General features: G+C 57.4%; 1 protein-coding gene across 1 annotated transcript; it reads left to right on the forward strand.

Moving 5' to 3' along the window:
• The first annotated feature begins 8,604 nt into the window (after positions 1-8,604).
• On the forward strand, positions 8,605-50,179 carry IGSF9B (immunoglobulin superfamily member 9B). The gene is made up of 20 exons (XM_065882730.1): positions 8,605-8,668; positions 17,590-17,787; positions 19,233-19,379; positions 24,329-24,480; positions 24,712-24,829; positions 25,942-26,083; positions 26,345-26,490; positions 28,556-28,698; positions 28,994-29,134; positions 29,219-29,335; positions 29,582-29,732; positions 30,519-30,630; positions 32,694-32,869; positions 34,239-34,465; positions 35,186-35,270; positions 37,045-37,206; positions 37,465-37,510; positions 38,073-39,722; positions 46,938-47,059; positions 49,971-50,179. Exons 1-20 carry the CDS (start codon positions 8,605-8,607, stop codon positions 50,177-50,179), a joined length of 4,308 nt encoding a protein of 1,435 aa, XP_065738802.1.
• Positions 50,180-69,015: the final 18,836 nt, after the last annotated feature.

A 69,015-nucleotide genomic window follows, 5' to 3' on the forward strand; every position in this document is an offset into this window, starting at 1 on the left:
ACATCCACGGGCACAGGCAGCCCAGCAGTTGTGCAGGGCACGCGCACACAGAACGTGAGCACGCGCGTCCACTCAGCTGCCACCCTGCGCCTCCGCGTCCTGACCTTCAGCCCCTCTCCTCCGGAGCCCCTGTTCCTCGTGCTCCCCTCCAGCCCCTCGGCAGTGGGGCTCCTTGGCCTGGTGCTTGTGGCAGATCCACTCACGGGGCCCGGCACCTGCACGGCCGCTTTTCCTCCAGACGGGCTTACAGGCGGCTCCTGCTGGCGCCACCTGCTGGTGGCCTCTCCCCAGTGTCTGCACAGGTCGGGGTGGGGAGCTGGGCCCCCGGAGACAAGAATTGGGGCGAAGCCCAGAGCCGCCTGGACGCGGGGCTCAGGGCGAGTCTGACGAAGGTGGACGTCACTGGGCAAGGCTCCTTGGGGCCTGACTTAGGCAAGAGGACCGGATGCCATGCTGGGCCTCCTGGCTGGGAAGGCAGGAGGTCCGTGCACGTGGGACGCTCGGAGGCGGAAGGCTGAGGCACCCACCTGCCATGTGAGAGCTCGGGAGGATGTGCACTCCGCAGGCGTGTACAGAGGTGGACATGACACGTGCGTGGCTGTCAGAAGAGATCCTGCTTATGGAGGTGGGCACAGGCGTGTCCCGCATCACGTGTGTGATTTTTCATGTGTGAGTCCCTGCAAAGGTGTGTGCACTGTGTGTGTTTGTGGAGAGAGGTGGGTTCCAGTGGTACAAACACGCCACGTGGTAAAGCCTTGGCGTTATCATGCCAAAGGCTTCAACCTAGGCAGGGACCTGGGACGGGTCCACATATTTTCCTGGGCTGTGAACCCCTGACCCCACCCTCTAAACGTGCTGCCCGATTTCCAGCTGCTCCTTCCCTTCTCTCCCTTTCTGCCCCCCTGTAAATACCGTCGTTCATGGGGGACAGTCAGACGCTGGAATTCTGCATAGAGAGAACAGCCTCTCAGGGGACTGAAAGCCGTGGAACCAGCCAGGGACCCCCTTCTTGTCCACCAGGGAGGACCGTTGCTGCTGAGACTGCAGACCATCCACCCGGCCCCGTGCCCCGCGCCTTTTTGCAAGGCTCATGCCTCAAAGAACCTCCACAAAGGACAGCAGCTCCGGGCAGAGAAAGACTCTTTCTCCCGCAGCAAATGCTCTTTTCAAACCAGGCCCCCTCCTGTTGGAATGGAGCAGGGTCGTCTTGGTGCCCCTCAATTAACCTTGGGAGGCTGCCAGGAGAGCAGCCGTTATGACAGCCTGCCCCCCTCCCCGCCCTGTCTCTGCACAGCCCTCCTTCTATGGGCTTATTGTCTGGGTCCCCCATGGGATCTTCTCAGCGCCTCAACTGGCCTCTCCCACAAACCCTCCTGCCCTGGGCTTCCCTGGCAGCCATGACTCCCCGCCCCGCAAGGCCATGGGCTTTTCCAAGTGGGTTTCCTAGAAAGGGAGGGGGGAGGGAGCTTAGCTTCGAAGCCCTCAGAAGTTGGGGCTCTGGAAGAATTCTCCTCCTTTCCAAAATGGCACTCATCACTGTTTATGTCTTTCTCCCACCCTACCCCAGGGAGCACACCCTTCTCAGAACACACGCCAGAATCTCCCTATAGCTGGTTCTTCCCGGGTTGGGTCGGCAATCCTCTCCTGTGCAGATAAATCTTCACTCTGTCACATTGTTTCCTAGTTTCTAACCACCTAGAAACAGACACTGGGCTGCAAGCAAGGTTAGAGGTTCAGCACCACCTTCTAATTTTAACCGGCGCCGAAGCAGCTGCGTCCCACAGGGGCTTCTGGTACACCTCCTCCTCCAGCTATGGACTGGCCACTGCGCTGGCCCTTAGCTCTCTGTATTCTTCTGAACATCCCTATCGGCTGTTAGCTGTAAGTTCTGTGACAACGAGGATGTGTCTGCCTTTTGCTCATCCTGCACCTCGCGGGGTGTTTGGCTCACAGTAGGTGCTCAGTACACATCTGTGAGTGCCAGCTGCTGATTACATGGTTGGACGTTTCTGGAATTCCCAGCGAGGCTTAGGGAAGTCGCACAGCTTTCTTAAGGATGCACTGTTGGTGAGACAAGGCAGGGAGGGGACTCGGGTCTCCTGACTCTGGGTCCAGCAACTGGTTCTTTACACCATATTTACCTTGTGTCCAAGCACCATGGCAACTTGTTGCTGTGGTACCCTCTGCAATGGATGCTTTTTCCAAGAATAAATCCGGTTCTGTCTCCAGGCTCCCCATACGACTCTGAAACCCAACGAGGGGAGGAACAGAGAGGAAGAGAAGGAGAGAAAATTGGGCAGTGAGGGCTCGCGATAGAGGGGGCAGTGAAAGAAGGAGGGGGCAGGGGCAAAGGGATGGGGGGTGAGGGTGGAGCCGCTGGGTGCAGAGGAGCCTGGGGACGGGAGGGCGGGGCTGCATCTGCACCCGACCTCTGGCTCCTGTCTGGTCCCCAGCCCCGCCTCCTGTTTCCTGCACCTGGTAGAGCGATGCTCATGCCAAGGCTCTGGGGGCGGGGGGGCATGGAATAAAGATGCCCTGGGCATGTCCTAGCACTCCCGCACAAGGCCCTTTTGTGTGGGGGCTGAGAACCAAGTGTGGAGGGGCCCGAGAAAGAGAGGGCTGGGGGTGGAATGTGTGCCAGAAATAGACACGCTCGAGCCCTCCAGCTGTGGCTGCACCCCACCCCCGCCCGTCCATCTGTGGGTCCAAAGAAGAAGCGCAGCCCCTCCCCTTTCACTGCCCGGGTCCCTCGTTCCCCCCCGCTCCCCCACCGCCCTTGGCCCCTTGGTTTTACTTGAGCCGATAGAGATGCTTCTCTGCAGCCTTTCCTGGCCACCGGTTCCTCAGTCCTCCAGTGCAGTCTCTGCTGTCCCCGTGTCACCGTACCACCCCGCCTGTGGGTCCATCCCCACGCACGCCCACTGAACACCGCCGCCCAGCAGGCACCAGGGTACGGAGAGCAGAGAGCGAGGCAGGCCAACTCTGCCCTCGGGGCTCCCAGACCAGCAGGTACCCTGGCAGCAGCCCCTGTTCCCCATCATGCCTCCTCTGCTCCCTGCCTGAAGGTTTAGCTCATTCCTCACACCCTCCACTCAGCTCTCACCCGTCTCCACCTTCTGGAGGTTCGAGCCTGGACCACAGTCTCTCCCCAGGCCCCTGCTGACAGAGTAATAAGTGTTGCTCAAGTGCCCAGCCTGATCCTTCCAAATGGATGCTGAGCTCCCGGGGGACAGGGCTGCTGGCTTGTCACTCTTCTGTCCTCCTCCTCGGTGCCTGGCACAGTGCTGACTGCAAGCTGGTTCCGAGGCTGCCTGTCAGTTGGAGAGTTCCTTCTTCTGATGCGCCTTGAGCCCTGCTCCTTGATCTCTCCATTTCCTGCGTGTTGGCATGACTTGTTCTTTGGCGGATTCCCCATAAATTCCTGATCCTCCGCTGACATCAATCTTTTGCCAATTTCAATGATGCCAGGAGCTCCAGTCCACGGCTCCATGTGCCTCTGCAGAAGCTTCCACACTATACTAGAATCCCTGGTTGGTCAACAGTCTTGGGATGAGGCCGGGCCCAGTTTTTCTGCGATGTAATGCAGCAGGGGCACAGAACCGGAGACAGAGAAATAGTACATACGTCCTTTCAGATTCCTCTCCTGCAGACCCTCATCCCCATCACCTTCTCCTGTCCCCTCTATGGATGGAGAGAGTATGGCTCAGACAAAAGAATGACCCAGACCCCCAGCTTGTTAGGGCCAGAGCTGGATGGCCCCTTTAGATACCTGGAAGCCAGAGCGTGTAAGTGAGGGCCACAGCTTTCCACCTGCTCCAGTGCCTCGCTGCTGGGCCTTTAGCTCTGGGCAGACAAGGGCAGACTCAGGTGGAGTCCTGTCAATCATTTTCTGTGACGCAGCCTTTGGCATGGTGAGGGGTTTCTGAAGAGGGATGGCCGCGTATTCCTGTGGGTACTTCACAGGGAGGGCTGTCATTAGGGCTCCTAAGCTCTGTAGGACAGATCTGATGCAAAGCAGAGAACCTCTTTCCTGCATTCTTACATTAAGCCACAAAAACATGAAACATGTCTTCTTTGAGACTGTTCAGAACTGGCCTGGAAGGCCACGAAGGAAGAGGAGCGTGGCTGGTAAGGCTGAGAGGGTTATCATCTGGTTTTCAGATAAAATGGTCCTAAATTATGGCTCTACTTTCTTCCTGGGGCAAAAACTTGATCTCTTTTCAGCCAGACAAGAAACGAATACAGTTTGGCTAAAATTCCAAGAACTGGCACCCACCTGCTACATCCCACCATACACACGGTTCTGCAGTATCACGCTCTGTAACAGGTGGGGTCCTGGTAGACCCCCTCCCATGTTTGGGGACCCATCTGGATGAGACATCATAAAATGATCCTATGTGGTGGGAACAGGTGTCTTAAGCCAGGAAGGCCTGGATCTGTCTCTGGGCCAGTCACCACCTCCATCTCACCAAGATGTGGCCTTCAGGGAAACTGTAACTGAGCAGGAGAATACTGGATATTCTGGGAAATTAGAATCATAATGAAGTTTGAGTTTTAAAAAGAAAAGTCTCCAGGAATTTATTTTTGGAGAGGACAAAGTGGACTGTTAGAATAGCTATTCAGGTCCAGAAAAACAACGTATGGCCAGAGGCTGCAGGTGCCTGCAAAGATCTGTGAGCATTTTGAGCTGAGATGGAAAATTCTTATGACAAGAAGGTTTAGAATCCTGCAAAGATTTTCCCCACTTCTCCTGCATCAGATCTTAAGATGAGATATTTATACTTCGGAAATCCAATTTCCTTTGTTTATTTTCTTCTCTCCTTCCAAGTTCTTTTAAACATGCTGACTGGTCTCTGGGCTAGGCTTCCGTAATTGGTCACACTCACATCCCTGTGTGCCTGGGACTGGTGGTGGCAGCTTGAATTCAAGCAAGAAAATTCTAAGATCTAGAGGCTGTCTGTCTACAAATGCTTTCTTTCTAGGGATTTCCTCTAGAGTTCATTTTTGGCTGAATTTTGGAGACTGTTTTCCTGGCACATTGTATCATTTCCCCAGTGGCTGCAGCACGACCTCCCATCCCATGAGCTTTGGGATATAGACACTGCTCCCATCAAGAGGTAGGGATCTACATTCTCTGCCTTGGAATCGGGGCAGGGTTTTGACTCTACTGGAAGTGGTGCTATGTGTCTTCCAGGGCTAGGACATAAAGGGAAGTCTATCTTCTGCCTGGTTCTACTGGGATGTTGGCTCTTGGAACCCGGCCACCATGCTGTAAGGAAGCCCAAGCATCCCGCGGAGAAGCCCACCTGGAGAATAACTGCAGTTCTTTGCCTGCAGCCTTGGCTGCCAGCCAGCATCACTTGCTGACAACGTGAGTGAGCCACCTGCAGCGCTCAGCTCCCCTCCCCCGGTTGGTCAGATGTTGTATGAAGCAGAGAAGAGCTGTCCCCACCATGCCCTGCCCAAATTGCAGATTTGTGAGCAAATAAGTGACTCTTGTTGCTTTAAGTCGCTACGTTTTGGGATGGTTTTTTTTTTTTTTTTTTTTTTAATACGGCAAGATAACCGATACAGTTCCTGACTATAGAAACACTAAACACCCTCTCTGGTGCTCATTGGGGTAAATTACTTGGACTCGGAGATGCCTCTCTTCCTCACAAGCAACTGTTCTGACAGCCGTCCTCACCTAGATTCTACAAAGAGGTCTGGGACCACTGAGGAAGGGGGGATGACAGTGAGTGAACAACTGGTTTTGAGTCCTACGTGCTCAGTGGATGTGAGGAGGGAGTGAGTACCCCCTCCTCTTCTAGATTTGAAGCTTCCGCAGACACCTGTCCTTCAGGGCTCCAGGGGGATGTGTGGGTAGGTAGCTAGATGGTTTTACATGGAGGAACTGATAAGACTAGCATTTTGTATTTCCAAAATGTAGGAGGGCTGACATCTACTCCCTTACCTGATGTACACACCTGCATTATTAGAGACACTGTTGACTAACCAGCTACACCAAGGAGCTGCTCCCAGGAGTGGCTTACATCCTTCCCTCATGTCCGTCTTGGATGCTGGGGTCCATGTTCACCTTGAGTCTATTACTGGACGTGTCCCATCCTTCTTGGGTCCCGAGATTAGCCACGTGCCAAGAGGGAAAGACTTAATTGTCTCGTTCCTCACTGGGACCTGACATTGTACATCTCTTTTGAGTTGATATGAAACCAAACTGAGACATGTCTGAGGATGACGCTAACTTTTCCCTTTGAATCTCAACTTTCCTCCCTTTTCTCTCTGCCTTCACTCCCCTGTTCTGCTGCATTTCTGGTAGATTTATCCAGAAGAAATTTAGTCCCCTTTTCAGATCTTTTGAAACCCTTCCCAGCCGAACTCACACTCTTAAGCTCTTTATGTTATTTTTTTCCTTTCGATCTGACAGACAGTTTTAGTTCCCTAGCAGAAACTACCATGCTGAGTAGGACAAAATCAATGACCAAGCAAATACAGTCAAGATGATGGTGAGAGTGGCTCCACCCCTTTCCTTACCCTTCAGGCCCCTAGAAGAATGTTTCCCACTCCTCTGCTGTGTTTATGCCTACAAAGCGCTAGGGACTGGGGCGCCCCTGGGGGACCCAGCATCTCTCTTTAGGCGAGCTAGCTGCTTAGGGGCTTTAGAAAGAGAATCCTGTTATCGTTAGTTCTGCAAAGGGATCCCTTAAGGCTCATAGTCCTAGGACCCTGGTCACGTGTATACGTTGAGGGCAGAGCTCTAGCTCCTGGACACGCTGGCTGGGAATCAGCCCTTCAGTGGGGGACCAGAGCTTCCAACTCATTTCACATCCCCAAGAAAGGCATCTTGGCAGAGAAAGAGACCCTACAGTGATGGCTCAGGGAGAACTGTCCCTGCATCACCAGAGTTATGTCTCATGACTGGAGCAGTTGGGCAGGGCAGGATTCTGGTTCTCCAGGTTATATCCAAACGCTAAACTTTACCAGTGTGTTTGCTGCTCTGCTGGGGAGGGGGTCCCAGCTTTCCATCTCCTGGCTGGCGGTGAGCTAAGAGGGTTCACCTTCCAGGGAAGGCTGTTTCTCCAGTATTCAGGCTACTTTTGATGTATGGTCTGTGTGTGTGTGTGTGTGTTTTCTTAGAAGCAAGTTTCCCTCTTGTTTTGTTTTTGTTTTGTTTTCTTTGAGCTCCATGTCCTAGAGCCAGTGAGCTCCCCTTTGCTGCCCCTCTGTCTCCCCTCTGTGGCAGCAGCCCGTCCTGGGGAGCTGTGCCCCTCTCACCACTGCTCTCACTCCTTGAAAGAACAGGCATCTTCACTTCAGCCTCAGAACGCCCGTGTGAGGGGATTGTTTGTAGTAGATGTTTCCATGACACTCGTTTATTTCTTCTGCAAATACAACTGCACTGGGGGAGGGGATGAGATTGGGAAACATGAACACCTTCCAGTTTCCTCCCTGTCCTCTACTGAAGGAATAAGAAATCCACTTTCCCTGGGTCCCTCCATCCCAGACCCCTACACTGCTCCCCAAATGCATTTGGCTTCATGCTGCTGAGACGGGGCCAGGCTCCCAGGAGGGTGGGGAGGGGGTTGGAGCCTTGTGCTTGAGGAGACAGCCTTTTTAGGAGAAGAACAAACACTTTCACTGCTCAAAGTCGAGATTTCGTGGTGATGAGCAACTATGACCCGCACTGGGGGTGGCAGTGTGCACACGTGTGTTCCCGACGGGGCCCGTGACTCTCCCGCAGCTGAGCCAATGAATCACCCCAAATCTTAGCGACTTTTAGAGGTCATTTTAGTCATCCCCCTGCCTTCGGGCTGGATGGAGCTTAATGTAATCTCACGTTTGGGTGGGAGGGGGTGCGTTGGGGAGAAAAGAGTGGCCGTGTGTGGAAGGGAGGGGGTTGGCGGCGGTAGCGCGTGACCCCTTTGAAAAGATATCCGGCGAAGGACGTTCCCAGCTTCCCCAGGCTGCCGTTCCCGGGTTTTCCCATCACTGAATCAGCACCGTCCTCCCGGGACGCCTTTTTGCTGGATGGAAACCGGATGCTGGGTTCACTAGCTGGGCGGGGGCGCCGACCCCTCAGACCTCAGACCTGCAGGGTACCCGAGACTCCAGGGTCCCGTTAGCCGGCCCGGCAGCCACATTCCCTCCCCCAGAAACTTGCCAGGCATAGGGAGCAGGGAGCAGAACCAAGCGGAGACGCGGTAGCGCCTTCTCCCCGGCAATGCGCATGATTCTGCGGCTCTGGGCTGGCCACACGTCAACGCACCTTGAATGGACTCGCCCCCCTCGCCACGACGGGCAGGCGTCCCAGCCAATCGGGCTCCGGGTTTGCGAGCCGCGCCCAATGGGCGGACGGCGGGGGCGGGCCTGGGGCGGTGCGGCCGGGCTTCTCCTCGGCGCTGGCTGCGCTCCGCTCGGGCTCTAGTGCAGGTGCCGCTGCGCCGGGCGGGAGGCTACGCGCCGAGCCGAGCGGAGCCGCGGAGGGATGGGGAGCGGGCCGCCCGGTCTGCAAGAGCCGCAGGAGCCGCGGGAGCACCGGCACGGGGCGTAGGCGGCGCGGGGCACTTTGCGATAGGATGAGGCTCCTGGCTGGCGCGCGGTAGTACTATGATTTGGTATGTGGCCACTTTGATAGCAAGTGTGATCAGCGCCCGAGGTCTTGCGGCTCAAGGTGAGTTGAAGTGCAGCGTCCCTCCCCTGCGCCTCCCGGCGCTCTTGGCCCCGGCCTCCTGCCGAGCCCGCGCCCTCCCGGCGGGCGCGCTCCGAGCACCGCGGGGAGGGCGGGGGCCGAGGCCGCGGCCGGCGGGAAGGGCCTGAGCCCGGGCTGCCGGCGCTCGGGAGAGGACGCCTCGGGCTTCGGTCCACTTCGCCACCCTTGGCCCCAGGGCTTCACAGCGGGTGCCGCGCCCGGTGCCCTTCGCGGGCGCAGCCGCCGCCCCGAGCGCTGGGGAGGCGGCGGCTTTCTGAACTCTGCCGCCGGGGAGTTTGCGGGTCCTCGGGCGGCTGCGGCACGCTGGACCCCGCGTAGCGCCACCGCTCCGCAGGAGAGCCGCTGTGGGGCTTGGCTCCGGCTCGCGTCTTTCCGGACCACACGTCTTGGCAGCTGGAGGTCGGGTCCCCTCGCAGGGCGGGGCGCACGGAGCCCCGCGAGAGGAGAAGAGTTGGTTCTGCGCGGGGTTCCTCGCCGGCTGCGAGGAGCGGCTGCCTTCGGCTGGCCCTGCCCGCGCCCCGCTCCGCCGCACCTGAGACTGGCCGGGCAAAAGTTCCCCGGGAGCGCGCCGCAGCCGGGCACAGCTGGCCGGGGGCGAGGGCGGCGGAAGGGGGTCCCCACTGCCGCGTCTCCGGGCGGAGGGAGGTTTTCCTCTTTCCGTTTTTCCGGTCTGAGCTGGGAAGAGGCCAGAGGGAAGCCCGCGCGTTGGGTGATGCGCACGTGAGCGCGCCGGCTTGTGCTCTGGAGACTGCAGAGCCACCTGCCCACCTCTGTGTGACACCCCGGCTCTCGGCCCTTGTATGGAAGTAGGAGCGGAGCCTGAAAGTGCCTGGTCTCTGAGCTCACGGTGCTCAGCGCGTAGACACGACCCGGCTGCGGAGAGGTTCCTAGGGCCGGGAGGGATGACTTCCGGGGAGAACCGCCGGGAGTGGGCGGCAGCAGGAGGACCCGCAGCGGGATACCCCGCGTCCGGCCGCGGTCGCGCAGGAGGGTCCTCTCCTCACCGTGTCTGGGGCTGTGTAGGGGGAGGGGAAGTGATTTGGGAAAGTTTCTGGAATGGAATAGGTCTCCGTGCTGTTTGGGAGTGTGTGAATACAGAGGAGGGCGAAGGGAAGGGTGATTTTGTTAAATGGTGTGTGACCTGGATGGTTTTAAAACTCTCCCTTTGTCAGGTGGGGAAACTGAGGCCAGAGTGACCGCAGAAGCTTGTGGAGTGGGGTGTGAGGTCGTTCGAACTGCGCTTGAGAACCTGTCTCCAGCCTCAGCCTCACCCCCTCATTCCCTTGTAGTCTTCCGATGCCCGCAGCTTCCTCCCCTCCAGTTTTTGGTATGTTCCTGCTATGGGACTGTGGCTGAAAACACAAAAGGATGTGCTGGGATCTTTGAATAAAAAAGAAACTCCAAAGGGAGGCTCTGAAATAGCCTCCAAGCCTGAGACTTCAGGGGATGAGACTTCAGGGGAGGCGGATGGACTTTTTACAAGTTTAAGCACAGAATAAAGGAAAATGGGCTTTATTACAGCAGCACACAAGGCGGCTAGACAGAAGGAAGGACTTCGCAGCATTGAAGGTTGTTGGTTATGAAGCTTTTGCCTTCTGTCTGCGGTGGCTGGACGTGAACCCCTGCCTGCCACCCCTGTGGGTCTTCGGGGTCTTTTTAGCCAAAGGGGCTCTGCGTGTGGTGGTGAAGGACCTAGGTCTAGTCACAGGACCTGGAGTCAAGTCCGGCTCGGCCACTTGCTGGCCTGTGACCTTGGACATGTTGCTTCGCTTCTCTGATTGTCACTTGCCTCCTTGGGGGTTAACAGCCTTAGCTTGTAGGGTTTTTGTGAACATTAGCGTTCTTTAGTAAGTAAGAAAGTAAGTAAATGATGATGATGATGGTTTCACTGTCTGGGGTTTCCAGGCCCCCCTCTCAATTTCTTTCCCTTGGGCCATTCAGGGCATTGGGAGCTGGGAATGCCTTGGGGTAAAGTTCAGGTGCTGCCTCTGTCGGGAACCAAGTTTGGTTTCCCAGGCGGACCTTGCCCCGGGAGATGTGGAGGGCTGCTCGGAAATCCTTTGAAAGATCTGTAAAACTGGAGTTTTGTCAGTGGCCAGAGCCTTGTGGGAAGGATGCAGGGAGCCCAGGAGGCAAGCAGCTCATCACGCACAGCCTCCGGGGGCAGGAGACAGGCCTGTGAGGCTGCTGCCTGCACACTGCCAGCATTCAGATACTGCTGTGTGAGCTCAGCTGTTCTCCGACTGGCAGAGGTGACTTCCGGGAGATTCCTGAGGGGAGGGACTCTGCGGTGCCAGCCTTAGGGTTTGGCTGAGCCCGGGCTGCTCCAGCAGAGGGGCGAAAGGGTTGGGACAGAGGGAGGGATGAGTCACGTGTGTCCGGGGGGCAGTGGAGAGGTTGGGGAGGGTGTGCAGAAGAGCCTGGAAGATGGCTATTGGAGTCTGCATCCCAGACGTTTGCTGAACACGCCTGGGGGGAGGACCCGGGCCTTTACCGCCAAGGCTGCCTCCTCCTGTTGACTACAAATCCTGCATGACTAGTGTCCCCAAAGAAAGTGGGTTCTGACTCAGATCCTGCTGGTAGCTGGACCAGTGCCCTGTACTCTTGGCCTGGCCCTGACCCTCCTCCCTCCCTTTGGCAGCCAAGGTGGGAGGGAGGAAGTTTAGGCCTGGAGGCTGCTAGCAAGACCCACGGGCAGCCTCTCAGCTGAGCAGGACTTGGCTCGGGACGTGGCCAAGTGGCATGTGTGTGCATCCCCAGCACACACGCTAGAGGCAGGGGTGTGTCTGGCAGGCTGCGCTCAGGAGAAGCTGAGCAGGGTGTGTGTGTGAAGAATCAGCTTTCAGCTGCTGGCCCCAAGATCGGCGTGTGCTGGACCTGGAGCTGCCGGGTCCCAGAGCTGGTGGTTTCAGGTTTGAGGCTCTGAGATAGAAAGCTGGGATCTGGTTACCTAAGGAGCAGATGCTGCCTGGCCGGGAGGTGCTGAACTCCAGCCTTGCTTTGGCTGCCCTCTGTCCTGGCTCCTGGCCCTGTGCTCTCCTCCCTCAGATCTCCCTTCCTCGGGCCTGGCTGCCACAGCCTTGCTGCGCTGAGGGAGTGAGGGCGGACCTGGGCGCGAGGGGGGTGAGGCCCGAGAGGGACGAACTCTCTCCTCTCTGAAAGGCTTCCTGTCCTCCTGCACGTCCCATGCCTCCTCAGGCTGGGCTCGGGTCTCGGGGAGCAGCTCTCTCCTGTCTGTGCCCGAGGATGGGTAAAGCAGCTTGTGTGAGAGTGGATCTGAACTGTGGAAAGAGCTGAATGCAGCAGACAGGTGACCCAGAGTCTCTAGGAATGAGGTGGGGCATCACTCCCGTCTGAGTGTTGGTGGCCGTGGGTGGCAGTAAGGCTAGACTTGGAGCAGACGCCTGACTTTCCCTGCCCCCTGCTCCACACCTGAGTCTGGGCAGCGCAGAAGCCCCCAAAGTTGGAGGCTCAGCCCGGGGGCTGGTCGAAGGATGCCTGAACTCCCCGAGAGAAAGCCTCAGTGGGGACACACACACGGGCAGAGCCCCAGGGATGCAGAAGACGGGTCTGTCTTGTAAGGTGGGCTCTGGTCTCGGCTGCCCAGCAGCCCAGACTCCTGAGTGGAGAAGGGGCTGGGTCCCTGGGGAGCCGGGCGCAGAGGCAGCTTGTAGCCTGGCCCTGCCCATGGGGGAGAGCCCAGCCTGCCCGAGGCAGCTGACCTATTTTTCTTAGGAATCTTCCTGCTTTTCTGTTCTCTTGCGTGAATAAGCAGAAGACTGGTGAGCAGCGTCGGGGGCTCCGTGAAGGTTGCGGAGAGCAGTTCCCCGTGGGCCAGGCTGTGAGCGAGGTCTCAGCCAGCCCGCCTGTCCTCCTGGAAGGGAGGGGACTGGCTGCTGCTCTCTGCCCGGCCCTCTCCCCCGCCCCGCCCCCGAGCTCCCTCCTGGTCCAGGCCCGGCCGCCGGCTGGGGCAGGTAACTTGCACTTGCACACACTATACGAGGGCAGCCGCTGTCCTGTTTTCTGGCTTCTGAGTGGCGAGTGCTGACGCTCCACTAGGAGCAGACACGGGCTTCGATCCCCCGCTTACTCGTGACCACCTGGCGCCTTGCCCGAGGGCTCCCCCGGCTCACGGGCACTTGGACCAGGCCTGTACCCGCCCGGCAGGCGGGCGGGTGGGTGTCGCTGGGTCTGTCCATGGAGGAGCTGCTGTAGGAGCAGAGCGGAGGTTGGATTGCTGACTGCTTCCTGCCAGTGGCTCCTGGGGAAAGGCTCTTGGAAATACAATCTAGCCCAGAGCAAATGAAGGCTGCTAATAGCATCGTTGCTGCCTCTCGGGCTGCCTGGGCCAGGAGGGTCAGGGTGGAGAGGCGCCCACAGAGGAGGGGGCCTGCAGATCCTGCCCCTCCCCCAGGGCCTCGAGAGGAAATGGAAAGGTTCCCAGCCAGGGCCAGGCTGGGCTCAACTGACCTTTGACTTGGGCCCTGAGAGTTTGATGGGGAGTGGGGGCCGAAGGGCCGTGAGGTCAGCACTGGGGAGACCGCAGAAGGAGGATCTGCCCAGGCGGGGGTGGAGGTCCTGGCCGGAGGCAGGCTGTCCCGGTGCCCTCCGGCCCACCTGCCTCCTGGGAAGGACAACCAGGGTGCGGCCTGACGTGGACACGGCCGTTCCTCCACATCACACTTGGCTTTGGGTGGTATGTCTGTCCTCAGCTTTCCTCGTGCAAGCCTCTGGCTCCACCCCCCGGGTAGGGGGTGGGTGCTGTTCCTGGGGAGCCCGATCACAAGCTCCCTGGAATCTCCTGGAACCCCCTGGCGTGTCAGGGAGGAGGGACTGGGGGACTGTTGGGGGCTGTGCCTTTTTTGGACTCAGCAGGGATTATTTTTAGGCTGGCAGATGGAGGTGGTGGCTGGCGCTGGTATTATTAGACAACAGGCCTGTGGTTTGGGAGCCTGGTGCCCGAGGGGGAGGGGGACGGGGTTGGGGGGGGTGGGGTGGGCGGGGGAGGGGAGGCTCCCTGAGGACTTGTACTCACAGAGGAGGAGGCTGGCGCCGCCGCCACACCCAGCCCGAGCTCCCGGGTCCCAGGTGGAGGGGGCTCAGCCCAGTGCCAGCAGCTGTCTTCTGACCCAGGCGCACCCCGCCGTCCTGCTTGGGTCCAGGGCTGCAGAGCTCTGGCTGTGAGAACCTGTCCAGAGTGTGCGGTGTGGAGGGGCTGGCCTGACTCAGCGGAGGGGAGGGGGCTGCTTCTTGGGTCGGCATGGGAGGGGCCTTCGTCCTTGGTCCCTGGGCCTGTGGCCTGGCCAAGGGGAGACACGGCAGCTGGAACCTGCTCCGACCTGCTGCCCGGCGGGCGGCTGAGCCAGCCAGGGGGCCCCCAGCCTGCTCACCTGTGAAATGGAGATGGTAGTACGCCTGTCAGCCAGCGCTGCGACCCAGCACGGGCCTGGTATGTAGGAGCGGCCTAGAGGAAGCCGGGTTTGCCTGGTGGCCGGCTCTCCCGCCGTCAGACCTTCCGGTCCTGGCACCTCTCCTCCCCCAGCCCCGCCTGTGGAAGAGCCCCAGCTTGGGGGGTGGGGGCGTCAGGCCCCGGATGCCCCGTGGTCCTGTGCTCACGGGGGCATCCAGTGGCAGCCCTGGACCCGGCTACCCGCCGGGCACCACCTGGCCCAGAGAGCAGGAGGTTTGTCCCCAGTGGGCTTTCGGAAAGGTCAGCCAGACCGCAGGGGCACTGCGTCCTCCTTTGCCCTCTCTGCCCACCAGGGTGTGTCCCCAAGATGCAAAATTGCTCTGCTCCTCCAGGTACAGCTGTGTCCTGCCTTCTCTGAAAGGGGTGTGTGGCATCCAGGACACCTCCCACCCCTGCGGTGCTCACCCTGCAGACGCCATCGTCCCTTTGAGGCTCGCGACCTTGTCCCTCCGCTGCTGCAGGCTTCTGTGCTGGGGAGGGGTCTGGGGCCTCCCCCCGCTGCAGCCCTCCCACTCAGGTCACCACCCATCCCTGTCTTCCCTGCCCCCTCCTTCCTGCTCCCTTCTGAGCCAGCCACCGTGAGCAGCCTGGACTAACGGCCTCCCTTCTGCCCCCTCCTGGCTCTGGGTCCTCTGAAGGCCTGTGTCTCTGTGTCCCAGGCTGAGTCCTGTGTGCCTCTGAGATCTCTCTGTCTGTTTGTCTCTCTCTGTCTCTGTCTGTTCGCACCCTACCATCTGTCTCCACTCTTGCCCCTGGACTCTCTTTCACTCTTCGACTTGGGTCGTGTCCTCCTAGGGTTGAGGTCATCTCTCTCCTCCGTCAAGCCCCTCTTCGGTCTCTGCTGCTAGCAATGTTTACTTTTTTTTTGCAGTGAGCTTTTCTGGAGAAAGTGTTTTATTAGACATGCTTGGCTCAGAAAGGCTCAGGCTGAGGGGGAGGTGCTCGTGGGTGATGGAGTGAGAGCACACGCTGTGTGTGTGTGTATGTGTGTGTGGGTGTGTGTGTGGGTGTGGGTGTGTGTTGAGGAGATGAGGGAAGCTGATAAATATTTTAGGACTCAGAAAGCCAGGAGGGCTGGTCTGAGCGTGGGAGCTGGGGCAGGGCCTCCCCCCACCACGCCCCGCCCCGGCCTTCTTCCTGGGAAGCGAGTCTCTTTTGGCTTTGCTCCCGTCTCTGCACTGCTGGCCTCACCGTGTCCTCTCCGAGCTGCCGGCCGCTGGTGGAAGGGTCCTCGGGAAGAACCGTGGAGGCGGGGCTGAGGCCCGAGTGGGCCTTGGTGGTGTGGGTGCGTAGCCCTGAGTCCAGGCTGGCGGGGGCCGTTGTGGAAGAGGCTGCCTCGCTGCTGTGCGGTGAGAATGAGGCAGGCCAGGTGCAGACCCTCACCCCGCCAGAGCCTCCAGAGCCTTCGCTGTGAGAGGGGGGCAAGCGACCCTGCCCCCCGCCCCAGGCGCTGGGGCCAGAGCCTGGGAAGGAGCCCCTTCTGTGGAGGCCTCTGCCCCCCAGGTGACGGCCCCCGGGAGGAGCCCCCTCCTCTTACCCTGGTTCCTGTATTGCCTCTCTTCTTCTCCTCCAAAGCCTACACACTCACACGTGCATGCACACACGTACACACACGCACACACGCGCGCACACGCGCTGCTTTCCCTGCTTGCTCAGGTGGCCTGCTCCTTGCCCATCCCTGCAGGGTCCAGGAGCAGCCTTTGTGCCCGGGTGCTGCGAGGCGGGCTCTGTCCCCACCTGGTGCCCCTGGGGTGTGGTGGGGATGCCTGCTGCGCTTTCCCTGAGGGGCTGGAATTCAAACTTAGCCTAAAGCAGGGCTGGGAGGGTTGGAAAACCGGCTGGGGCCTCAGGCAGGTGAGGGCAACAGTCTGCTCTGCTCCAAAAATACTCTGTGATCTTAGCTCTTTCTCTAGAAAACAGTGATGTCACCGGTAGCCAATCAGCTTCTGGAAGGGTTGCCTCCTCCTTCTTCCGCAATTTGCAGGAGGAGAGGGAGCTGGAGCGGGAGGGAGAAAAGGAGAGACAGACAGAGACACAGACCCAGAGAGGTGGAGGCAGAGCGCACCACGGAGACCGGGCAGTGGAAAAGCAAAACCCCTTCCCCCCGGCACAGGCGAACGGAACCCCACACGTTCCCCCAACACACACACGCGCTGATAGAGACATATAAACGGGGAGGTGGGGAGAGACAGGCAGGTAGACAGAATCACCCATGCAGCGGGGAGCTAGAGAGAAATGACAGAGACACAGCGAGACAGACGTTGGAGGAGGAGCCGGAGCCGAACAGAGAGTCAGAAAGACACAGAGACACGAAGGAGAGACGGACGAGAGGTGCGGGGCCGGAGCCCCCAGGGGTGGAAGGTGTGGTCAGAATCAGGCCCAGAGGCACGCGGAGGACGGGGGCTGCTCTCCTGGGCGTCCCGGGCTGGGAGCCTCCGCGGAGCAGCTGCTGTCCCTGGTGCTGCCTGGAGGGGCCCAGCCGGGACTGGAGGGGAGGGGCGGGGTGGAAGGGCTGGGGTTTAGGGGGGTAGTGTGGGTACTGGAGGGAAGGCAGCGGGAGGGGCCTCTTTCACTTTGGAAGGGAGCTGGACAAGGTGCCTTTGGGCTGGAGGTGGGGTTGCAGGCCTCGGGGCGGAGCCTGGGTTGACCGCTTCTCTCTGCGGCTGGGCTGGGGGTGGGGCTGCTGGGGAGCCTCTCCCGCCTCATCTCCCGTCCCTTCCAGTCCCTTTCGGGAGGGTGGCCGAGGCCTATCCAGCCGTGCGCCTCGTCCTCTGCCGGAGGTGGGGATGTTCCCCTTAGCTGGCTGAGGTTAGCAGCCCCAGGGTCCCCCTCCTGCGTCCCTAGTCTCCTGCGGTATTAATGGTGATGTCTGGGGCTTCGCAGCCTGATAGGCTTGGGGCGTGGAAACTGGCGGGCTGGAGGCCCCTCCCGCTCCCTCCTCTGCGGCACGCGCGGCGGACCGAGGGAGGAGGGGCAGAAAGGCCAGCTCCGGCCCCCGGGGTTTTCCGTCTGCTGATGCCACGAGCAGCCTCTGCGCAGCCTGTTAGGGATTCCCCGCTCCTGCGTGGAGCACTCTTGTTTCGCGCCGTGAACATCAGGCTGAGCTGGGGGCGGGGCGTGGGAGGACGGCTGCCTCTGCAGCTCCTGCCAGGCTCCATTGGGAATCATCCTGGTGCGGGAAGACGTCCCATGTTAACCCGCTGCAGCGCCCGGGCCACGGTGTCCACAGAGGGGCCGAGGCCCCTCCACCTTCTCAGTGGCCACGCTCCTCAGAGCTGGCGGGGGTGTCATGGGGGAGGGCGCGGTCGGGCTCCGCTCTTTGGGGTTGGCAGGGCAGGGGTGGCCTCTGGGGGGGCCGGGCAGGATCTCCTTTCACCTCCTTCCCTGTGTCCCCGTGTGGCTGTCCCGATAGGTGCCCACGGCCTGCGAGAGGAGCCCGAGTTCGTGACCGCGAGGGCCGGCGAGAGCGTGGTCCTGCGATGCGACGTGGTCCACCCGGTGACGGGGCAGCCCCCGCCCTATGTCGTCGAGTGGTTCAAGTTCGGGGTGCCCATCCCCATCTTCATCAAGTTTGGCTACTACCCGCCCCATGTGGACCCTGAGTATGCAGGTAAGGCCTTCCCGCCTGGCTCCAGGGCCCCCGCACCGTCCCTCTTGCCTGTGTCTCGTGGCCTCTTGTCTTTTCCGACGGGCCTCTTATCTCTGTTTTCCAGTCGCTGTCTCTGTCCTCCCATCCTTTGCACTCTGGTAGGTTTTAATTAAGTGGCGTGAGGAGAGGGACACGGAGGTGGGGCAGACACAGAGCTTCCTGCACAGCCCCGCTGGGCCGCAGGGGCCAAGGCCAGAGGAGAAGGGAGCCCAGGAGCCTGATGTGTGGGAGAGGAGGCCGGCGGAAGGGCGGCTGGCTCGGCAGGCAGGAGCAGCTGCGTCAGAGCCGTGGCGGCCGCGGGGTTTGCTCTGTCCGGCTTTGCCCACTCCCTCCCTCTGGCTCTGAAGTCGGGGACTCATCCAGTCCTGAGTGTGGGGAAGTGTCTGGGTGCCTGCTCCGCTTGGTGCCTCGTCCTCCGGCCTCCCTTCTCCCTCCTCCTGGCCCCAGTGCTGTCTTGCTCTGCAATTACTCCTGCCAGTGGTGGCCTCGCTGAGTCACTGTCAGGGCCTGCCCGCCAGGGAGGAGGGCGTGGGGTGGTGTGAGTGAGGGGCGTGTGTGCCTGTGCGAGGGTTGCACGTGGGCTTGTGTGTGTGCATGCGTGTCTGAGTGTGTGTACGCATGCGCGTGTGTTGGGGTCTAAAGGAAGAGAGGAAACTGGTGGGACACAGCTTTTATCTTTACCTCTGATTTCTGGGGTCTGCATTGCATTTTTCTCAGCTTCTATTTTTCTCTCTCCCTCTTCCTCCTCCTGTGTCTGTGTCTCTTCGGCCCTGGTTGGTTTTGACTGGTTTGTAGGCAGATTGCCACTACTGAGGAGACAAGGAGGAAAGCACAGGAGGTCGTGACACTGGGGCGAGGAGTGGGCCTGAGTGGAGAGTGAGCGGAGGGGGGACCCCGAGGGCTGCTCTGGGGAAGGGAACGGAGTTAGGGAGGGCGGCTCGGGTCTTTGCTCGCCTGCCACCTGCTCCTCATTCTCGGGCTATAGGCCCTGCGGCCACGCTCGGAACCTGGGCTCTGGCTGGATGAACGCTCTGCTCTCTGGCCTCCGCGACAGGACTAGGAGGGGACGCCGGCACCCTGTCCCCAGCGGCCTCTTCTCTGCCCACCACAGGAGTGCTGGGCAGACAGGGAGCTGGGCGTGGCAGCCACGGGGACCTGCTGGGGCGGGGTCCCGCTCCTCTTCTTCTGGGCTCTCTGGCCCCCTTCCCGCCAGCTCCGTATCCCTTCTGCCTTTCCTTGGCCCCAAGAGAATGGGAAGTTGCAGGGACCTGAGGCTTTCTCGGTGCAGCTGGCGGGCGGCCAGGCTGGGGCTCTCGGGGCCGCCCTGCTCTGGGCCTGCTCGGCGGCGGGCTGGGGTCACAAGGGTGCTCTGCGCGCCCCTGACCCACTTTATCCCCTCTCCACAGGCCGCGCGAGCCTCCACGACAAGGCATCCCTGCGGCTGGAGCAGGTGCGCGCCGAGGACCAGGGCTGGTACGAGTGCAAGGTGCTCCTGCTGGACCAGCAGTACGACACCTTCCACAACGGCAGCTGGGTGCACCTCACCATCCACGGTGCGTGCGTGCGTGCGCGTGCGTGGGCCTGTGCGTGGTGCGTGCCATGAGAGTGTGTGTGTGCGTGCGAGTGAGCGGGCAGACGTGCGTGGTGCGTGCTTGCGTGACTGCACGCAGGCGTGTGAGCGTGCGTGCGTGCGTGAGAGCTTGCATATGTGGTGCGTGCGTGTGCGCCTCCTTCCGGCGCTCCCGGGCTGGGGGCCCCAGGCCCCCTCGCTCGTCCTGGAGCCCCTGGGGGCCATGGACACAGAGGCCTGGCAGCTCCCAGCACCAGGGCGTTTGCCGCGGGCGGGGTCGTCAGAGCCCAGCGCAGGGAGGTGGAAACCGGCACCCGAAACTCATAGGGTTGAGGATCTGCGGGGCGGACTTGGGAGCAGCCGCAGGAAGGCTCTCTCCGGGCACCTTCCCGTTACAGCCTCTTCCTTTAGACCGTTCACCTTAGTAACCGTTGGGCGCCAGTCTCTACGCTGGATGATCCGCAGCAGCAGAGCGCACCCAGGGCCGGGCGGGGATCCTGCTGGTCCCGGTCCGGAGGGTACCTTCTGATGCCCGCGGGTACTTACCGCCCAGGTGAAGGGTGACGGGCCTCGTGCTGTGCCGTGCTTCCCAGGGGCCGGGGTTTCCCTGGACCGAGGGTCCCCTGTGCCCTTGGGAGCCCTCGCTTGGGAGGGGACATTCCGGAGGAGCCAGGGGGCGCTGGAACCGGCAGAAAGTGGAAGAAGTGGTCCCCACGGTGGAGGGGAGCAGGGTTTTTGCTTTGATTTTTTTTTTTTTTTTGTGGTACGCAGGCCTCTCACTGCTGTGGCCTCTCCCGTCGCGGAGCACAGGCTCCGGACGCGCAGGCTCAGCGGCCATGGCTCACGGGCCCAGCCGCTCCGCGGCATGTGGGATCTTCCCGGACCGGGGCAGGAACCCGCGTCCCCTGCATCGGCAGGCGGACTCTTAACCGCTGCGCCACCAGGGAAGCCCTTTGATTTGTTTTTCTGACCATACAGTTACTCTTGCTTCAGTTTATAAGCCGACGTGTTCAGCCACCGCGTGTTGCAGACGCTGCACTCGTTATTGAGGTGTCAACAGGTGTGCTTTGGACGTGCCCCCCACTGCTTGCGTCTTTCTGGGTGTGATGTCTGTGACCCTGGGTGCCACGGTCTGGAGAGAGCAATGGGCGCTTGCCTGGGTTGCAAGTTTCTCTGAGCCTCGAGGGTCCCTGCCTTGTGGGGTCGGGTCAGGCTGTGCTCCTTCCGCCTTGAAAACCCATCCAGGGCCCTGGAAGAACAGAGTATTTTAGCCAGAGCACTGGTCTCTGGAAAGCGAACTTAGGGTCGGTGGCCCTGGGTCAGTGGTCCAGGCTGCCTGAGCCCCTGGATGCAGGCGCACCTGCTGGTCAGTCCCCAGAGACCGATTGGAGGCTTATTTTAAATCTTGGTTGGGCTGTCCCCACCACCCGCGAGTTTTTGAGTCATCCCTTTTCGATGCCAGCTGTTGTGTGTGCCCAGAATGAAAACTCGGCTTAATATTAGCCCAAGCAGAACATAATTAGGAAGGTAAACCTGCTGCTGACAGCGTCACTGATGAGCACCGAGCCAAGAGCCCCACGCTGCTTGCTTGCTTCTGCCCTTTCCCGAGGCGGGCCGACGCCTCCTGCAGCCCCACCTCCTCCCCTCACATCACTGCTGGGTCCGGTCCAGCGAGCAGAGAAGCAGGCATGCGCAGACACTGCGAGCCGGGACGCAGAACTTCCTCCTGTTAGAGTCGTGTGTCCTGTTAGAGCTCGGGCTCCGTCTGCACCAGGGGGAGTTGGTGGCTGGGAAGTCCTCATTGCTCGGATGGACCGGCATGGAATGCGGCCCGATGAAACTCAGCTTATTTCACGGATCCACCACGTTAGCTGTCTGATCCCTGGCACCCATATCATTTCTCTGAGCTTCCCTTTTGTGTTTCCAAGAACAAAGCCTGTTTGTAGGGCTGTTGTGAAGATTAAGGGAAACGCTGTGGGTGAAGACGTCTGGCACTGCGCCTGGAAGGTTGGCTGCGCAGGGTCATTGTATGCAGAATGCTGGTTATCCTCCTCCTTAGGGGAGAAAAGGATGAAGTCGGGTAGCACAGGAGGCGCCTCAGGTTGGGAGAGGTGGCCTGTGGTGGTTGGAGAGCCCTTGGGAATACGCCCACAATCACCCATTCAACACACATTTCTGAACATCCACTTGGCCGGCTGTGGGGAAATGCAGTGGGTGTGACCCAGACCCAGCTCTGAAGGACACGTCACGAGGCAGTCAGGTCCAGAGAGGATTGCAGTATGGGCTTTGGGAGCGTGAGGGATGGAGGGCTTCTCTGAGGCAGTGAGCCCTGGGCAGAGACCCTTCGGGGAGGAGGAGTCTGCCAGGTGCGGGGGCAGGAGGCGGGAAGGGTGTTCCAGGGCAGAGGGAACAGCATGCCTGGAGGCCCAGAGGAAGGAGAGCCGGCGCACTTAGGCAACCTGGCAGGTTGTTCGTCCGGAAGGGTCAGGCTTTAGCACTGGGGCTCATCATCGGATGCTTCCCCTCACCAGGGGCCTCCCTCTCCAAGGGTGGACACCACAGGCACCTCCCAACGTGAGCGATCTCACCCTTTCTTCCTCATGCGTTCTGAGGTTCCTTCCCGTGTAAATACTTCCATTATCAAAGGAAAGAGTTTGGAGCACCAACATTCCGTTGCTTCCAAACTAGAATATTTAATGTCAGGCATTTCTGACTGGGATCACCTTTGGAAAGTGAAAAATTAGAATCACAGGTTGTCTTATTCTCCTTTTGTGTTTTCTCGAAGACCAGTTGGGAGGAAACAAGCCCAATTGTTTCTCTATTGCATATAAAATACTTGGAAAGCCAGAGTAAAACCTTGCTTTAGGTCGATGAATTGCTTGGAGGAGAGGCCAGCCTATTTCTAATGTGCACGATTGATTATAGGGCATTTGTAAAGAAGAATTAAGCCTAGAAATGCAGCTGGTAAGCTCACACCTAATCCAGTAAATAATCGGGAGTCAAACCATTATTTTCCGGAAAACTCGAAATTGTTCAAAGTGCTTTCCTGATTAGCACCTAAATAGTAAAGTAATTATGTAATTAGTAATTAATTTGTCACTTCAGGATGTAATTTATCATATTATCTTTTCTTTAAGTGTGACGCAGAGGTAACAGAGGCCATGGCTGTGTGAGCTGGAGTTCAAGGGCAGGCGTGGCGGGAGGGCTCTGCTGGGGTGAGCGCACGGCCAGGCCAGGAGGGGCCTGGGGTTCGGATGCCAGGTTCCCTCTGCAAGGACTTGGAATGAGTTTTACCATCACTTTTGGTGTATTAGACGTTGGGTGAGGATGGACTTTCTCAAGGATGTGTCGTGAGTGATGAAGCCTGCTTCCTGGTCACCCAGTCCTCACTCCTGTGCCCCCGGTGCGGCCACGCTCAGCGGAGGGGTGGGGAGCTCGTCGAAGAAAGCCGTCTCGCCATGGTCTTGTCTTCGGTTTTGTGTTTGCATTTGTGTTGCTCTGTTGTGTGTGTGTGTGCGCGCATGCGTGCAGGTGTGTGGCTCCTTCATTGCATTCATCCGTCTGTTCAACCAACGTTTGTTGAGACTCTACTACATGCCAGGAACTGCGCTAAAAGCTGGGCACACAGTGGGATTCTTGGAAATCTCTGCTCTCAGGAGACTTGGTCGTAAGTGCTTTAAACAGTCTGAGGAGACAGGAATGCAGCAGGTGCCTTCCTAGACCGGCTGACCAGGTGAGGCAGAGGTGGCATTTTAGCAAAGGCGAGCAGGCGCTGAAAGGGTGAGATGTGGGTACAGCCCAGGAGGGGGGATGGCCGACGCAGAGCCCCCAGGAATGGAAGTCCTTGGCACGTGTAGGAAGGCGGGAAGGCTGTTGTGTCGGAGCAGAGTTGAGGGGTGTGCAACGGGAGGTGAGGCTGGTGGCAGGTGGTGGGTGGCCACGACCCCCAGTGTGTCCTGGGCCTGGGGCAGGGCAGCCTCCGAGGAGACCCCTCTCACAGCTTCTCGTCGGGGCCTCAGGAGCCCTGGGCGGCCGACAGCGATGACGGTGATGACAGAATGACCACCATTTCACATGTGCACGTTTTACCAGCTCCTTTCACGGACTTTACCTCGCTAATTCCTGCCACTGGTCTTGAGGGTGGGGTTTAGGTAGAGCCCAGAGCGGCTGAGCCCAGGGTTACAGAGCGAGTGGCAGCTGGATTTGAACTTGGTGCCTTGAGCCCGGTGCTGTGGACCCTAGGCTGGTGTCAGCAGTGCCCCCCACTCCAGCAGACCCCACATGATCGTCCAGGGAGTTGGGGTTGATCAGGTGGCTTCTACAGGCGGCTCAGACAGGTGAGACAGAGTGTGTTATTTGTACCGGATGGGATTTTAGTCAGAACTCCGAGGCAGGTGCTGGGGGACAGTCTGGCACAGTCTTCGAGAATTCAGGAGCGAGTAGCCCGTGGATCGGGCCGTCTGCCTGGTCCCCGAGGCAGCTGCAGGGAAGGTGGGGGATTGTCGCTGCAGAGCCTGGGCGAGTCTTTGTCACCTGGCTTGAGATCCGTGCTAGGCCTGACAGGGCTCAGACGGCAAATGTCCCAGAACCGTGGGCCTGGGGTTACAGAAGGAGGGGTGTCTGGACGATCGTGGGGTGACAGGTGCCTCATTTATTGCCGCATCCCTGGTGCTGAGCATGGGGGCCTCCCTGTGGGTGCTGGACAAACAGTCCTTTATTGGGAATCAGGTGTATGTGATGGGGAAAGTTTAGACTCGGGATCCAGCCACACTGCCTCTGAGTTCCAGGTCCCCCCTCACAAGGCGGGGCCTGTCACCTGTGTCACCCCCGACCTCCTGGAGGGCGCCGGCCTCGTGGGGTGGCCCAGCGCAGGGCCCTCGCTGTGTGCAGGGCCGCTGGCTGACCCCACCCCGCGCCTTGGGTCTCTTGCAGCTCCTCCCACCTTTACAGAAACACCCCCCCAGTACATCGAGGCCAAGGAGGGCAGCAGCATCACCATGACCTGCACAGCTTTTGGGAACCCTAAGCCCATCGTCACCTGGCTGAAGGAGGGGATGCTGCTAGGTGCCAGCGGCAAGTACCAGGTGAGCGTGGGTCTGCCGCGGCCGCTGCACCCACTTCTCCTTGCCCTGCGCCTCCGTCCCCGTGACAGTTCACACTTGCGGAGGCGGCAGGCAGAGCGGCTGGCACCCGTGTCCTCAGAGGGAGAAGTCTGCTTCCGTGTCCCCAGGTGCATGGGCCCCAGGCCACTTCCATCTGGGATGGAGTTGGCGGGCCCAGGGCTGGGAGCTGAGCCCAACTCTCCTCGGCCACAGGTGAGTGACGGCAGCCTGACGGTGACTTCGGTCAGTCGGGAGGACAGAGGTGCCTACACCTGTCGCGCGTACAGCATCCAGGGGGAGGCCATCCACACCACCCACCTGCTCGTCCAAGGTGAGAGCGATCTGGCCTCTATGCCCTGGGCCTCTGGCAGGGAGTTCCGGCCCCACTGAGCTTGGGGGGTTCTTTCCAGGGCGTGGGTGGCTCAGCTGGGGGTGGTGGGAGCTCCTCTCCATATCGTGGGGCTCCTTGGTGGCCTGCGGCAGCCCTACCGTGAGGTGGCGGGAGGCGCCATGCCGAGTGGGTTTCTGCTTTCTCTGAATGTCCGGAGGGCATCCCGCTGGGCCTCCTCCTTCCCCGGGGGAGAAGCCCTCTCTCAGGCCTCCACCCTCTGACGATGGCATCAGTAAATAAAGATAGGAATTCCGTCCAACCCCAGAGGGTTAAATAACACGGAGGGCATTTGGTGGGGCTGGCGTCTGTGGGGTCAGCACCTGAGATGCCGGTCTGCCTTGCCTGGGGCCTCGAAGCCCCCAGAGGGGGCAGCCTCCATCCTGCTCGAGGGGTCGGGTGGCGGCTGTGCGCTGCTTCTGCGACTCGGGCCTGTCTGGAAGGCTCGCACTGCCGGGGCTGCTGGAGCTCCACCCCTCTCCTCCCCTGCCCCAACCCGCCCGCCACCCTTATCTGGTCAGCCCGCAGCCTCTTACTCCTCCAGAGGCAAGGCGGTTCCTTTCTCCACATGTGCTGCCCTGGGCTCCACTGCAGAGAAGGAGGGGCAGGGAGGGCCGTGTGCATGTGTGTGTGTGTGTGTGTGTGTGTGTGTGTGTGTGTGTGTGTGTGAGAGAGAGTGTGTGCACGTGTGCGGGCGCGCGTGTGTGCGTGCCTGTGTAGGGGTTAACTGGCTGTTCGGAAGCCAGGTTTACAGCGGGGCTGTGCGTGGGGCGGGCGTCTACAGCAGGCTGGGAGCACGAGGCCACACCTCCGGGCCCCTTGCATCCCTGGGACTTGAAGGGAGAGGAAGAACCTGAGCACAGGCAGCAGCTGGATGTGTCTCCATGACAACTGCTTGTCTGCGCTGCCAGCTCCTGGACCAGTGCCTTCCCCACTGTCCCTCCCAGGGCTTGGGGTGCCCCTTCCTGAGGGTCGGAGCCTCCTGGGAGCCCAGCGCTGTGGTCCCCCCCCAACCCCCCCGCCAGGAGAGGTCATGCTTGTTCCTGTCCCCCCAGGACCTCCCTTCATCGTCTCCCCTCCTGAGAACATCACTGTCAACATATCCCAGGATGCTCTGCTCACCTGCCGGGCAGAGGCCTATCCCGGCAACCTTACCTACACCTGGTACTGGCAGGACGAGAATGTCTACTTCCAGAAGTGAGTGCCTGCCCTTCCCTTGGGGCCCAGCCAGGCCCCCTCGGGGTAAAGCTTCTGAGCAGGGGCTGCCCTTGGGCTCTGGGAGCTGGCAGGGGTTGGGGGCATCCGGTCCACGTGTCCCTCATGCTGAGGCCGGTGTGTGTGCAGACGGCGCCTGTCCCCCTCCTCAGCCGTGCGGAGCACTCGCTGGCATGTCGTCCCAGTGTTGAATGGAAGACGCCTGCCCCCCGCCATTGTGTCCTGTGTTCTGTGTCCCTGCAGTGATCTGAAGCTGAGGGTGCGGATCCTGATCGACGGGACCCTGATTATCTTCCGGGTGAAGCCTGAGGACGCGGGGAAGTATACCTGCGTCCCCAGCAACAGCCTGGGACGCTCGCCCTCGGCCTCGGCGTACCTGACCGTGCAGTGTGAGTGGGGCAGGCTCAGGCCACGCTGGCCACATGGGGGGCTGGAGGGCTGCGTGGAGGCAATGTGGGCGGAGGAGGGGCCAAGGCGGGGACGGGACAGCGCGGGAGGAGGCCTGACCCGGGCTGGCCAGTGGAGGTGAATCGAGCCCCCGCCGGGCTCTTCTCCGGGCCGCACGGCCGCCCGTGTCCACTAGTCCATTCCGTCAGCCTCGCCCCGGCTGGGCTCGGGGACAGGCAGGCCTTCTGGACGCCGTCCTCGTGCCGGCGCTGGCCAGCTCCTCTGTCTGCACCTTGAACGAGGTGTTTTTTTCTTAGTATCTGAGGGCCACGTGGCTCAGAGCCAGTGGGGCAGCTCTCCCGCCGCTCTCTGCTCCCCTGCTGGCTTCCCTGCCGCGCCTTCCAGGGCTGCCCGAGACCCAGGGGGAGGGGCCGCTCTTGGGCCGGAACGACCGAGGGCTCTTGTGCAGGTCATTCCACTTGCTGGTCTCGAGTGGGGGAGAGGATGAGTGCCGAGGGCTAATCTCTTCCTCCTGATTGGAGGATGGCTCCGTCACTTTGACAATAAAGGCCCCTCTTGACGTGGTAGGTGACAGGCTATCCGTCACACAAGGGCTCGTGTGCAAGAACCACTCCCTCCCACAGCACGGAGGGGCGGGCGAGAGTATGACCATCTGGAGAGGCGTGGCCCAGAGGTGGCATCTGAGCGGAGGACATTAGAACAGCTGGTGACCCCGGGAGGCGGGCTGAGCATGGGCCTGGCAGTGGCCCCCCGAGTCCCGACCTCACGCCCTCACGTGGTGATGCTGCTGGTGTGGGCAGAGGCCTCCTCTCCGCTGTGCACAGCCGAGGACGACTTTCAGCTGCTGTCTTATGTGTCCCGAGTTCTTAAGAGCTGTGAGGCCTAAGGAAAGCTGTGTGACTCAGAATCCCAGGCCTGTCCCACCCAGGAGAGAAAAAGCTCTGACAGGTTACTTACCGTGTGCCCAGGCTGTGAAGGTGCCAAGGGCGGGGCAGGCTCCTTGCGGAGCAGAACCTCTCTGCCTGTGTCACCCGGGCATGGAGGGGGCAGTGGCGGAGGGAGAGGGCCGGCAGGGGTGGTCTCCAAAGGACGATGATCCACCAGGACCAAGGCTCCCATCCTCCAGGCTGTGGCCGTGTCTGCTGAGGGAAGCGTTTCCCTGTCTCCCTCTGGCACCATCACCCACTCCCACTGGTCGTTTTTTACCTCTTTCCTGCCTTCAAAGAGAACTTGTTGGGTGAGATTTTCAGGTGGGTGAGACAAGGATCTTTATTTCTGCTAAAAAGCAGTGTTCAGAGTATTTCCCATTCATAAACCCTTTGAAAACCTTGGAGGAGAAAAAAAAAAAATCTACCATACAAAAGTAGGAAGCCATGTCTAAATATATACTTCGGCCTGGTATTTATGCAATGCTCTTCTCTGAAGGGCTCCAGACGCTAACAGAGCTGCCCATTCATCCTCACCGCCTCCCGGGCAGTTCTGGGTCCTTCTCCTCCATGGCCCTCGTGGGAGCCCGGGAGCCTCAGGGGGGGCGGCTCACCCACGTCACAGAGCTGCTGCTCCTGCTGTCCCGAGAAACTTCCAGCGGCTCCGTGGCTGACTCTGCACCCCACCTGCACAGATGGGAAACCGAGGCAGGGCAGAAAAGCAGCCTTGTGGTTCCGCCCCTGGTCGCCGTCTGCAGAGGATGTGGGGCGAGGAAGGGCTTGGGGTCCCGCAGACACTCAGGAGGGATGCTGCTATCTTATGCGTCCCGGCGGCTGTTGCGTCTCCGGGCAGAGGTGTGTGGAGGGAGCTGCAGGCCGGCAGGAGCAGCGGTGCCTCCGTGCATTCAGACGGGTGTTCTTAAGGATGCAGGGCTGCACAGACAGGACGGTTGCTGTGGCCTCTGGGCGGTCAGCCCGGGGAGTGGGCTTTGCCATCTCGTGGCCCCCGCTGGGCCGACACCTGGCACTGTGCCGAGTGGGGGGCCCTGGGCTGCGGGGTGGCTCCCCCCCCACCTGCCTTCTCACCTCTGCTTCCCTCCCCACACCCGCGGCACTGCAGACCCAGCCCGCGTCCTCAACATGCCCCCCGTGATCTATGTGCCTGTGGGAATTCATGGCTACATCCGCTGCCCTGTGGACGCAGAGCCACCGGCCACCGTGGTCAAGTGGAACAAGGACGGCCGCCCCCTGCAGGTTGAGAAGGTGCCGGAGGGCCGTGTGCCGGTCGCGGGAGGCCCCCCGGCCCTGAGGTGCTACCTCTGGGGATCTGGTTCCTGCCAGGGCCCCTCCCCTCCCCCCAGGATTTGGGGAGAGCAAAGAGCTGTGTCCCGTGGGCCGAGTCCAGCAGGGCCTGGCCGTTCTCGCATCGCGAGACGCCCCCCCCCGCCCCCCCCACCTCCAGCCTGCACACGGAGGAGCAGCTCAGGTCCAGCTGAGGGGCCTGGGCCGAGCACCGGCTCCTGACCCCAGCTCCCCTGCGCTGTCTGTGCCCCAGCAGAACCTGGGCTGGACCCTGATGGAGGACGGCTCCATCCGAATCGAGGAGGCCACAGAGGAGGCTCTTGGCACTTACACCTGTGTGCCTTACAACACCCTGGGGACCATGGGCCAGTCCTCCCCCGCGAGGCTCGTCCTGAAGGTGAGGCCGGGGCTGCGGGCCGCCTTCATGCGGGCGGTGGGCGCCTGAAATGCCCCACGTCACGGCCTCGCCGTGCTCTCCTAGGACCCCCCGTACTTTACGGTGCTACCAGGCTGGGAGTATAGGCAAGAGGCCGGCCGGGAGCTGCTCATCCCCTGCGCTGCCGCCGGGGACCCTTTCCCTGTCATCACGTGGAGGAAGGTACCTCTGGGCTCCGGGGCTCCCGGGGAGGGCGGTAGGGGCACGGCCTGGGAACGGCGCTGTTCCAACGGGGCGGGGGCTGAGTAGCGACGGTGACTCCTGGCGTGGGAGAGGGCGGCGGGCAGGGAGGGCTGCGGGCTGGGGCCCGGTGCCGCCCCTGTCCTTCCTGGACCCCTGAGTGTTGGTGGCTTCTCTTCTTCCCTGCCCCTCCACCCGCCCTCCTCCCCGCCCCCGTGTTTGGCCAAGGTAGGGAAGCCCAGCAGAAGCAAGCACAGTGCCCTGCCCGGCGGGAGCCTGCAGTTCCGCGCCCTGAGTAAGGAGGACCACGGGCAGTGGGAGTGCAGCGCCACCAATGTGGTCACCAGCATCACTGCCAGCACCCACCTGACTGTCGTCGGTATGGGGCGTGGGAAGGCGGGCCGGGCTCTGGGTGCGGGGCTGTCTGCCCCCAGGTCCGGGCTGGGCCTGGCACAGGTGTCCCCTGACCTGGGGCTCTGGGCACGTGTGCCTGCTTCCTCTGCCTGAGACCTCGTCCCCGGGGCCTCGGCCTGCACGTTTTCCCTGCCCCTCTGGGGACAGACAGCCACAGTCGTGACAACAGCCAGTGCTTTTTGAGCATTTACCACCAGCTTTAAGCTCAGCACCTAGTGGCGCCTCGTCACACACGTGTGTGAGGTGGGAACTGGTGTTCCCCCCACACTCGCTCGTTGAGACCGAGGCTGGTCTGGGGGGGACGCACTGAGTGGTAGGCCCAGGGCCCGAGCCCCTGCCGGAGGTGTTGACTGCCATGCCGGGCTGGTGGGCGGCTCTCACGTTGGCATTTGGGTCTCAGGCCAGAGAGCTGCGTGCGACGGGGGGCCTCTGGGCTTCGCCTGTGGCCGTCGGCTGCACTTGACGCTCTCCAGACGAGCGCGGGCCTGGTCGGGGCTGACGACCAGGGGCTGGTTTCCCTCCAGCCCTTACTCCTGATGCTCACGCATCTCCTGCTGGAAGGACGAGCCTGCCCGCGGGACGGTTTTCCTCCTCCAGCCCCATGACCCAGCAGGGCTGGGCGCAGCTCCTCGGAGCATCCTTGTCCCCACGTCTCCCCCGGGGCACCGCTTTTGCCAGGTGCACGAGGTCACAGCCAGCCCGGCTCCGCGGGCTCAGTTCCTCCCGCCTGAGGTGTCCGCTTGGCCTGCAGGCACCAGCCCCCATGCCCCGGGCAGTGTCCGGGTCCAGGTCTCCATGACAACTGCCAATGTGTCCTGGGAGCCAGGCTACGATGGAGGATTTGAGCAGACATTCTCTGTTTGGTACGGACCTCTGTGAGTCACCCCCGCACGCCTTGCTCTCTGCTTACCCCCCACCCCCACCCCTCATCAGTCCCTGGGGTCAGGGGGCAGGTTCTGAGAAGGGTGTGGCTCTCCACCTGCCCTGCCTCCCTCCGGATGGTGGGGTGTGTCGCCCGGTGACCAGGCTCCAGGGGGGTGGGGTGTCTGGGATGACGGCGGGGCTGGGGCCTGGATGGTCCGTCACCCCGTGCTGCGTGTCCCCAGCTGATCTCGCGGCCCCTCCCTGTCCTTGGCTCGCTCCTCCAGCCTGCTCTGTTCTCTGGAGCCTGGAAGAGAGTCCTGATGTTCAAGGGCACCGTAAGACAGCCAGCCACGAGCATAGATCTTTTATTCTGACCCTGCACCAGTGGTTCCAGAAACCCAGCGTGAAGTGGCGCTTACCTTCCTGGCCTTTTCTGCACACGTGCATTTTCTCTCTAGGACCGTGTGTCTGTCGTCTTTGTACCTGGTTATACATTCATTTAGCGAAGTGCAGAGATTTGAGATCTTTCCCAAACCTCGGGGCAGACAGACATCTTAATAACGCATGAAGCAGGCTGAGGACAGGAGGTGTAGAAAAGCTGGGAAGAGAGGCCTCGGCCGAGGTCCGCCCCTGCCCTCAGGATTTTCTCTCCCCACGTCCCTCTCCTGAGCCAGGCACTGGCCACCTGCATCATGGGTGACATCCTCGCGTCGGGAGGGTGAGCCCTCACCTCCTCCTTTCCAGACCTGTCTTATCTGGGTGTGTAGCCCCAGCCAGGCTCACCAGGTTGGGTCGGGGGAGGAGGAAGCACAGTCGGGGGCGCCTGGAGATTCAGGGAGAGCCCTCTGTATACTCCTCAGCAGCAGGGAGTCCGAGGGACCTGGCCTGCTTCCCAGCCTCTGATTACCTAGGTGTTCTGAGCTCTGGATGCCCCCTGGACCTAGGTGGTGAGCTTGGGGGGCTCGGAGTTGAAGCGGAGCCCCCTCCCATCCCCACCTGTTCCCCAGGGCAGGCGGGACGCTGCCAGGCGGCTGCGTGGCCAGGGCAGGGCGTGTGGCCGCCTTTGGGGAGGCCCGAGCTGAAGGTCTGGGCATGGACCGGTTCCCTCGCTGCCTGCGGCTCTGCTTCGCCTTGTCACTCTGCTGCCTGCTGTGGTGCCGGCGGGGGAAGGGCGATCACGGGGCTGGGGAGGCCTCCTTCCAGCGCTGGTTTCTCTCTGCTGTGCTTTCGGCTGCCTCCGCTCCGATTCCCGGGCAGAGGCTTGAGCTGTGAGCCGTGAGCCCTTAACCTGCAGGGGCCTGGCCTCCACGGGGGTCCTCAGGCTGCTGAGGGACTGCACGGCCAATCCCACGGGACGATGTGTCCTCCCCGTGGTGGCGCCGGGCGCTGCGCCTGGGCGCCGGCTTCATGGCTTGCAGGGAGTCAAGTGGGCTGCAGAGCAAGGGTCGACCCTCACCCCTGGTTCCAGTGTTCTGTAGCCACAGCGCGGCCTTCCTTGGTGACCTCTAACCCAGAAGCCGTAGGGGTGGGTCCTGGTCCCCATTGTGGGGAAGCACTGATTATTTCTGTCCTGCGCCCAGCTCCTCCTCAGTGACTCGAGCCCACTTGGACAGACTGAGCCCTCGGGGTCACGCAGGTCCCACTTTGGCTGTCCCTGGGAGGCCGGGTGGCCAAGGGCACCCGGCCTCCCCCTGGTCCTGCTCATCCCCACTTTCCCACTTTGGTACCTGCCTTGTTCCCAGCGTCCTCACTCCCAGGGCTGTGCCACTCTTAGGGCTCTGACCAGGGTGAGATTCTCCCAGAATGCAATTGGTAATTTGACCAGTATCTCGAGCATCAGTAACGCCAAGGGTCCCTTTTCAGAGAATAGGCGCCAGTAGTGGCTGGGGACCTGGCTTCATGAGGAACGGCACAGCCACAGCTGGGGGGTTGTGACCTGCTCCTGACCTCTAAGCTGGGGAGGCTGGGGCAGCGCCCCCAACTCCAGCACCTGTGTGCCCTCTCGAGTCTCCAGTGTAACCCACCCCGCGCCCTTGTCCCCGATCCTCTCTCTCTCGGGCAGGATGAAGCGGGCACGGTTTGGGCCCCACGACTGGCTGTCCCTGCCTGTGCCTCCGGGACCCAGCTGGCTGCTGGTGGATGCCCTGGAGCCCGAGACAGCATACCAGTTCAGTGTCCTGGCCCAGAACAAGCTGGGCACCAGCGCCTTCAGTGAGGTGGTCACTGTGAACACTTTAGGTGAGGCCGGGCCGGGATGCTCCTGGAGGGGCTGGGATGGAGAGCAGATATTTCCTGCCCATTGTATGCGGGCGCCTTGCTAAGTGCCTTATACAACCAACACTGACCTCCCAGTAAGGGTCTATCCTACCGTCCCGCGGGGTCTGTCCGGGCCAGGGTGCCTCGTGCCCCGTCTGAGCACTGTGGGCTGCCCTGACGTGTCCTCAGATGGATGGAAGAGCTTCAGTTCCATCGTTCCTTGCTGGCCCCGTGTTTGCATCTTTCTGTGGCCTCCCGGGGTGGTGGGGGTCCTTCCTCCTCCTTTTGCACTCCCGCTGCTCCCTTCCTCTGGCCCCCGGCCTCGTCTGGTGGCAGGCGTAGGGCCGCCTCTTCCTCCCTGACCCAGCGGCTCACCCCGCCCGCCTGCTGTTGCATTTGGCCCCTGTCTGCGGCCCGAGAGGTCGGCTGTGACCAGGCGGCCCCACGCCAGCCTTCTCCCACATTCTTTCTTGCCGAGGCTCACCCCGCCCCGAAGCCCTGTGCCCTGGGGCCTGTTTTTCCACCTGGGCCAGAGGGGAATGGATGGAGTGAGCAGTGCTGAGGGAAGATGTTTCTTCTTCCTTGGAAGAGAATGAAAGATACGTTTTGTAGTATCTTTTTTTCTTTTTTAAGATATATTTGATGTGGACCATTTTTAAAGTCTTTGTTGAATTTGTTACACTTCTGGGTTTTTTTTTGCGGTACGCGGGCCTCTCACTGCTGTGGCCTCTCCCGTCGCGGAGCGCAGGCTCAGCGGCCATGGCTCACGGGCCCAGCCGCTCCGCGGCATGTGGGATCTTCCCGGACCGGGGCACGATTCCGCGTCCCCTGCATCGGCAGGCGGACTCCCAACCACTGCGCCACCGGGGAAGCCCGCTTCTGTTTTTTATGTTTTGGTTTTTTGGCCCTGAGGTATGTGGGATCTTAGCTTCCTGACCAGGGATCGAACCCACACCCCCTGCATTGGAAAGCGAAGTCTTAACCACTGGACCGCCAGGGAAGTCCCTATAAAGTCCCTATAGTATCTTTTCAAAGATACTGTCTTATTCAAAAGATAATTACATTTCCTTCTTCCCTGAAGTCCTGACTCTTTTCCTTTCACGGGACCTGATGCCCTTGTGTGTGTTGTCAGAAGTGCTCTGGAAATGGAGTCAGGAGGCTCGGGCCCACCCACCCTGCCCCCTCCCCTTGGGTCACGAGGGCTCTTCATGGGACACGTGTCCTGAATTGATGCCTGCACCCTGGGGATGTGGCCCTCATCGCCCTGGGGTCACTGCCCCCACAGGGACGTGTGGGTAGAGGGGTTGCAGCGGCCTCGGCACCCCCGCCATCACCTCTCCCTCCCCCGCAGCATTCCCTGTCACAACTCCAGAACCCCTGGTGCTGGTTACCCCACCGAGGTGCCTCACAGCCAACCGGACCCAGCAGGGTGTGCTCCTGTCCTGGCTCCCACCTGCCAACCACAGCTTCCCCATCGACCGCTACGTCCTGGAGTTCCGCGTCGGAGAGCGCTGGGAGACGCTGGATGACGCCATACCTGGCACTGACGGGGACTTCTTTGCCAGGGACCTGTCCCAGGTGAGGTGCCTAGCGTTTTCCCTGCTGCTTTCCTCAATTCCGGAAGTGACGTGACTCTTCCTAGAATCACTGGAAGCTTTGAGTGACCCAGCTCAGGCGTGTGTGGGCCGCTGCGTACCATCCCACAGCTGCACTCCTGTGCTCGCGGGTCTCCTGCCAGGTTTGGGATCCTCAGATCACTGCAGCTGAGGTTGGCAGGTTCAGGGCCTGCCCTGTGGCCGCCGGGAGTGCTGTTCTCGCTTGAGGGGTCTCCAGGTGCCGACACAAGCCAGGGTGGGCTGGGGGCCCAGCTCCCTGCGGGGGTCTGACGTGGGCAGAGGCTTCCCAGAAGGGTTGTCTTCCACTTGCCCAGAGTAGGGTCCCTTCTTTAACAATTCCGAGCCCCTGGAGGAGAAGACGGTACTTTTCTCCAGCTGACTCCCCTTAAACCGGGAGGTCTCTCTAGTTGGAGAGGCAGCAGCTTATTTCTCAGATGCCCACCGTCCCACCTATGTTCCCTCTCCCTTCCCTGCACTCCTGAGAGCCCACGTGGCATCTCTGCCCAACTCTGCTTTCAGTGACCTCACGTTGGTAGCTTGAAATCGGCCACGGTGGGAGTATTCATCCCATGGAAATCGGCACATACTCCCGAGTCGCAGAGCTGGGGTGGGGGGAGGATGGGCGGCTGTCGCAGGTCCAGGTCGCTTGGCTGACGACGGGGTGTCCTCCCTGGGGCTGTAGGACACGTGGTACGAGTTCCGGGTCCTGGCTGTCATGCAGGATCTGATCAGCGAACCCAGCAACATCGCCGGCGTCTCCAGCACAGGTACTTGGGGGAGGGGCGGCGTCTGTGGAACAGCTCTTATGGGAAGAGGTTGAGCTGGAAGTAGAGCGAAAGCACCAGCTGAAGCCTGCCAGGTGGGTAGGATTTCTCCGTCTAAAGAGCTGCGTTCATGACCGTTTCTATGAGGTAACCACAGAGGGAAATCCAGTTAAGGTTCTTGTTAGAATAGTCGAAAAGGACTTAAGCCCTTTTGCTATAACATTTCTGTTCCTCTGGTGTCATCCTCTTGGGGGTGGGGGGCGAATTGGAGCAAAGAGACAGAAACAGGTCAGCAGTACTTACTGACGCCTCTCGTTAAGACGGCTTCATAATTAGGGTGTTTCATTTGGAAAATTGCTGTTTGGTGTTGTTTTCCTCCATTCCTTCCTCTCCGTAGATATTTTCAGGCTAAATAAAGACAACTCCCCAGCATTTTCTCCATTTATCTTTCTTTCTCTTGGCTCTGGTCCCATTTCTATACATCTTTCTCCAGCTACACTCCCTCACATGTAGCAGGTCCCTCTCCCAGAAGTGGTTCGCTTGGTCTGGAAAGAGGTTTTTGCTTAGTGATCCAGCAGTGGCTCACGTCCTCGGGCAGTGCTTGCAGAGACCCTCGGAGGCAGTGGGCCAAGAAGCTCGAGCTCGGGCCTGGTAGAGATGTGGGGGCAGCGGGGAGGGCAGGGGGTGGGCGGGCGAGAAAGCCCGGGGGGGAGCGGCTGTGACTTCTGTCGCGTATACTAGGCACTGTGGGGCTGTTTTTCTCTACACGGAGGTGCCTGCTGTAGCAGCAGAGACGAGCGTACTTCTGTCTTGGCTTCCCTCCAGGGAAGAGAGCTGCAGCCAAGCTAGAAGAGAGGACTTGAGGGTTTGGGGGTGCCTCTCACGAACTGTTCTGCGTTCGGTGGCTTTATGTCTCGTTCCCGGCAGTCGGGAGGTTCCCGTGGTAAACAAGAATGCAGCTCCCTTGGCGTTCCCTGTCTTGAAGCCTCCCACTTCCAAAGGCTGAGCCCTCATTTTCTACTCAACCAGCCAGCATGATCTGGATTGTTTTAATCCCTCGCTGTCATCGACATGGCAATGGATTCTGGCCAAATGTATCAAGATACATAGGCTTCCCCTTTGACGAGCCTGTAGAGCAGCACTTATTAACACAACTGTCAGGTGACATGTAACGCAGTGGACTGGTCCAGTGTTGGCTGTCACTCTGAGCTCTGCGAACCTGGGCACCAAGTGAGGCTCACTTCTGCCTGTAGAACAAGGACGTTGTTTGATGCCCCTATCCGTGCCAGCACGTGCCTGTGGTGTCCAGGACATGCTGACCCCCTGCACCGTGATGGTCAGAAAGGGGCACCTGCGTTCTGCAGCGACAGCCCCGCTGCTGCTGCAGAGTTTCACCCTCTGGGCCCTGGTCCTAGAGGGAGGCTGGTGGGAGTCACGATGCCCGCGTGGCGCTTAGGCCCCTGCAGTGTCCAGTCAGCTAGTCACGGGTTCTGTGTAGAGCGTGCTGGTAGGTGAGGGTGGCTGGTAAGGCGCTGGGCCAGCGCAGACCATCACAGAGCTGGCGTCCCACAGGGAAGAGATAACAGATGGTGTTTCCGCTCCACAAGCGAGGTAGTGATTCCTCGGCTCTGTAAACGCCCTCTTCTCCGTCTTCCCGCCACGCCACCTCTTCATTTTTAGGGCGGAGCCTTAGTGATGTCTCTCCTACACAGGTGGGGGACCACCTGGGGCCCTGGGGAGGGAGGGTCTAACCCGTGCTCTCCCCCTGTCCCCCCAGACATCTTCCCGCAGCCGGACCTGACCGACGATGGCCTGGCTCGGCCGGTACTGGCTGGAATCGTGGCCACCATATGCTTCCTGGCTGCGGCCATCCTGTTCAGCACCCTGGCCGCCTGCTTTGTCAACAGGCAGCGCAAGCGGAAGCTCAAGCGCAAGAAAGGTAGGTGTCGCCTTGAAAACAGGGAAACTGGGACCTCGTGGGCAGAGCTGCCGATGGGACTTGCTCTGATGGTGGGAGAGTCGGCTGGGACCGAAACGAGGGTGGAGGCAGACCCGGTGGGGGCACGTGATCCTGGACCCAGAAGTGCCAGGTGCTAGGGTGCTGCTTCCCTGCGGGGCTTTGGTCTGGGCCCTCCTGACAGCTGGGGAGGGCTGTGTGGCGTCAGGCCTCAGCGGGCTCCCCTCTTTCTCCCTCCAGACCCTCCACTCTCCATCACGCACTGCAGGAAGAGCCTGGAGTCTCCGTAAGTGGTCTAGCCCCAGAGAGACAGGGTACGGCCATCTGGGGTGGAGGGTGGAGGGCTCGCTCAGCCCCATGACAGTGTTTCTAAGCTGTTTTCCCTTAATTGATCTGCACGGTAATATTAAGTTGTCCGTACTAATAGGGGGAGCAGTAGTGTAGATGACCCAAAATGGTAGATGAGCTGTTCATTTCTTTGATTTTTTTTCCGTCCTAACAGATGTATCTTCTTAATATGCCTTGCTTAAGTTACTCTTAAAATGAGCTTGCATTCCTTGAGCAACCTGGGAGTGAAGTTGCAGGTGTGACTGGAGAGAGGTAGCAAACATAGGAGCAGGCAGAATAAACGCGGAAACGAGGTGTCCATTTGGAAAGTGGACGGCGCACGCCTGGACAGTTGAGAGTTGAGAGTCGGCCAGAGTATTTCACGCCGGCACACGCCACCCGCCAGCATTCCTCCTCCTCACTGGCGTCCTCCTAGGCGCGTGTGGCACTTTGCAGGGAGGACGGAAAGCAGTAGTGTCCTCTGAGCTTCCTCACGCCTCCTGCTCTCTCCCTGTCCCCAGCTTGTCCTCCGGCAAGGTCAGCCCCGAGAGCATCCGCACACTGCGTGCCCCGTCCGAGTCCTCCGACGACCAGACCCAGCCGGCGGCCAAGAGGATGCTGAGCCCCGTGCGGGAGAAGGAGCTGTCCTTGTACAAGAAGACCAAGAGGGCCATCAGCAGCAAGAAGTACAGCGTGGCCAAGGCGGAGGCCGAGGCGGAGGCCACCACGCCCATCGAGCTCATCAGCAGGGGCCCCGACGGCCGCTTTGTGATGGACCCCTCCGAGGTGGAGCCCTCTGCGAAGGCTCGGCGCATTGAGGGCTTCCCCTTTGCGGAGGAGACTGATATGTACCCTGAGTTCCGCCAGTCGGATGAGGAGAATGAAGACCCGCTGGTGCCCGCGTCTGTGGCTGCCCTCAAGTCCCAGCTGACCCCTCTGTCATCCAGCCAGGAGTCCTACCTGCCACCACCAGCATACAGCCCTCGGTTCCAGCCCCGCAGCCTGGAGGGCCCTGGCGGCCTGGAGGGCCGGCTCCAGGCCACTGGCCAAGCCAGGCCGCCCGCTCCCCGGCCCTTCCACCACGGCCAGTATTACGGGTACCTCAGCAGCAGCAGCCCTGGGGAGGTGGAGCCGCCGCCCTTCTACATGCCGGAGGTGGGCAGCCCCCTGAGCTCTGTCATGTCCTCGCCACCTCTGCACACCGAGGGGCCTTTCGGCCACCCCGCCATCCCCGAGGAGAACGGAGAGAACGCTTCCAACAGCACGCTGCCCTTGACTCAGACGCCCACCGGTGGGCGCTCCCCAGAGCCCTGGGGCCGGCCAGAGTTCCCCTTTGGGGGACTGGAGACCCCGGCCGTGGTGTTCCCCCACCAGCTGCACCCGTGTGATGTGGCTGAGAGTCTGCAGCCTGCGGCCGGCCTCCCCCGAGGACTGCCGCCCGCCTCCCTGCCGGTGCCCGCAGCCTACCCGGGCATCCTGTCTTTGGAGGCGCCCAAGGGCTGGGCCGGCAAGGCGCCGAGCAGAGGCCCTGCCCCAGTGCCCCCCGCCGCCAAGTGGCAGGACAGGCCTGTGCAACCTCTGGTGAGCCAGGGACAGCTGAGACACACCAGCCAAGGCATGGGCATACCCGTGTTGCCTTACCCCGAGCCGGCCGAGCCGGGGGCGCACGGCGGCCCCAGCGCGCTGGGCCTGGACACCCCGTGGTATGAGCCTCAGCCCCGGCCCCGGCCCAGCCCCCGGCAGGCCAGGCGCGCCGAGCCCAGTTTACATCAAGTGGTGCTACAGCCCTCCCGGCTCTCGCCTCTGACCCAGAGCCCCCTCGGCTCGCGCACCAGCTCCCCCGAGCTCGCCGCGCGGGCCCGGCCGCGCCCCGGCCTCCTGCAGCCCGCCGAGGTGTCCGAGACCGCCCTGCAGCCGCCGGCTGCCGTCAGCTTCTCGCGCAAGTCCACGCCGTCCACGGGCTCCCCGTCCCAGAGCAGCCGCAGCGGCAGCCCCAGCTACCGGCCCACCGTGGGCTTCACCACTCTGGCCACGGGCTACCCCTCCCCTCCGCCGGGCCCCGCGGGGCCTGTGGACCACTTGGATGTGTTTGGACAGACGCCTTCCCCTCGGAGGGTGGGGGAGGAGCTGCTCAGACCGGAGCCGCCCCCGCCACCGTTACCTACCGCAGGGTGAGTGTGAGCCGTCTCTCCTGCCCACCGCCGCCTGGTCATCTTCCTCCCCTTTCCTCCCCTGCCCTCGCCCTTCCATCCACCGACTGACAGGGCTTGTCGGGACACGCTGCAGCATCCCTTCGGGAGAGGAGCGCTGGTCTTGGCAGCGGCAGGGAGCGGTCACTGTGGGGGGGGGGGGGTGTGGCTTACCTGCCCAGGTACCCTGCCAGGGGCATGAGGGATCTTCCCCATCCAGCCCAGAGCTCTCAGGAGGCCATCCGGGGGCCGGGGGAGAGGACGTGGCCAGGGGATGTGTGGTGTGTCCCCATGAGTGGTCCCCCGGGGCCTTCTGGAGTGGAGAGCCCAACACGTCCCCGTGAGCCTGGCTTTGGGCGGTTCCAGGGTTGGCCCAGAGACCTTGTATCCAGCCTCCTTTTCTTCCTCGGCCTCTCCTCCTCGATAGCAGGACCCTGGGGCCTGACTTCCCTGGACCACCAGGCTCCCGTCCCCACCCTCCTGCCCTTAGCAGCCTAGTGAGTGCCGCCTCCTGCCCCCACCTGGCCCCCCAGCCTCCCTGGAGGCTGCGTCCTGGAGGCTGGGAGCAAAACCTCAGGCCTCTGAACCGTGTGCCCGAGCCACACGCCCCACCCCAACCTGTGTGCCTCGCAGGGAGCTGCAGACAGACAGACAGACAGACAAGCCCCTGCGATCAGCCGGCCTGGGGGAGCCCACTGTAAACTGTAGCAGCTGGTGTGCCAGGTACCAGTCAGCCTGGACGCCTGCCCGTGTTCTTTCTCTCTGGTCTTTCTTCTGCTCTCCTCCCTCCTCCTCCCACTACTTCCTCCCCAAGTCCGTCCTTCTGTCCGTCTCTCTTCCTTCTCCATCCTCTTTGGGTTGGCCCGACTTGCTGGGAAGAGTCTGCACCGTCTGTAGTCCCCCATCCCTCCTGACCCCCGCCCCGGTTCCATCCTTTGGTCTCTTCTTGATGTGGCCGCCTGTGCAGGGGAGCAGAGTCCAGAGGAGGCTGGCCTGGTGGTAGGCAGACGGGAGGAGGTCGAGAGGAGGGAGCCCAGCGCCCTTCCCTTGCCCCCTTCCCTCCCCCCCACCCTGGTACCTGGAAGCACAAGCCTCACCTCCCACCCCGGCTCAGGTGGGGAGCAGCTCGGGAGGTGGAGGAGAGCTGCGTGCTGTCTGTGCAGGAGATGCGGGGGGCTGTGCCCTGTCGTCTGTGCTTTGTGCAGCCCTCATCTGCTTCGTCCCATCGTGCCGTCTTGGTCTCTGTCTCTCTCCTTACTGCTCACCCCATTCTCTGGCCTCGCTTGTCGGTTCTCTGGTCCCCGTGCTCCTCCCCTTCCCTCTGGGTGTGCGTGGGTGGTTCCCCGCACCCATGTTGATAACCGCTTTGTTTCTGATTGATCTCAGCTATCTGGGCAGTGTTGTCGAGACAAGCCTCTCTTCAGCTCAATAGGTAAGGGAGCTCCGGCTGGGTGGGTGGGCAGGGGGCGGACCAGCGGACGGGCTTCCGCAGGGCCAGCGCTTCCTCCATAGGGGAATCCAGACCACAGCCCTCACCCCTCTGTGGGGCGGCAGCCTCCGCCCCGATGGCGCGTGGCTTCTGGGTCCCCACGCCCTGCTGCTCCACGGCTGCCGGGCCTCGCTCGCACTGCCTCGCTGCAGCTTCTGAGCCCCTCCCAGAGCCTCCCTGCAGTTTTTGCACTCAGACACCTCGCCATCCTGCTGCCCAGAGCTTCCCACAGAAGCCCTTGGGGCCCTGCATGCACCCTCAGGGGCCTAGAATGCCTACGAGCGCTTTGCACCTCTGCACCTTGGAAACCTGGCTGGGCACGTGGTGTCTCGGAGCACCGGCCCCTTTCTGCCCGGTTTCCCCAGTAGCAGGCGTAGAGACCCCCCTTCCTCCCTCAGCCCCCCTGGTGCAGATCTCCCCCTGGGGTGGCCGCTCCCTCACTGTCCTCTCGGGATCCTGCTGATGCTCGGTCCTCCCAGGAGCACGCAGCTGGGCTACGGCCCTGCTCCCTTCCTCGCCAGCCAGGTCCTTCTCAGGACCAGGCCACCTGTCATCCTCTGAGGGCAGGGGCAGGTCACCACTCCTGAGCCTGCTCTGCAGCCTGTTGGCTGTCACAGGACTGAGGCGTGGACCTCGCCCGCGGGCTCACGTTGCTCTCAAGGCCCCTGCAGTAGCCACTCCTGATGTCCCGGGGCCACCGCTCCGGGAAGGGGTCTTGGAGGAGCTCCGCCGGAGGAGAGGAGAGGCCCCCGGGCAGAAGGCAGCTCTGCTCTCCATGTGGGCGACTCCTTCCAGGTGGAGGTCTCGGGAGCTTGACACCAGAGGGGTGCCAAGTCTCTCTGAGAGGTTTTTGTGGTCCCCTGAGGCCTGCTCAGTCTCACGGCCGCTGACAAGATCTTCCTTTTGCCGTGGACGCCAGGCCCGTGCTTGTGGCGACAAGCACACGCAGGCACCAGGCACTCGGGTGGGAGAGGGAGCCTCCTCTGGGCGCTTCTGGCTTCCCGGGTTGAAGTCTCTGCATCCCTTCCCCACCTGGAGACGGCAGGAGGGCTAACGGTCCTCACTCAGGACCATCGGTCTCCTCTGGGCGTAAGGATGGCCTCCCGTAAACAGGACGGCCGTGCCATGAGAGTGTCTGCAGCCAGAGGTCGCGGGATTGTGTGAGGCTGGCCGGGTGCCACGCCGCAGCCATGAGCTCGGGGAGACCAGGGACAGTGTAGTTAGGAGCGGCCAACGGGGTGACAGTGATGGGACCACCCTCCACCTTCCTGCTCTCCTCCCTGCCCCCAGTTGTGACCCCCCTGCTGCCCCCAGAGGAGTGATGACTCCAGGCCCAGCTCTCACTCCACTCCGGGAAAGTGCCTGGGTCCGGGCCCCGTTCTGGTTCGTGACCCCCCTCCCCGGTGTCCCCGCCTGCCAGACCCGGGGGCTGGGTGCCCTCTCACTGCTGTGGTAAACCAGGAAACCAGGGGCGCGACGCAGGGTGGTTTCCGCCTGGCCCGGCCAGCTCTCCAGACTTGGGGAGTCAGGCCCTCACCGTGCTGCCTGCCGAGAGCTCTGGGTGGAGGCTGCTGGGCCCTTGCAGGAGCCAGGCTCCTTCTCGGGTGCCACTCTCACACTGCCTTTGCATGTGTCCCCGCTGGGTCTCGTTGGAGGTGGTGTGACTCGTCTCGTCCACGTGTGTCCTTGCTCTGTTCCCACTTCCTTCGCTCTCCCCTGTTCTGCTCCCGCCCCGCCCCGCCTCCTCTCCCCTTTCCTCCTCCTCCCAGCTCCCTTCTCGGACCTGTCCCTTTGTGGATGGGGCTCTCAGTTCCCTGTCTGACACCAGTAGCAGCCCTGTTCTTGCATCCCCTCTGATCCCCTTTCCTGTTCATACTGACCTTGGCCTCCACGAGGCAGGTGGGTTGGGAGCGTGCTGGGGCCCCTTGTACTGGGTGAATCGTGGGAAGGAGGTCCCGTTGGTAAAAGCCTCTGCCGAGTTCGGAGGCCACACACTTGGCCCACCAGAGGGGGGCTGTCTGTGGGCGCAGTGGTGGGCACTGATCTCCGGGCTCCTGGCTGGCTGTGCTGTGGCAGAGGGTGGGTTCACCCATGTCCTGGCTACACCGTGGATGTGAGGGGGTGTCCTCGGTCTCCACCCCAGTCCTGTAGTCAGACAGCAGAGTGTCCGCTCAGGACAGAGAGGAAGTGCTCCTCCATCACTGCTCTGCCCGTCACCGGGCACGGCAGCCGCCGGGGTAACGGCCAGCTCTTGGGGCAGGAGGGCAGGAAAAGTCCAGAGGATTTCGACTGTCCTGCCCTGTGGTTTGCCTTTTTGAACCTGGCTGTGTCTTTCTTCCCCTGCTCTGGGTGAGCAGAGAGATAGGCACTAAGGCCTCTGGGGCTATCTCGTTGTGATTTGGATTTTGTATGGATTTTATAACAGGTGAGAGAGAGAAAAAGAGAGTGTTAAGGTCAGTTTCAGGCTGTCTTTGGTAGGTGTGAACCACAAAGAAACACCTGTGGGACAGAGAACTGGGGTTCATGGGGAACACGGTCCGGAGAAGCCCCTGGGCTTTAATTTCAGGACTTCACCTTCCAGTAATGCTCGTACTTTCTGGGGGATGGGGTCCAAGTTTGCTGAATTCTTGCGTGTTCTGGAAGAACTGGGGCTGACTGGAAAGAGAACTCCGGCCTCACCTCCCTGGAGGGCACCCCATGGGTCAGCCCTGGACTACCTGCTGCCCTTGTTCCAGGGATGGGATGGAGCTGCTTCACCCAGCCTCCTACTGTCTGAACGTCATCGGCATCAAAAGTCCATTACCTGAAAGTCCCCTGGAGGGCTTGGTGTTGATAGGGGATGTGGCCCCCCCTTCCCCCTTCCCAGAGAAGGGAGGTGGTTTGATGTCTGCTGGGACACATTTCATGTGACTTTTCTACATAATTAGCTGAATATAAAGACCCATTTTGCCCCCTCCCCTGTACCTCCCGTCCTCCCAGACCCTTGCTTTTATCTTTTGCCTCCTGTACCGGGAGAGTGTTCCAGTGCCTTGGGGAGCCTTCTCCTGTCGTGCATCTGAGCCTGAGCACCAAGCCAAACGCAAAAACAGGTGGACAGCAGGTGCCTTGGAAGAGCTGGAGCTTGGCTGCTTCACAGGGGAAAATTGGCTTCCCCCACTCAGTGGATTGTTGCTGCTCAGGGCATCACTTCAGCCAGCTTTCGCCCTCCCTGGTCTGTCTTCTCTGGCTCTGCCACCGAAGCAGAGGATGTCAGTGACCGTGGCAGCGAGCGCGTGCAGGGCAGGCTGATTGCTCAGGTGCATGCGAAAGCAGTGTTTTCCTTCCATGTAGCTTCTGCACCTGTTTCCCTTAGGAAGAAGTTGGACACGCAGTTTATCTGATGTTGAGAGTCCTGGCTCTTACCCCATGATAACTGGATTATAAGACAGACTGCCTAACCTCTCTAAACTAACTTCAGTTTCTCCATCTGAAAAGTGGGGTCAATACAGTATTTGCCTCTTAGGGATGTTGTAAGGGTTAAAGAAAGTTATTGCAGGGAACATAGATCAGTGCCTGGCGTGGTAAGTGGTAAGTAAATGCTGTATGATAAAAGTGGTAATAGTAGTAATAGGTTGCTTGTAATAATAATGTTGTCCCTGGAAGTTTCAGCTGGCTTGGAGCATCCCTAGGAGTTTTCGGGGGCACCCTGTACCCATTTCTCTCATGCTCAGAGGGTCACCCTGAATCGCGCTGTTTGCTCACTGGACTCTGGGTCCACTTGCTTGCCATGCACCTCCTCAGACTGTACACCATTCATCTGTATGGCCTTTTGGAAGACTCTGGCCAGGACCAGGAGGCAGATGAACTGAGCTGTGGATTCATGTCTTTTTCCTTTTAGGCAGCACGAAGAAAGAAGCCTTAGTTAGTCCAGGATGAGCGGGGGGTGAGGACGTTGCATCAGCTCTGGGAAGTCATGCTCCCTCGTGCCCTGGCCATCTCCAACCTTTGTCTGCCTCCCAAGTTTCCTTCCTATTGCTGCTGTGCAGGGTCTCCATGGGTAGGCTGTGGGGTTTGTGAAAGAGGAAGGAAGGGGGAGTTGGCAGGCAGGTCTTCGGGGTGAAGACCCGACCTCCAGTGGTGAGCTGGACTCCTTCTCTCTGAGACCGTGTGTGCATGTAGCTGGGTTCTTAGTTCTGTGCTCTTAGGGGGCTGTTGAAAATTAATGTTTCTGACCTGAACTTGGGAGGAGCTTCTCCATGCTGTACCTACTAAAGGACGCTGGAATGATGGCATCCATCAAAGAAGATGTAGGTTGCTTCGCTGTCAGTTAGCGCAAGAAACCCCAGGAACCAGAGGCTTATCTACAGTTAGTCTGTGGGTTTTTCTTTCTCATCCCTGCAGCGATATCTGATGTTGGGGAGGTGCGCTGTAGTCTTCCCACCCCTTTCTTTTTTTTAAACCTTGGATTGCTTGCTCACCACTGGGGACTTTTTTTCCCCTCACAGGTTTGGCTGTCTACTCCTTCCTGTCAGAATTTACCCACCACTGATTGTGAGGGAGGTGGAAGAGGGAGGTGTGGGGATGGAGGGAGAGTGACTTGCCCCCATCCACCAGGGTCCTGGAGTGTCCCTGCTTCCCTGATGGCATGCTAATGCCAGCACTGGAGGGAAAGAAAGAGCGACCTGTCTCCCTCTTCCCCCCTTGCTCCTCAGGGTCCAAGTTTGGCTTACTTTGAGAAGAAATGGCATTGATCCATGTCTTCTAGATTTTCTTCTTTTATGATCCTTGAACAGTTCTCTCCAGCAAGCGCAGACTGTCACAGACAGTCCATCCTCTCAGCTCTCTTTGGGCCCCTTTGTCACCTGGGCAGCACAGGCTCCAGTTAAGTTGTTGCCTTTGTCCTAACCATGCAGTTGCTCTGTTAGGCAAACGGCTACACCCACTCGACAACTGGGGCAGAAAGAGACGCTGACGTAGGTGGTCTCCTCTCCCATAACCTTGGTTTTTCTGTCGAATCTTAAAATATGGATCCACTGGATACCTGCTGCGGATATCAAGGGCTTTGCAAGCCTGCCTGATTTGGACACTCTCACCGTCACAATCCACTTCCATCCTCTTCTGTTCTCTCACATGACTGATGAAGCCTGAACCCAGTCTGCTGCTGAAATGTTGGTGGACGACAACTGTTAGTTGCTGTTGGCTGCCGGGGTTCTGCCTGAATCTTGGCGATGGAGGAGATGATTTCACTGGGCATTGGGTTCCCATCTGGCCTGGCCCTGTCTTTCCCGGAGGAGGACAGTCAGTGGGGTGGGGTTGTTCTTCCGGTCCTTTAATCTGCCCCTTTACTTTTCATTTCAAGGTCTTGACTGTGATGATCCACAAACTTCAGACATCCCAGCTGCTTCCTTCTCCGACTTCCTTGCCCCAGCTTGAGTGCCGTGTGATGGGTTCGCCATTAAAGCCTGTCTCTCCCTTTCCTAGGCCATCTGATGGCTCTACAGATTGGTGTCCACCTGCAGCAGGCCTCCCACTGCTGGAGCTCTCCATTGGGGTTCTCTCTTCCAGGAGCAGCAGGAAGGCAGGTGTCAAGGAGCTGGTCATGGGCACCTGGGACTCCGTAGAGCTGTGCTCTGTCTCCTCTGGGTCAGCTACTTGGCTTTCTTCCAGCTCCTCTTCCTAAGCTCTCTCGTCTGGGAGCTGACCTGTGCCTCTCCAATTGTCCCTTCCAGGACACATCCACCTGCTCCTGGGAATGCTGCTGTACCTGAGAGGCTGGAGGCTCTGAAATACCAACGGATAAAGAAGCCCAAAAAGTCATCCAAGGGCTCCTCGAAGTCAAAGAAACGATCCGGTAAATGTCGAGAAGCACCCTGCCCCTCTCTCCCCACCCTGACCTGCCACTATGGGCTTGTCTGGCTCAGGATCCCAGCCCTGGGTTCTCTGCACAATCGACTCCTCCAGCTTATCTCGTTCTTTGCTTCTCTTTAATACTAATTGTCAAGTAATACACAAATAGAATTTTCATATCAAAAAATGAGAAAAGTAAGGTTAAAAGTCTCAGATCCTCCTCCCAGTTCTGTTTCATCCAACCTGGGAACCATCCTTCTTGGGGGTATGTGTGTTCAGAACTCTTCTGTGCATACGCCTTTAGAAAACATGGCATTGTTTCAGTGTATTATTTATTTATTTTTTGGCTGCGTTGGATCTTTGTTGCTGTGCGCAGGCTTTCTCTAGTTGCGGCGAGCGGGGGCTACTCTTCATTGCGGTGTGCGGGCTTCTCATCATGGTGGCTTTTCGTTGTGGAGCACAGGCTCTAGGTGTGTGGGCTTCAGTAGTTGTGGCGCACAGGCTTAGTAGTTGTGGCTCCCAGGCTCTAGAGCACAGGCTCAGTAGTTGTGGTGAACAGGCTTAGTTGCTCCGCGGCATGTGGGATCTTCCCGGACCAGGGATCGAACCCGTGTCCCCTGCATTGGCAGGCGGATTCTCAACTACTGTGCCACCAGGGAAGTCCCCTATATTTTTTAACAACATAAATAGTACTTTTCTTTCTCATTCTGTCATATGCCTTGGACATATCCCTATCTCCTTAAATATTTCCTCTTTATCATTTCAGGCCTCTGGTTGGACCTGAAATTCTGGGGTCCTACTCAGTGTTAAGGGGTCACTGTGGCATGGACTCAGCCTCTGCGGGCTGGCCAGACTTTTCTCCATGAGATAGAGTGAAATTGCCATATTTCATGAAAAGGACACCACTACTGAAATGTGTGATGTTTATCCAGCAGCGATAGGTAGCTTCTAATATAGTGCAAAAATAATTCAGCCGTTTTTCAGACTTAGAAAATATTTATCACGTGCTCTCTTTTTACCAGTGGTTTTAGAAGTGCTGTGACAGGCCGTCCAGGAAGACCACTGCACAGCTTCCTTGCCAGTCTTTCTTATCTACCAGAGTGCAACTTTCTGCAGAGGCTGGGTTATGGAAGAGTGATACACAGAGGCCCTTGAATCTGGGAGGCAGTGAGCACTTAGTTCTCACTTAGCCTTCAGGTGGTATTATTATCCTGTTAGTTTATAGGTTGGAATACTGAGGTGGAGAGAAAGAAAATGAATTTTTTTAGGTTTTGGGAGAGAAATTAGAGCCCAAAGCTGAATTTTCAACCCATTTAAGCCCATTTCAGGTTAAGACCCATCTACATACCTACCTACCTACCTATCATTTATCTATTCTTCTTATTATTATTTTTTTCAAAAAAGTCCCACGAGATGCCTATATTCTCTGTTGTTCTGGTTGCAGCGGTCCTGTTTCCTGTCATATGTCCACAACTCGCAAATGCCCCCCGTATTTAGCCCAGATCTTGTCCATGAGCTCAAGTCTCATATTTCCAGGTGCCTGCTCCACATGCAGCTGGATGTCCTGTAAGCCTTTTCCGTGTCCAAAATAGAGTTACTGATTATCCAGATGTGCTTCTCGGTTCTTTCCCAGTTTCATAAAAGGCACTCCTACCTGCCCAGTTGCTCAGGGTACTTCATCCTTGACCCTCTTCCTTTCACGTCTTACATCCAGTCCATCTGGTAAGATCTGTTGACTTAACTTTTAAAACACATCCTGAATCTGACCACTTTTTTCTGTCTCAAATGCTAAAGCTAAATTACGAGTCATTCCCATCTCTCACCTTGCCCAGAGCAGCGGCCTCCTCTCTGGCCCTCCTGCCTCCGTCCTGGCTCCTGCAGTGTATTCACACAGCGACCAGAGTGATTTTTAGAAAGTCCCGGGAGTGTGCACACGCATGCACACGCACACACACACTTCTGATTAAAACCCTCCAGAAGCTTCCCTTCCCCCTGCAATCAGAACAGACTTCTGCCCGCCCTTCCTGCCTCACCGACTCTGCTCGCTCTGAGTTACCGTGACGTCCTTCCTTCGGTCAACAGGTCACGCTTGCTCTCAGCCTGGGGCTTTCACACCGTGGGAACACTTCTCCCCCAGGTCTGTGGAAGGTTCATAATTCGAGACTCGCCTCGGTGTTACTCCTTCAGAGTAGAAGCAGTGCCTCGTTCATTTGCCGTCTAGTGATCCTATTTTATCTTTCTTGGTAGCACTTGCAGTATCTGACTGTTTTATGTCTGTAGTTTTTAAGTCTTTATAGTTTGTCTCTTCCTCCCCATTGCCACATTGAAGTATAACCTTCTAGAATGCAAGGGCTTTACCTCTGTGTCCCCAGAAGGACCATAAGGCAGAGGGATGGCCCTGGCAGTCCAGGGTGGGCCAGACCTGACTCTAATGCGTATGGATAAAATCTGTGTGACGCCCATCACTGCCTGGGGGAGGCGGTGGCGGGGAAAAGTGTGCTGAGTCCCAACCCCAGTACCTAGAATGATGCCTGGTACCCAGGAGGCACTAAAAGAGACGTATGAATATTTCTTTAATATCGATACATAGAAGAAATATGAGATAAAAGGTACTGAGTATATTCAATATTAAATAGAAGATGAAAAAGAGATGTTGCTTGGCTAGAGCTGTGAATCTGCAGGAAGTACAGCCACAGCCGTCCTGCCTCCTGGCTCTAGGACAGCACTTGGGGTGGCCCCGGGCACTGGCCCTTCGTGGTTCCTCTGCTGCCCATCCTGCACTTGGGTGATTCCGGCGTGTGACCCTAGAGGCCGGGCACCGTGCCCTGCAGAGGACGGCTGGGTGTGTGAGGCTGCCTTCTCCCTTTCACCACTGTCTTCTCTTTTCCTGTGTGTGTTCACCTGCTCCTCCTCAGATGGTTCTGCCTCCCAGGCTCAGAACCTTCCAAACTCTCAGGTCCTGTGGCCCGACGAAGCTGTCTGCCTCCGGAGGAAGAAGAGACATTCTCGGCCCGACCCCTTTGCCCGACTCTCAGACTTGTGCCACCGCCAGCTTCCGGAAGACCAGACGGCAATTCTCAGCAGCGTGGAGCATGACGATCCTGGCCACGCCACTCTGCTGTGATGCCACAGCTTAAGCGTCCCCTGGGCAAGGATGCTGGCCGAGGGGCAAGGGTGGGCACGGGCGACGGGTGTGCGGGGCTTCGTCCTCTCCTGCCAGTGGAGGGGTGGCCTGGTCGCTGGTTTCCAGGGCTGCTCAGACCCTGGTTCTGCTTGTTCTCCCTCTGGCCTGAGCGGGTGTCTCCTCTGCATCCTGGCCTGCTGGCCTCGTGTCCAGCAGAGAGGGCTGAGGGCAGACTGGCCGCCGTGGCTGTGCGTAGAGCTCGGGAAGTGAACTGGGGACAGGAAGAGCTATGCCTCCTCCCCCGCCTTCCCCTCTTCACTGGATGGATTTTTCCCACCTCCTCAAATATCTCTGGAGTGCAAAAGAGGAAGCAATGGCTCTCACTGCTGTCTGCTTCTGTTCAGTTTCTCAAGTCCTGAAAGAGGGCTGGACTTCCTGCCATCTTCCAGACTCTACATATATATAGATATAGATGCAACTGCGTATGTGTGGAGTTTGTGGGTTTCTTTATGTATATATATGTACGTGGAAGCAAACGCTGTTTACTTCTGTGGTCAATGGAAGGAGGAGGGAGAGGGCAGCTGGCATGTGGGCTTTGTGAGGGGCTCGCGGGGGCCCTGGTGTCTCTGTCTCGGGAGTGAGTCCTTCTGAAGTGGGATTCATGCCTTCTCAGCTGAATTCCCCGTTTGTCTTGACCTTCTCCCATTCAGAGTGGAAGCAGGGGCTTGCCATGGTTCCTGCTGCCTGCTTTGGGGGGTTCAGCAGTGAGTTACCACAGAACTAAACACAGCCTTTATTTCTTGGTTCTGGGTGAAGAAGGGCGGCTGGTGAGCGGCCAGGCAGGCATCTCTCTTCGTTCCATGGTTTGGCTCAGAAGTAGAGGCTGTTAGCAGCGGGGCCGGGAGGTGGCCCTGTGCTCGGACTCAAGCTCATCGTCAGCCCCTCGGTCCAGCCAGGCTTGGAGCCCTGTGGCCGAGGGCCTCCCACTCTGGAGCCATCTGTGCCGAGCACCAGGCGCCGTGGCTCTATTTATATCCCAGCCTGGCTCCGCACCCTCCGGAGCGCTGTTCCAAAGCCCTGATTGGATTCCTCCTTTCCTTTTGTGGGAGCTAATTCCCCAGATTGATTAATTGCCACGTGTGGGGAGCCCGCCCGCGCTCCTCTCCATGCTTCCCACGTGCAGCCCGCCGCAGACCTGAGCTCCCACAGGATGGGATCAGATAAAGCTGGGGGGCCTCAGATTCTGGGTTCTGGGGGTGCTCAGGCCCCTATTCCCCCAGGTCTGTTTATATAGAACTGGCTGAGGCCTGGGAGTGAAGCTGGAAGGGGTGGGAGGCAGGAGCCAGGCTCCATCCTTTCCCTGCCGAATTCTTGTCCTAACTCAGACTCTTAGCACCCAGAAGCTTCTGCGAGGTCGTCTTACAGCGACTACAGATGTATCTCTCTCTTCCAGTAAGGTAACGGCGCTGCCCTTGACAGGGCAGAAGGCCTCAGTGTGGCTGGGGTGAGTCTGGCGTCTTTCTCCTCCTCTCGTGCAGGAGCCTGCTCTTCCGGCCACCCGAGAATCGAGGGGGCTATCAGGTTCCACCAAGTACTTCCTTCTTGGTGCTGCTGTCTTGGTGGGTTTGGGGACATCCCTTGTCCCCAGATACCTGCTTGGATGTTGGCCCAGCCAAAGCACTGGAGACTTCTGTGGCTCTCAGCCCGGTGACCCAGGCGAGGCGGCCCGAGAGCAGGTAGATGCCCATCCCTGGGAGCTTCCATCCTAGGGGTGAATCCGCTGCCACGCAGACCCGCCCCGTGCTTCCTTCTCTTGCCCAGCGAGTGGGGACCAATTCCACCCTTGAGGCTCTGCCTCAGAAGTCACAAAAACCACAGTTTCTTTCCAAACGCGACACGTCGTGGAGAAAGGAGTGGCAGGGGCAGCACTTGTGGCCTCGCCATGTCCACTGCCCAGCCCCCGGGTGGCGCCTGCGCCATCTGGCCAGTGCACTTCGCTGGGCACCGAGTCCAAGTCCAAGCCACCCTCCGGGCGGCAGCTCCAGCGAAGCAGCGACTCTGCTTCCTTCCTGAGGCAGCACTACCTCTGCCACCGTGCCCGACAGGGGACACACGGGCACCTCCTCTGGGCCCTGGGGTCGGTTGTGGCCTTTGTGCGCACTCTCATGGTGGCTGTTTCTTGAGCAGAGCAGATCCTGCTGGACTGTACGTGAGACGTCAGGGCTGTGTGTCTTCAGGGTGAACTAGGCCACCCTTTCTGAGCCCCGTGCTGGGACTGTAGGCCCCGAGGTTACAACAGAAGAGGAGACAGGGGAAGGCTCTGCTGCTTTACAGTGGCACACAGGGCCCAGCCCGTGAGCCATCCCCAGTGGTGACAAAGGTGCTGACTTCTTCCTTCCTTCCTTTCTCTGGCTGTGCCCTGTACCTCAGCAGATAAGACCAAATGGTTGGAGCTGTGCTTTTTGCTGGCCACTGGGTGGCAGCTGGGCTGGGTGTCCCCAAAGCTGGGGAAGGACATAAGGCCGACCTCTCTCTCAACAGCTTTGGACTCATTTCTCCTCCCAAGAGGGCCTCCTTCTTGTGACAGTGTGCATGGAGACTGGCAGCCTTGCTGCACCTTGGGGAGCTGGCTCAGTGCTTCCTGTAAGGATTGCGATGGAAACTGGCAGAATACATTTCCCTCTGTCCACGAGACGGAGGCAGGGATGTCACGGGCACACCCTGAAGCGCTGAGTGTGGGCATGTACGAGAGGGTGTGCTCGTGAATGTCTGCATGGTGGGGTGCAGCCGTTTCTAAGGACCAGGTGTCCTTTGCGCTCTGCCCTTGAACAACTGCAGTGACGACTCTGAGGCTTCCTCTGACTTTCACGCTCCAGTCCGTGGGAGATCAGGTGTCTTCCAAACCGCCCCTTGGATGATCTGGTAGCCTCGCATAGAAGTAACCTGCCCCTTCGTCCTGCATCTTGCCTGGAGACTGCAGATGTTTCAGGTTAGGTGACTCGGAGCCCGGGGAAGGGGTAAGGTGATGCCATAAGCTGTTTAATAAGGAAAGTGGGTTTTCTGTTTCTTGATTCCCTGGCTGACCAGCTGGGGTTGAGTGTGGGCCCCGCCCAGCACGCGGTGGTCAACTTTGTCTGTGAGCTCCCAGCCTGTCTCCCTCAGCTTTCCTCAGAGACACGGGTCTGAGAGGCCTTCTGAGACTCCGCTTTCTCCAGGGGAAGGATGCTTCATCCCACAGGGCTGGCAGGGTCTGCGCCCCCTTTGAGGAGGAGCCCATGTCCCATGGTCGTGTGCAGGGGGGTGTCTCAAGCAGGGGTGAGCTGGAGTCATTATTAATATTTTTCAATACTGTCTTTATTTTTGATTTGAGATCTAAAATATTTGGGGTTAAACTGATTTCACCTGTTTTCCTTTGCCCTTTTCATGCAGAGGAAACCTGGTAGGATTCACAGGTGAAATTTCCCGACTAGGTTTTTCTTTTTCTTTTTAAAGGTTGACAAGATAGCTTCAGGGAGGAAACAGACTTCACAGAGCATCAGGGCGACTTTGTCACTCGCCAGGATTAGAATTCGGGGCCAAGGTGTGCATAGCTGGAGCTGTTTCTTCCAGTTTTGTTAGAAAAAGCCTTTTGGTGGATTGGGGTGGGCTGGGGGAAGGAACTGTAAAGTACATTTTATTACTATGTAGAGAAACATAGGGAAAGAAAAGCTCATGGTTAATCCGAGGCTTGCTTTGCTTGCATGTGACAGAGCTTTCGGCGGGGGCATCATAGGGATTGTTGGGGAACAGCAGGAAGGTAGAGTTCCTGGGGGCTCCCCTGAGTTCGTCCCCCAGCCCCTCTGGGAAGCGGGCATCCATGGCTCAGTTATACCTTTCTATCTTCAAAATAAAGGGAGGCTGGAGGCTTGGAGCCCTGTGGGTCTGCATTGTTGCTTTGAGGAGAGGACCCAGGAGTGTTTTGGGAAGGGCGTTAGAAAGCTGGAGCGTGGAGAGGAGGTCAGCTTTTCTGCCACGTGTCTGTAAGGCCGGAAGAGGAGTAGACAGCCAGGTCGGCCCCGGAGTGGAAGGCGGGGATGGATGTGACAGTAAGACCAAAGCCAGGGACATCAAGCTTACCTTTCTCTCTGGGCACATGGTAACTTAGTTACTATTCAGGGTGCTGTGTACAGGTTGGGCGTGGCCCCAGGAAGAGAAAGAGGAGAGGCTGCCCTGGGCTGGGGTGGGCTGGGGGTGGAGGCAGTGAAGACCTTTGCGGGGGGCGATGCAGTCATTGAAAGAAGCCTGGGGGTGAGTCTTGGATCCCGAAGGGGTCTTGCTTCTTGGCTGGACCTCCTTGCCCCCTCTAGAGTCAGCCTATGATGCTGAGTGCCCAAACCAAGCATGGATGTATTCTCTGTGATGTCAGTTTGTGGGGACTCCTCAGGCCCAAAGCTGGGAGACTTGTCTTGAGGTCCCTGTGCTACCAGCAGCTCCGTGTTAGTGGAGAAGGAAGAACTGTTCTTAGGGATTTGTGTCTGTTCTCATAAGGAGAAGGGCAGGTGGCCTCTTCCATGATCTGAAACTGGTCCTGAGACAGTGTCGCTGGGGGTGGAGAGGAGGGACTGAGGCTGGGTTACACCTTTCCTCCAGAGGGGGCAAGACTGCTGCAGATCACAGAGCTACACAGTGGCTGTGTTCCTACAGCTTTCGTCCTCACCTTCTCTTCTTTCGTGAGATGAAAGCTACCAGTCTGGTGGACGTAGGAGGGTGAAAGGGTTCACCCTGAAATCAGACCAGCCATTCCTCTGTCCTCTTTGATGTCTCCAAATCTGCCTCCTTTCACATCAAGAGGCAGAATTTTAAAAGTTGATAAACCAAGGATCAGTGCCCAGATTGGACTTCATCGCTTTAGCAACTCGATGTTTGCTTAGGGGTGTCCATTACCACCCCCTCTGACTGGCAGTGAATCCACACTGGTCCAGTGCTTTATTTATGGGCCCCCTGTCTGTGCTTTCAAATAAGTTTTTCATGAGCAAGTATAATATTTTGTTTGTTGGGTTACTGAGCGGGTAGAAGTGTTTCTATGACCCATTTTAAGCTAGAAGAATAAATCAATAGGTTGACTCTTATCCAAAGACATTCCCACGCCCCAAGGGTTTCTGTGTAGGATGAGGGAAAGTGAGGCATAAGTGCAAACATCACTGCTGGCTGCCCATACGTTCTAGAAGAGCTGGTGCATCTTGACTCCTAAATACTCTGGTAGAACAGCAGCCATTAATAAAATCACTTGGACAGTCTCCTCCGTGGTGGGTCAGCAGTGGTAGTTAGGGTTTCCGAAGAAGGCTGATGAAACAGTCATTAGCTTCAGATCGCTGGCTGGGAGAGCTGCACTGGGGGGTTAGGGAGAAGTGGTACAAGTCCTCAGTTCCTGTCCCTGGTCCTTTGCCTTCTGTCTTTCCCATCCCACTTGATGGTGACATGAATGGCTGCTGGGCCTCTTCTTTTGGAGCTTGAAGAAACATGCTCTACCAATCCCTCCCCTCCCTGGCACTGGATTCCCCGTCTTTATTTTAGGACCCAGGCCACACTCTCCTTTCCGCCCCATATACACACCAGTTACTTCCTTTTCCTTCCTATCCCACTTCACGGCTCCAGGGATCCTGACCTTGTGCGTGGTTTACGATGGGGAAGTGGTTGGGTGGGGAAGGGAATCTGAGAGGGGAGAAGGTTTTGTGGGGGGGGGGGATTTGCATTTTCAGCCTTACACACACTGCGAGCATGCTTTTGATGATGTGCAACATACGTAGAAGGAAGGGGCAAACGCCGACTTTCCTCCTATTGGTTGATGAGGGCTTAGGGGCTCTTTGGTCCTTTTTGGCTTATGGCATCTTAGAGACCTTGTTTCTGGTGTGGGGAGTAGACCTCCTGACGGCCATCTTGCAGTCTTTGGAAGGGAAATTGTCAGTCAGTCTCAACGAATATTTCTATTGCCTACTGCGAACCAAGAGGGGTCTGTTGTGAGCAGACAGTGTCCAGGCTGGGGCAGAGAGGTGGGATTGTCTCACCTGTCTCTCTGCAGTCACCAGGCTATCTCCCTGGTCTCTAGCCCCAGCCAGCTGTCTTGTCCATGTTCCTTTCCTGGGCTCAGGAAGAGAGAGAGAGAGAGAGAGAGAGAGAGAGAGAGTGTGTGTGTGTCCCCGCACGCATGCATGTGGTATGTGACGTTTGTATGGTATGTGTGTGTGTGTGGGTGGTGTGTGTATGGTGTGGTGTGTATGTGTGTGTACCTATGCATGTAGTATGTGGTGTGTTGTGTATGGTATGTTTGTGGTGTGGTGTGTATGTGTGGTGTGTTTGTGGTATGTATTTGAGTGTGTATATGTGTAGAAGAGATTTGTAGGGACACACTAATTGGCCTGAGTAGCCTCAGGCCCAGGAGATCCTCTTTTTGGTTGACTCTTTCTTTGCGAGGCAGCTCCTACTTCGGTAGGAGGGTGAAATGAGTAATATACCACCTTTAGTGTATTTTTTATGGAGATTGTATATAAAATTATATAAATATATATAATTTGTTCTATTTTAAGGAGAGAGGGGAGCTTATGTAAGGGGGGGTGGGTGCAGGGATAGAATGCAGTAGTCATGATTGGGAGGCTTCAGGTAGTGGGACATCTGGGGAGTGGGAAATGGGAGGGCAAGAGACTAAAGCCGGGCGAGAGGATCGGGGATTCATGCCCTCGGCACACATACATAAATGGACAGAAAGCCTACATAAGGTCTATCTATCTAGCTTGTCTGTATCTCTATACGCAGTCATAGTTGGCTTTATTTTTGTACTTGTGCTTAGAGTTGTGTGGGCAGGACCACCTGGGGTGACCTGGGATTCTAGCTCATGCCTTGGTGCCCCCCCTTCACCATCCATCCTCCATGCCTCGTCTTTTGAGACACTCTCTGTTCAGAGTTGCTTGGGTCTTTCTGATGGAAATGTGTATGTAAACGTTTAAAAAATAAAAAAACAAACAGTGCTCCCGCAGAGAGGACAAGTGAGCCGAGGGTTGTGGGAAACTACTGGATCTGATAGTCCTGGAGAGCCAGGATCCACAGCTCTGGGAGCTTTGTTACTGGGAGGAGACGCTGTGGCTTGAAAGCTTTGGCACAGGTGCATAATATAGTGAGTGTGGAGAGGGGAAGACTCTGAGTCCATCCCCATATTGCTGGGGATGGTGCCCTCATCGAGGTTACCTGGGGGCTGACAGCAGTACCTATCCTGGTTTGCAGCACTTTGACGCAAGCACCCCTGCAGGCATCTCAGGACAGTTCTGTGAGGCCGATGGCATGGGCTTGGTCTTGGAGAACACCCTGGTCATTCTTGCTGCAGGTTCTTGGAACCAGTGTGGGTGTAGTGTCTGGTAGAAAAACATCATAGACGCTTTTTCCAGTTATTATTTTAATTGGAAAATAGGTGGCATTGGAAACAGAATGGTCCAATCCTGGGACACTGAGTGGAGGAGGAGAAGTGGGAGGAGAACCTGGGGCGTAATGGGGAGGATGGGGCCGCTGGACCCTCCTTCTGGCACCTGGCCTGGGACTTCCGGAACTGAACAATGTATCAGTAGAGTCTGACCCAGAACTGGAGATTCTGGGGAGTAGGCACTCAGTGGCACTTGAGCAAGAAACTTTGTGTGCCCTGAAGAATACCTCGCTGAGAACTCAAGACCTCAAATATGCTGCAAGGACCACGTACCCTGCAGCCTCAGCAATCGTCTCTGGGTGCTAGCTTTTTTGTCGACTTGCCAAGAGCTCAGAGTGATGTGTTTGAAGCTGGTGCAGGGCCAAATGGTGCAGACAGCCAGGAGAGACCTGTGGAGGCAGTCTCTCTGCCCACACCCTGCTGGTCAACTAAAAAAAATGCAATACTAACCCCTCCTCCCCAACTAGAGTGTCATGCTAGCCAAGAGCTTTTGTCTTATGGAGTCTGGTCATTAGAGGAATTCAGATACCTCAGCCATGGGAAGCATTTTTTTACATTTGGGATATTAATGGGAAGAGTAGGTAGGGGTGGAGCTTGAGTTTGACTCCTGACCCTTCTCCCACCATACTGTAGACTTAAGGGGCCCTGGCATTCACTCAGGCACTGTCCTTAGTCCCTTGCATTCCTGCTCAAGACATTCTCATTTCCCAAGGATACTGAAGGAAAATGGGCTCTGTCCATGCAATACCGGGGGAGCTCCAACACTGGGTCCCACTGGCTGTATGTCCATCCTTGGCAGGTAACTAATCTTTCCTGCAGTCTTCTCAGGAGGCCAAAGGAGGATATGGCCAGATGTTTCTTGTAAGATTTTTCAGGGAGGTTGAACAAGAGGAAAAGCAGCACATTCTATGTCCCTTCCCGGCTTGCACCCTTTTCCAACCTGCCAAAAACTCCACACCAAGAGGGCTTTCCATTACTGTTTTTTTTTTTTAGCTCTTAGAGCGATCCTCTCTTTCTCCACAGACCCTGTCCCACTTCTGGTACCATGCAACCAGCGAAACAAATCACCTCGGCATCACAGGCGCCTCAGAGGGTTAGTACCCCACTGGGTCTGGGGTTACTCTCAAACTCTTGCTTCTTTCCATATGAAAGCCTAGATGTGGTCCTTCCTTAGCATCAAGGAGTCACTGACCTGTGCATTCCCATCCCATCCCTTACCTCCAATTGGAGTCTTCATTTATGGGAAGAAAAGTGAAGACAAGGGACATAGCCCTACCTTGAGATTTCAGAGCTTGGAAGGGATGTGATGTTTATCTCTACCTGGTCTGTGATCCTGGCCCTGAGCCTCAGAAAGATGGCGAAACGGTAGGCATTGGCGGGGAAAGGATAGATAGCCCAGCCGAGATCTCCAGTTTCTCTGAAGAACCAGCCTTTCACAAAGGCAGGTGGGGCAAAACGGATTGAGATTTGATTATATGTGGAGTAAGCAAAGTTTTTGGTCTTTGAACTTCTCAGTTGCTAAGACAGGCGGGTGGGATGGGTGCTCTGGTTAGGTCTTTGGGGGCTGGAGCCGCGCGCCGCCCCACGTGCTCGTGCCGTACTCCTCGGTCCCCGTGTGGTGGAAGGGATACTGAATGTTGGTGCTTCTCCCTGTTGGTAGGTGGTGGGGGCATCTACAGAGTTGTTTTAGTTTTGCTACCTCTGTCCGCTCTGTGGAACAGGGTTTGCAGTAGACAGATGCACTGGGCGTTGCTCACCCAGGGATCAGCGTGGGCCGTATCCTTTCTCCTCGGTCATCGAGTAGTAGCTTGGGGAAGCGGGGTTTGCCCATTGCCCTCTGGCCCTCCCGCTCCTCTTTGCTGTAGGTATTCATGCTGACCCGCTTTGGGCAACGTCAAGGCAGAAGGTGGGAGAACAGGAGAACCCACACGGCACATTCCCTGTCCCTGAGGGTCTGGCCCTGGTGTTGGCATGTAGGGGTCTCTTCTGTGCCGCCGTGCCCAGGGCCTGGGAGGGGTCGCTGTGTGCAGGGGTCTTGATTGCTGGGACTTTAGACGGAATGGCTGGTTTAGGGAAGAATAGCAGTTTAAAGCCCCCCTTGCCAAGTCGTATACATCAGTCTCCAGAGGCCTTAATGCCTCGTTCAGATTTCATTTCCGAACCGCCATCTGTGGGGCCAGAGGTAGGGGCGCAGGTGGGTGTGCGCTCACCAGTTGCTCCTCCTTTTCACAGCCGCTGATCCGAAGGGACTCTATCGGCTTCATGTCAGTGATGCCCGGTTCCTCTCGCCTCCAGCTTTTTCTCTTTCACCAGGAGAGACTCTATCACCCTGGGTATCATACTTCCATTGCGCACCTGGAAACGTGTGTGGATTTCTTTTCCTCATTTCACCCAGTGGCTTGTAGACATGGAGGGGTCGGGGAGGGGTCCCGCGGCCACCTCACCACACCCCAACAGCCCTGCGCCTCTGTCTGCCCGGGGCCTCTTGCATTAGTTCTTTTCTGAGGAATCTGGGTATGACTCTCGGTTTGGTCATGGGAGTTCCTGCTCTCATAGCAAACGCTTTTTCCTTCTTCAACTTTCTTTGGGGGTTGCCCCCATCCATGCCAGGTCTTCTCGTGAAGATCCTTCAAACCTCGTTTCCATTTCTTGAATGTTGAGTACTACAACGTAACTGCGCTAGGGTGCTTTATGGTGCTGTTCTTGAAGAGGCCAGCTGGGCTGAACCTCCTTCGTCCAACTGGTTCCTTAAATCTTGCTGTATTTTGTCCTCTATTTGATTTTTCCCCTAGGGGTTTGGGGTGGGAGACGTAGGGGTGGCTTTTGTGTTCTCACTCTCTCTCTCTTTTCTGTATGTATGCAGTGGAAAAAGTCAGTTATCATGGGCAGCTGACTTCATGGTATTGGTTGGCTGACTTTGGTTAACCATTAAAGACAAACCAACAAATTGTACAGACGCACACAGAACACCTTTGAGTGTGAATCTGAATGGCAACTAGAGGCTTACTTTTTGAACTTCAGGTATGTAACTCAAAAGTAAATAAAAACACTATTTTTTCAGTAAGCTTTTTTTTTCTTCTAAGAGACAACTTAGAAATCAAACGATAAGAACATTTAATCGGTGCTGTACCAAAGCCTTATATGAACATATTCTACACTCTGTACAACCTGTCTCTGGTGAGTGCCCTGTTCTGTCACCCTCTTCTCAAAGCCTGGGAATGCCAGTGTGTGCCAAGCCTGGGGCCAGGTCTTGGGGACCTGTGGGCCGAGGAGACCCCTTGGAGCGGAGGATGATGGTGAAGATGGGACACCATTCTGCTTCCTGAGTAGACTCTGGAAAGACACCAGGCATTTGTGTGTGTGTGTGTATGTGTGTGCATGTGGGGGGGCTGGGGTGTGTGTGTGCCTATGTGTGTAGGTGTGCTACAGGTGCACAATGCCAAAGTGAATGCACCAACCGGGGGCCTGAAGGGGAGACCCAGGCTGGCTCTGGGAGTGGGCTGGTTGTAATGAGAGGGGTAGGGTGTCCTCCCCCGTTTCCTGTCTCCTTCCCTTTCCTCTCTGTCGGGGAATGGAGGTTTATGGAAATAGCTGCACTCTCAACCAGGTGCTTTTTCTTCAAAATCTCCAAAGTCTAAGCATTTATAAAGGGCCCGTCCAAGAGGCAGGCACCTCCAACCACCAAATCACAGGACGGGCAGGAACCTTTCTCCTTCCCAGCTCCAGCTTGATTTCTTGGAGAAGGGGTTCCTCCTGCAGGGTCCCCTGACCTCCCGTCCTGGTCCTGGGCCTGTTCCAGCTGCCACCCCTTCAGGCTGCCCAACCCCTTCTTCCCAATCCACAAAGAAGACCCGGCCAGAGGTGCCCCTTGGCCACGCCTGCTCTGGGGCCCAAGCAATAAAGCCTGCCCTGCCTGCCACAGACAGTGACCTTTGGCCTTAGGCTCTTGCCAGTTGAAAGCTGAGTGACACCCCAGACTCAGGAGAGGACCTGTGGCTAGCCTCGGCTCAGGTCACTGTGCCGGGCTCCCCTCGCTGGCATTTCCAGGCTTGCCGGATACTAACCAATGCATCGCCAGTAACACTGCATGTTCATATAGTGAGTTAAAGAGCAGAACAAGCAAACACAGACATGGGCAAACAAGCAAAGGGAAAAGGAAGGGCATGATGGGAGACAAGATGTGTAGCCAGTGAAGGAATGCAGGGAGTGTTGCAAGTTAAAATTAAAGAAGTTTAGGATTTAACTGCTTCTCATGTAACATTACTCTGCTTCAGAAATGTTTTGTATTTTGATATAAATAAACATTTGCTAAAAAAGTTCATTTCCTAACTTTTATTTATACCTAGGAGGTACTTTGTGATGACATCTAATCTCACCTCTGGCTTTTGGTCTCCTTAATCGACCCCAGATTTTAAACTCATGGCTCAACGTGATTGTGAAAGGATTTGAGGCTGGAGGTGAAGGAAATACTCTTCATTCACTGAGCAGACGTGCACTGAGGGTAGATCCTGTGTGGGTCACTGTACAATTCACTCGGGATCCATCATGAACACGTAGGCAAGGCTCCTACCCTTCTAGGCCTACATTCTAGTGGTAGGGAGACAGACAGCAAGCAATTATCGCAGTAAGAAAATCACATGTTGTAGAATAAAGTGATACTAGCTTTGGGAAGAAACTAGGGCAGGATGAGGGGCAGGTGGAGTGAGGAGGAGGCGTGGGCACAGTTTGAATCAGTGCTGGCGGGGGGCCCTCAAGGACAGAAGTCAGCCCCTGAGCAAAAGCCGAACGGACCACTCATAGAGATTTTAACTTGCAGACTTCACAATGCCTGACATCTTTGAGAACAGGGAGAAGACAGCTGACACTTCAGTTGTGTGATGAAGACAGTCTTGGGGCCTGGCTCCACCTGTCTGAGCGGGTCCCAGCTCTAACGGGCCTGCGGCAACATTCACGTACAAGTCAGTGGTGCAGCGCCTCCTCCGACTCGGAGAGGCTGTGGGCCCTGGGGTGGATCTGCGGGACCGACTGCGAGATCAGCTCACCTTCCCCTACCACACCGGCACCCCTCCTCTTCCTCAACAGCCTCTCTTCCTATGTTCTGTCTCGGCAATACTCTGGTAATCTATCAGCTCCTACTATGCTTATTTTTAGTTTCATCTGGTCTTTAGGTAGAGGGCAAATACCAAAATATAATACTTCTATTTATGCTCATGGTTCCAAGTGAAGAAAACAGCCAACCCACCAGCCAAAAAAAAAAAAAACCCAAAAAAACAGGTCCATCTACAAATTTAAAAACACCTGCCGTGGTAAAAAGTCTCCATATAAATGCCCTAAAAGCTGTGCGCCCCAGGGCTGCTGTGCCGGGAGAGCGCCTCCTAGTGTCTCTCTGGCTTTCTCTGCCTCAATGAACTGTCGCAATTCTCCTAGTGTCTGTTTCCTGTTTCCTCGGTCCTTTTTCTTTTTGAGCCTTAATGAAAACCTTTTTGGTATTTCATACACTCTGGTCTTAATTTTTGAAAGCATATACTTAAAGTGTTTTGTAGTCTCCCATTTTCACACAAAAGTGCCAACGCTTCAAACTCCTCTGCACCAGGCTGTGAGCCGGGGCAGACCCCTGGATGGCTGAGAATATGGACAGAAATGAACCTTTTTGTTTAGATCTGTCAGCTCTGTGGCAAAGCTAAGTTTAAAAAAAATTAAGTACTGAGGAGAAATAAATAGTTTAGGTCAGGAGGCCCTCCTCTGTGTTAAACTGTGTTACTTAAGGGCTTTTAATCTATTTTTAAATTGTCCCTAACTTCATGCTAACCCAGCGCTCCACACTTTAGAACATTCTTTTACATGTATTTCATTTGGTGCCCATGGTGACCTTATGGATTAAGTAAAACAGGTGGTGGTCTCTCTTTTTTAGAGACAGGAGTGGGCAGTGAGACCCATTAGAGCCAACCAACCAATGTCCCTTCTTCCCTCTCCGCCCCCCACCACTGCCTATACCATCCCTCCGTTCTTCCCTCCCTCCTTCCCTCCCTCCCTCCTTTCCTTTCCTCCTTCCACACCTCTCTTTGTTCCACAAAGGCTTTAAGGCAGCAAGAAGTTGCCTAGAAAGCAAGAAGAGGCCTCAGTCTTGAGTCCTGGTCCAGTACTTTTTCCTTTAGGCTAACTTTCAGTTGAACACAAACCAGTCCCAGGATATCTGTGTCCCCCAGTGAGATCATGTAGGGCAATGAGACTCTGGAGCCCTACTGAGCAATGTCAATACACCTATTAATGGGAATTCAGGTAAATTACGGTGACAAAAAAAGGTGGGAGAGACCATGTGCCAAGGAAGCTTCATGGACTTTATAAACCTCAAGAACGCTGATTTCAGGGATCCAGACCCTTTGCTTTTAGGTTGTGGGACACACCGGGCTGGTCCTGGGGCAGGAAGGGACCCTTTGTCACCTTGTGGATGGCATGGTACAGGGTGTGACCGGGTCAGATCCGTAAACCAGCCAAAGCTCCTTTTGTGTCCCCAGCCTCCCCTTTTGGGGCCCTTTCCCCTATTTCCACTGAATCCTTTTCCTCTATGGTCAGGGGCCTCAGACCCTTTGTCTACAAACATGTTGTCAAGGAAGGATTTCAAGATGCTTTGGTTTCTTCACCAGCCAGGGACAGTGGGCCCTGAGGTCTCAGCTCCGCATCACTCTGCTCTTGAGAAACCGTGCCCTTCTCCTTGATGCCTCAGCCCCAGCCCCTAAACCATCTGCATTTACAATGTCGGCTCCCCATTTAGTAACTGATCAACGCGGGCAAACCATTTAACCTTTCTGAGGAAGTTGGTCTTGCCAGGTTCCCTCCTTTAGAAACACAGTGGGGTGCGGGGTGGCATACAGGCTCAAAAGTCAGGGGTCAGGGGCGCTGGGCAGTCCCTCAGGGCCCGCCTTAGGCCCTAAGTTGAGTCACAGGCTCTGCGGCTCAGCCACTGGCCATTCCAACGAGAGAGATGACGAGATGACGCGCTTTCCTGCTGGGACAGGTTGTCCTGGAGCCCTTGTTTCATTTGGCTCTGAGGGGAAGCACACCCTTTCTGAACCCGCACAGAGAGGAGAGGATGTGCCAGAGCCTTTACAGTCTCTCCTTGTGAGGCAGCCACTCTGCACTGGAGCCTCCCCAGGCTGCAGAGGCCTGGTGCGTGGTGCTAGGGCTGACCAGGCTGCTCCTTGGGAGGGTGTACCTGGAACTGGCCCTCTTGAGAAGGAGAGGCACACAGCTCCTGTTCGTCCTCAGTCTGGGTTGCCAATCTGAAGGCAGCAGGAGTGTCGCCTGTTAAGTGCCCTTAACACTTTGATACACTTGCTCATCGTGTGTCTGCCTCACTAGTGTGTAAGCTCCTTGGGGGTTAGGCCCTGTCTGTCCTGTTCACTGTTGGGGCCCGAGTGCCTATCACAAAAGAGGGACTTATTAAAAACTTACTGAAAGAATGAATGATTAGTCAGAAAACACCTATTTGGCATCACTGGACGAGGAGGTTATTGGTAACCTCGGTAAGAGCAGCGTCAGTGGGATGATGGAACAGACACCAGGCTGGAGTAAGGTGAGGCATGGGAAGTGAGCAGTTAAAGACACTGCAGACAACACTTTTGAGAAGCCTGGTGTTTTAAAATATAGGACAGGCCAGCAGATCAAGAGACAATTGCCATTAAAAAAAGAGTTTGTTACAGTGCCAGGAAGGGAGACATCCCATGCGATAACAGGCCACATGGGGAAGCGCCAGGGTGGTCAGGAGCTGGGGCTTGGGGGAGACTGTCGGTAGGAGCCTTTATTGTGGTCTCCAGGGGACGAATGGGCGAGGCAGGGTGGCAGGCTTAGGATGGGCTGATTTGAGTAATTTCAACAGGGCATAGGGGCTGCCACTGGTTGTTTGGTACCTGGCCCTGGGGTGGTTAGGGTGGGGAATGACGGCCTGGAGTGTGAGAGTCTGATAAAGGAGGTGGCTGCAGCGTAGGCATTGGATTGGCTGACCTGTATTTGAAAAGTGCACTTATGGGCAAGTTATCTACTCTCTCTGGAAAGTGGCTAATCTCGGGAGAGGCAGTCTCTCCAGGGTCATCAAGGCTCCAGAATAAAAAAAGGATCAGAATACAGAAAAAAGACAGAACTAATACACCTTGTAGCAAAGGGGAACAGAGAAATGGGATGGTTACCAATGAGGATATGATGTCACAGGGTGAGCTTTACTCACTTTTATGTCGGGAGATATTAAAGTATGTTTTTACGTTTCAACAACAACAAAATAAAGTACGTTTTTATGTTGCTGGAATGAACCAACAGAGGAAGAAACTAATGACAAGAGAGAGAGGTGATAACAAAAGTAACAAGGTCCTTGATACAACGACAGTAAAGGGGATCCAGATTACACACGGATGAACCAGCCATTGAGAAAAGCTGAGCTATTTTATTGTTTGGGACAGGAAGGAGGAAGATGCCAGATGTCATGGGAATTGGTGGGGGGATTCTCCTTTGATGACTTGTGTTTTCCTATGAAGTGAGAGACGAGGTTATCAGAGGAAAAGTCTGAGGGGTCATGGTGGTGGAAAAACTATGAAGAGTGAATGAGCTCACCTGAGAATTGCTGGGCTGTTTGCTGTGTCAATCTGAGGTTTGTGATAATACATTGGGGTTTATCCAGACTAGTGGATTTTCTCAGAACGTATGATGGAGGTAGAGGGACATGGTAGTTTAGGGAGATTATAAAATAATAACCATCATAAACCATGGAATCTAAAGTTGATAAGTAAACAAGAGAACAAGACTCATATGCACAAATATAAGATGACGGGTCCAGTGGTTTGGAGTCTTGATTAACACCTGTTTTTTTGGGGAGGGGCAGTGCTGAGCCACTGTACTTGAAGAATAGGAGCCTGGGGTGAGATCTTGGTAAGACATGTTCATAATTTAAAGGAAGAAGAATTTCTGGTAATGACCAGGTCCATAGTGTGACTGTGGGAGTGGATGGCTCAGGCAGGGTGAGAGAAAAGTTCACTGAAGATGAGGAGCTCCAAGAGCTAGGAGGCCAGGCTGGTGGCTAGATCACCTAGGTAAGTCATCACTGAGAGGGATGGCAGAGCTGGAAGGAGAGGAAGACTGAGGCAGGGGCTGAAGCCATCAATGAATGAAAGGGAGTCTTGAGGATGGGAGATGTCAGCAATGAGGAGAGGGGAAAGGCGGTAGATTTGAAAGGATCACAGCTTGGAGGAACAGGCTGAAGGGGAGGAGAATGACCTGGAACCAGCAGATACAGTCTCTGCTTTCCCACAGCCTACTTTCTGGTGTAGGGAGCCAGCCAATCAATCAATCAATCAACCCATCCATATTAAATTGTAATAGGCATTACACAGAGAGAGCAACTGGTTGGCTGCTTTAAACTGGGTGGTTAGGGAAGACTTCTCCAAAGTAACATTTAAGCCTTGTCTCATTGGTGATACCAATAGACCAGCCAGGTAAAGTTCTACAGAGAAGATCATCCAGGTAGAGGGTACAGTTAATGCAGAGACCCTAGAGCAGGACTGAGTTCGGTACGTCTGAAGAACAGAAAAAGCAGTGGGATGCTGGGTGTGTAGGGAAAGAGAAGAAGATAAGGCTGGAGTGGTAAGCCAGGGCTTTGTAAAGCAGCACAAGGAGTCAGACTTTATTTTAGTGTGATGCAAAGCCATTGGAGACTTTTAGACTGGGAAAAAGCTTGATCCCTCTAACTGCCAGTGGTAAGAGCAGGAGAGTAACAGCAGAAGCAGGAAGCTGGTGAGAGACCACTAATGTAGTCAAGACTGAGAAGACGGCATGTTAGACCTGGGTGGTCCTGGTCCAGATGGAGAGAAGTAAGTTTGGGACATGTCTGTAAGAAGAGTTGACAGGCTTGGTGAAAGAGGCGATGTGAGTGGTGAGGGAGATAGAGGAATCAAGAATGACTCCTACATTTTTACCTGGGTGACTGAGAATGAGAAGACTGAAGGAAGAGGAGATATGAAAGGGGAGGCAAGTCAAGAGTTTGCAACATCTGAAATGATTATTAGACAACGTTTTTGAGATGCCAAGTAGGTAACTGGATATATGAGTCTGGAATTCCAGAGGGAGACTGGGGCTGGAGATATGGATTGGGGGATCATCCTCAGAGAGGTGGCATGTGAATCCTAGGAAGAGGGTCGAAAGAGAAGAGAAGGGGTGCGCAAGAGAGGTACTAAGAGCCACTGAGTGAAGACAATTCAGATAAGTACAGAGAAGTGACTTTAGGTTTGGGCAGCATAGAGGTAGGTGGCTGATGATGTTGACAAGGGTAGCCTCAGTGGAATGGTGGGGACAGAGTGGCTGAGAAAGTTGGACAGTGACCACTGATGAATCCTGGCCTAGGAGGCAGGAAATTTCTGACAGCATGGCTGCTGAGTGGAGGTCTCCCAGGACACCAATTAAAGGTTTGGGAGCACAGTAGGGGGTGCTTTAGTGTCCCACCCAGATCCCCTACACTGGACAAGTGCATCCATCCCCAGCTTCTTAGAGTGTTGGTAGCTAATGGCTCACAGGTTCCCCATTGCTGGAGAAGTGCTATTGATTGACATGAGCCTCCTTGCCAAGAGGATGTGGTCTTTCAGGGGTCCTGGATTTACATACATGTCAGGGCAACACTCTGCCTTATGCAGGCATACAACTCATAGCTTGCCACTCAGAGTTAAAACCTCAGCTCTTTACTTACAGGTCTGGACCCTCCCCCCAACCCCCTCCCTCCACAGGCACCCCCATTTAGGTCAACTATGGCATCGGCTTAAGCTTAGGACTCTGGTTTCCAATTCACTTTTTTGGTTAGTGACAATAACCCATGCTTTCTTATAAACTCGGCTATGCATTCAAGAGTATGCTTGTTTTATTCTATCCAGCATTCTAGGACCTTGAGGCAGGAAGCTTTTAGGTTATCTGGTTGGCCTTCTTACCAACACTGGAAGTCTCCAACCTTTATCTTTTACCTTTATCTTTGTTTAAAGTATGCTGTCTTTTTTTTTCTAAATAGCATATTTATAAATATGTTTCTTTTTAAAAAAATAAATTTATTTATTTATTTTTGGCTGCTTTTGGTTCTTCGTTGCTGTGCGTGGCTTTCTCTAGTTGCAGTGAGCGGGGGCTACTCTTCGTTGTGGTGTGCAGGCTTCTCATTGCAGTGGCTTCTCTTGTAGAGCATGGGCTCTAGGCGCGCGGGCTCAGTAGTTGTGGCTTGTGGGCTCTAGAGCGCAGGTTCAGTATTTGTGGTACACAGGCTTACCTGCTCCGCAGGATGTGGGATCTTCCCGGACCAGGGCTCGAACCCCCGTCCTCTGCATTGGCAGGTGGATTCTTAACCACTGCGCCAGCAGGGAAGCCCTATAAA

This window comes from Phocoena phocoena, chromosome 8 (genome assembly GCF_963924675.1).
Source record: "Phocoena phocoena chromosome 8, mPhoPho1.1, whole genome shotgun sequence".
Lineage (NCBI taxonomy): Eukaryota > Metazoa > Chordata > Mammalia > Artiodactyla > Phocoenidae > Phocoena > Phocoena phocoena.

What these genes read in the sequence shown, in the direction of transcription:
- IGSF9B (XM_065882730.1), top strand. Translation starts at nt 8,605, where the DNA reads ATGATTTGGTATGTGGCCACTTTGATAGCAAGTGTGATCAGCGCCCGA. An exon ending in CACCCACCTGACTGTCGTCG is followed by an intron (nt 29,733 to 30,518) that starts GTATGGGGCGTG and finishes CTTGGCCTGCAG; the next exon opens with GCACCAGCCCCCATGCCCCG. An exon ending in AGGAAGAGCCTGGAGTCTCC is followed by an intron (nt 37,511 to 38,072) that starts GTAAGTGGTCTA and finishes CCCTGTCCCCAG; the next exon opens with CTTGTCCTCCGGCAAGGTCA.